The sequence below is a fragment of the Larus michahellis genome, unplaced genomic scaffold, assembly GCF_964199755.1.
Source record: "Larus michahellis unplaced genomic scaffold, bLarMic1.1 SCAFFOLD_26, whole genome shotgun sequence".
Taxonomy (NCBI): Eukaryota; Metazoa; Chordata; class Aves; order Charadriiformes; family Laridae; genus Larus; species Larus michahellis.
The window spans coordinates 2609991-2677207 of NW_027436225.1; positions in this window are offsets into that span (position 1 = coordinate 2609991).

The following is a 67217-nucleotide window of genomic DNA, read 5'->3' on the forward strand; positions in this document are numbered from 1 at the left end:
AGCTTTGCAACGAGGCACGGCTTTCCCTCCTGGCTTTTCGGGCATGGGAGTTGTAGCCAGAGCCGCGGCCCTACCGGAAAATGCTTCGGGGGCTGGCGCGGCGGCGCCAGGTGGGCGCCGGTGGCGCCGAGGCTGACGGCCGCCGCAAAGCCCGCAGCCCCACGGGGTGTGGGGCCACGCGAGCGGCTGCCAAAGAGCTTTCCAACGAGGCACGGCTTTCCCTCCTGGCTCTTCGGGCGTGGGAGCTGTGGCCAGAGCCGCGGCCCTACCGGATAATGCTTCGCAGGCTGGCGCGGCAGCGCCAGGTGGGCGCCAGTGTCGCCGAGGCTGATGGCCGCCGGAAAGCCCGCAGCCCCACGGGCTGTGGGGCCACGCGAGCGGCTGCCAAAGAGCTTTCCAACGAGGCATGGCTTTCCCTCCTGTCTCTTCGGGCGTGGGAGCTGTGGCCAGAGCCGTGGCCCTACCGGAAAATGCTTCGCAGGCTGGAGCGGTAGCGCCATGTAGGCGCCGGTGGCGCCGAGGCTGACGGCCGCCGCAAAGCCCGCAGCCCCACGGGCTGTGGGGCCACGCGAGCGGCTGCCAAAGAGATTTCCATCGAGGCACGGCTTTCCCTCCTGGCTCTTCGGGCGTGGGAGCTGTGGCCAGAGCCGCGGCCCTACCGGAAAATGCTTCGCAGGCTGGTGCTGCGGTGCCACGTAGGCGCCGGTTGGGCCGAGGCTGACCGCCGCTCGGAAAGCCCGCAGCCCCACGGTGTGTGGGGCCACGCGAGCGGCTGCCAAAGAGTTTAACAACAAGGCACGGCTTTCCCTCCTGGCTCTTCGGGCGTGGGAGCTGTGGCCAGAGCCGCGGCCCTACCGGAAAATGCTTCGCAGGCTGGCGCAGCAGCGCCAGGTGGGCGCCGGTGGCGCCGAGGCAGACGGCCGCCGGAAAGCCCGCAGCGCCACGGGCTGTGGGGCCACGCGAGCGGCTGCCAAAGAGCTTTCCAACGAGGCATGGCTTTCCCTCCTGGCTCTTCGGGCATGGGAGTTGTAGCCAGAGCCGCGGCCCTACCGGAAAATGCTTCGCAGGCTGGCGCGGCGGCGGCAGGTGGGCGCCGGTGGCGCCGAGGCTGACGGCCGCCGCAAAGCCCACAGCCCCACGGGCTGTGGGGCCACGCGAGCGGCTGCCAAAGAGCTTTCCAACGAGGCACGGCTTTCCCTCCTGGCTCTTCGGGCATGGGAGTTGTAGCCAGAGCCGCGGCCCTACCGGAAAATGCTTCGCAGGCTGGCGCGGCGGCGCCAGGTGGGCGCCGGTGGCGCCGAGGCTGACGGCCGCCGCAAAGCCCGCAGCCCCACGGGGTGTGGGGCCACGCGAGCGGCTGCCAAAGAGCTTTCCAACGAGGCACGGCTTTCCCTCCTGGCTCTTCGGGCGTGGGAGCTGTGGCCAGAGCCGCGGCCCTACCGGAAAATGCTTCGGGGTCTGGCACGGCGGCGCCAGGTGGGCGCCAGTGTCGCCAAGGCTGACGGCCGCCAGAAAGCCCGCAGCCCCACGGGCTGTGGGGCCACGCGAGCGGCTGCCAAAGAGCTTTCCAACGAGGCACGTCTTTCCCTCCTGGCTCTTCGGGCGTGGGAGCTGTGGACAGAGCTGCGGCCCTACCAGAAGATGCTTCGGGGGCTGGCGCGGCGGCGCCAGGTGGGCACCGGTCGCGCCGAGGCTGACGGCCGCTGGAAAGCCCGCAGCCCCACGGGCTTTGGGGCCACGCGAGCGGCTGCCAAAGAGCTTTCCAACGAGGCACGGCTTTCCCTCCTGGCTCTTCGCGCGTGGGAGCTGTGGCCAGAGCCGCGGCCCTACCGGAAAATGCTTCGCAGGCTGGCGCGGCGGCGCTACGTAGGCGCTGGTGGCACCGAGGCTGACGGCCGCCGCAAAGCCCGCAGCCCCACGGGCTGTGGGGCCACGCGAGCGGCTGCCAAAGAGGCTTTCCAACGAGGCACGGCTTTCCCTCCTGGCTCTTCGGGCGTGGGAGCTGTGGCCAGAGCCGCGGCCCTACCGGATAATGCTTCGCAGACTGGCGCGGCGGCGCTACGTAGGCGCCGGTGGCACCGAGGCTGACGGCCGCCGCAAAGCCCGCAGCCCCACGGGCTGTGGGGCCACGCGAGCGGCTGCCAAAGAGCTTTCCAACGAGGCATGGCTTTCCCTCCTGGCTCTTCGGGCGTGGGAGCTGTGGCCAGAGCCACGGCCCTACCGGAAAATGCTTCGCAGGCTGGAGCGGTGGCGCCATGTAGGCGCCGGTGGCGCCGAGGCTGACGGCCGCCGAAAAGCCCGCAGCCCCACGGGCTGTGGGGCCACGCGAGCGGCTGCCAAAGAGCTTTCCATCGAAGCACGGCTTTCCCTCCTGGCTCTTCGGGCGTGGGAGCTGTGGCCAGAGCCACGGCCCTACCAGAAAATGCTTCGCAGGCTGGCACGGCGGCGCCACGTTGGCGCCGGTGGTGCCGAGGCTGACGGCCGCCGCAAAGCCCGCAGCCCCACGGGCTGTGGGGCCACGCGAGCGGCTGCCAAAGAGCTTTCCAATGAGGCACGGCTTTCCCTCCTGGCTCTTCAGGCGTGTGAGATGTCGCCAGAGCCGCGGCCCTACCGGAAAATGCTTCGCAGGCTGGCGCGGCGGCGCCAGGTGGGCGCCGGTGGCGCCGAGGCTGACGGCCGCCGCAAAGCCCGCAGCCCCACGGGGTGTGGGGCCACGCGAGCGGCTGCCAAAGAGCTTTCCAACGAGGCACGGCTTTCCCTCCTGGCTCTTCGGGCGTGGGAGCTGTGGCCAGAGCCGCGGCCCTACCGGATAATGCTTCGCAGGCTGCCGCGGCGGCGCCAGGTGGGCGCCAGTGTCGCCGAGGCTGATGGCCGCCGCAAAGCCCGCAGCCCCACGGGCTGTGGGGCCACGCGAGCGGCTGCCAAAGAGCTTTCCAACGAGGCATGGCTTTCCCTCCTGGCTCTTCGGGCGTGGGAGCTGTGGCCAGAGCCGCGGCCCTACCGGAAAATGCTGCGGGGGCTGGTGTGGCGGCGCCAGGTGGGCGCCGGTGGCGCCGAGGCTGACGGCCGCCGCAAAGCCCGAAGCCCCACAGGCTGTGGGGCCACGCGAGCGGCTGCCAAAGAGCTTTCCAACGAGGCACGGCTTTCCCTCCTGGCTCTTCGGGCGTGGGAGCTGTGGCCAGAGCCGCGGCCCTACCTGGAAATGCTTTGCAGGCTGGCGCGGCGGTGCCACGTGGGCGTCGGTGGAGCCGAGGCTGACAGCTGCCGGAAAGCCCGCAGCCCCACGGGCTGTGGGGCCACGCGAGCGGCTGCCAAAGAGCTTTCCAACGAGGCACGGCTTTCCCTCCTGGCTCTTCGGGCGTGGGAGCTGTGGCCAGAGCCGCGGCCCTACCGGAAAATGCTTCGGGGGCTGGCGTGGCGGCACCACGTGGGCGCCGGTGGCGCCGAGGCTGACGGCCCCCGGAAAGCCCGCAGCCCCACGGGCTGTGGGGCCACGCGAGCGGCTGCCAAAGAGCTTTCCAACGAGGCACGGCTTTCCCTCCTGGCTCTTCGGGCGTGGGAGCTGTGGCCAGAGCCGCGGCCCTGCCGGAAAATGCTTCGCAGGCTGGCGCGGTGGCGCCAGGTGGGCGCCAGTGTCGCCGAGGCTGATGGCCGCCGGAAAGCCCGCAGCCCCACGGGCTGTGGGGCCACGGGAGCGGCTGCCAAAGAGCTTTCCAACGAGGCACGGCTTTCCCTCCTGTCTCTTCGGGCGTGGGAGCTGTGGCCAGAGCCGCGGCCCTACCGGAAAATGCTTCGCAGGCTGGCGCAGCAGCGCCAGGTGGGCGCCGGTGGCGCCGAGGCTGACTGCCGCCGGAAAGCTTGCAGCGCCACGGGCTGTGGGGCCACGCGAGCGGCTGCCAAAGAGCTTTCCAACGAGGCACGGCTTTCCCTCCTGGCTCTTCGGGCATGGGAGTTGTAGCCAGAGCCGCGGCCCTACCGGAAAATGCTTCGCAGGCTGGCACGGCGGCGCCAGGTGGGCGCCGGTGGCGCCGAGGCTGACGGCCGCCGCAAAGCCCGCAGCCCCACGGGGTGTGGGGCCACGCGAGCGGCTGCCAAAGAGCTTTCCAACGAGGCACGGCTTTCCCTCCTGGCTCTTCGGGCGTGGGAGCTGTGGCCAGAGCCGCGGCCCTACCGGATAATGCTTCGCAGACTGGCGCGGCGGCGCTACGTAGGCGCCGGTGGCACCGAGGCTGACGGCCGCCGGAAAGCCCGCAGCGCCACGGGCTGTGGGGCCACGGGAGCGGCTGCCAAAGAGCTTTCCAACGAGGCACGGCTTTCCCTCCTGGCTCTTCGGGCGTGGGAGCTGTGGCCAGAGCCGCGGCCCTACCGGAAAATGCTTCGCAGGCTGGAGCGGTGGCGCCATGTAGGCGCCGGTGGCACCGAGGCTGACGGCCGCCGCAAAGCCCGCAGCCCCACGGGCTGTGGGGCCACGCGAGCGGCTGCCAAAGAGATTTCCATCGAGGCACGGCTTTCCCTCCTGGCTCTTTGGGCGTGGGAGCTGTGGCCAGAGCCGCGGCCCTACCAGAAAATGCTTCGCAGGCTGGCACGGCGGCGCCACGTGGGCGCCGGTGGCGCCGAGGCTGACGGCCGCCGAAAAGCCCGCAGCCCCACGGGCTGTGGGGCCACGCGAGCGGCTGCCAAAGAGCTTTCCAACGAGGCACGGCTTTCCCTCCTGGCTCTTCGGGCGTGGGAGCTGTGGCCAGAGCCGCGGCCCTACCGGAAAATGCTTCGCAGGCTGGCGCGGTGGCGCCAGGTGGGCGCCAGTGTCGCCGAGGCTGATGGCCGCCGGAAAGCCCGCAGCCCCACGGGCTGTGGGGCCACGGGAGCGGCTGCCAAAGAGCTTTCCAACGAGGCACGGCTTTCCCTCCTGTCTCTTCGGGCGTGGGAGCTGTGGCCAGAGCCGCGGCCCTACCGGAAAATGCTTCGCAGGCTGGCGCAGCAGCGCCAGGTGGGCGCCGGTGGCGCCGAGGCTGACTGCCGCCGGAAAGCCCGCAGCGCCACGGGCTGTGGGGCCACGCGAGCGGCTGCCAAAGAGCTTTCCAACGAGGCACGGCTTTCCCTCCTGGCTCTTCGGGCATGGGAGTTGTAGCCAGAGCCGCGGCCCTACCGGAAAATGCTTCGCAGGCTGGCGCGGCGGCGCCAGGTGGGCGCCGGTGGCGCCGAGGCTGACGGCCGCCGCAAAGCCCGCAGCCCCACGGGGTGTGGGGCCACGCGAGCGGCTGCCAAAGAGCTTTCCAACGAGGCACGGCTTTCCCTCCTGGCTCTTCGGGCGTGGGAGCTGTGGCCAGAGCCGCGGCCCTACCGGATAATGCTTCGCAGACTGGCGCGGCGGCGCTACGTAGGCGCCGGTGGCACCGAGGCTGACGGCCGCCGCAAAGCCCGCAGCGCCACGGGCTGTGGGGCCACGCGAGCGGCTGCCAAAGAGCTTTCCAACGAGGCACGGCTTTCCCTCCTGGCTCTTCGGGCGTGGGAGCTGTGGCCAGAGCCGCGGCCCTACCAGAAAATGCTTCGCAGGCTGGAGCGGTGGCGCCATGTAGGCGCCGGTGGCACCGAGGCTGACGGCCGCCGCAAAGCCCGCAGCCCCACGGGCTGTGGGGCCACGCGAGCGGCTGCCAAAGAGATTTCCATCGAGGCACGGCTTTCCCTCCTGGCTCTTCGGGCGTGGGAGCTGTGGCCAGAGCCGCGGCCCTACCAGAAAATGCTTCGCAGGCTGGCACGGCGGCGCCACGTGGGCGCCGGTGGCGCCGAGGCTGACGGCCGCCGAAAAGCCCGCAGCCCCACGGGCTGTGGGGCCACGCGAGCGGCTGCCAAAGAGCTTTCCAACGAGGCACGGCTTTCCTTCCTGGCTCTTCGGGCGTGGGAGCTGTGGCCAGAGCCGCGGCCCTACCGGAAAATGCTTCGCAGGCTGGTGCTGCGGTGCCACGTAGGCGCCGGTTGGGCCGAGGCTGACCGCCGCTCGGAAAGCCCGCAGCCCCACGGGCTGTGGGGCCACGCGAGCGGCTGCCAAAGAGCTTTCCAACGAGGCACGGCTTTCCCTCCTGGCTCTTCGGGCGTGGGAGCTGTGGCCAGAGCCGCGGCCCTACCGGAAAATGCTTCGCAGGCTGGCGCAGCAGCGCCAGGTGGGCGCCGGTGGCGCCGAGGCAGACGGCCGCCGGAAAGCCCGCAGCGCCACGGGCTGTGGGGCCACGCGAGCGGCTGCCAAAGAGCTTTCCAACGAGGCACGGCTTTCCCTCCTGGCTCTTCGGGCATGGGAGTTGTAGCCAGAGCCGCGGCCCTACCGGAAAATGCTTCGCAGGCTGGCGCGGCGGCGGCAGGTGGGCGCCGGTGGCGCCGAGGCTGACGGCCGCCGCAAAGCCCACAGCCCCACGGGCTGTGGGGCCACGCGAGCGGCTGCCAAAGAGCTTTGCAACGAGGCACGGCTTTCCCTCCTGGCTCTTCGGGCATGGGAGTTGTAGCCAGAGCCGCGGCCCTACCGGATAATGCTTCGCAGGCTGGCGCGGCAGCGCCAGGTGGGCGCCAGTGTCGCCGAGGCTGATGGCCGCCGGAAAGCCCGCAGCCCCACGGGCTGTGGGGCCACGCGAGCGGCTGCCAAAGAGCTTTCCAACGAGGCATGGCTTTCCCTCCTGTCTCTTCGGGCGTGGGAGCTGTGGCCAGAGCCGTGGCCCTACCGGAAAATGCTTCGCAGGCTGGAGCGGTAGCGCCATGTAGGCGCCGGTGGCGCCGAGGCTGACGGCCGCCGCAAAGCCCGCAGCCCCACGGGCTGTGGGGCCACGCGAGCGGCTGCCAAAGAGATTTCCATCGAGGCACGGCTTTCCCTCCTGGCTCTTCGGGCGTGGGAGCTGTGGCCAGAGCCGCGGCCCTACCGGAAAATGCTTCGCAGGCTGGTGCTGCGGTGCCACGTAGGCGCCGGTTGGGCCGAGGCTGACCGCCGCTCGGAAAGCCCGCAGCCCCACGGGCTGTGGGGCCACGCGAGCGGCTGCCAAAGAGCTTTCCAACGAGGCACGGCTTTCCCTCCTGGCTCTTCGGGCGTGGGAGCTGTGGCCAGAGCCGCGGCCCTACCGGAAAATGCTTCGCAGGCTGGCGCAGCAGCGCCAGGTGGGCGCCGGTGGCGCCGAGGCAGACGGCCGCCGGAAAGCCCGCAGCGCCACGGGCTGTGGGGCCACGCGAGCGGCTGCCAAAGAGCTTTCCAACGAGGCATGGCTTTCCCTCCTGGCTCTTCGGGCATGGGAGTTGTAGCCAGAGCCGCGGCCCTACCGGAAAATGCTTCGCAGGCTGGCGCGGCGGCGGCAGGTGGGCGCCGGTGGCGCCGAGGCTGACGGCCGCCGCAAAGCCCACAGCCCCACGGGCTGTGGGGCCACGCGAGCGGCTGCCAAAGAGCTTTCCAACGAGGCACGGCTTTCCCTCCTGGCTCTTCGGGCATGGGAGTTGTAGCCAGAGCCGCGGCCCTACCGGAAAATGCTTCGCAGGCTGGCGCGGCGGCGCCAGGTGGGCGCCGGTGGCGCCGAGGCTGACGGCCGCCGCAAAGCCCGCAGCCCCACGGGGTGTGGGGCCACGCGAGCGGCTGCCAAAGAGCTTTCCAACGAGGCACGGCTTTCCCTCCTGGCTCTTCGGGCGTGGGAGCTGTGGCCAGAGCCGCGGCCCTACCGGAAAATGCTTCGGGGTCTGGCACGGCGGCGCCAGGTGGGCGCCAGTGTCGCCAAGGCTGACGGCCGCCAGAAAGCCCGCAGCCCCACGGGCTGTGGGGCCACGCGAGCGGCTGCCAAAGAGCTTTCCAACGAGGCACGTCTTTCCCTCCTGGCTCTTCGGGCGTGGGAGCTGTGGACAGAGCTGCGGCCCTACCAGAAGATGCTTCGGGGGCTGGCGCGGCGGCGCCAGGTGGGCACCGGTCGCGCCGAGGCTGACGGCCGCTGGAAAGCCCGCAGCCCCACGGGCTTTGGGGCCACGGGAGCGGCTGCCAAAGAGCTTTCCAACGAGGCACGGCTTTCCCTCCTGGCTCTTCGCGCGTGGGAGCTGTGGCCAGAGCCGCGGCCCTACCGGAAAATGCTTCGCAGGCTGGCGCGGCGGCGCTACGTAGGCGCTGGTGGCACCGAGGCTGACGGCCGCCGCAAAGCCCGCAGCCCCACGGGCTGTGGGGCCACGCGAGCGGCTGCCAAAGAGGCTTTCCAACGAGGCACGGCTTTCCCTCCTGGCTCTTCGGGCGTGGGAGCTGTGGCCAGAGCCGCGGCCCTACCGGATAATGCTTCGCAGACTGGCGCGGCGGCGCTACGTAGGCGCCGGTGGCACCGAGGCTGACGGCCGCCGCAAAGCCCGCAGCCCCACGGGCTGTGGGGCCACGCGAGCGGCTGCCAAAGAGCTTTCCAACGAGGCATGGCTTTCCCTCCTGGCTCTTCGGGCGTGGGAGCTGTGGCCAGAGCCACGGCCCTACCGGAAAATGCTTCGCAGGCTGGAGCGGTGGCGCCATGTAGGCGCCGGTGGCGCCGAGGCTGACGGCCGCCGAAAAGCCCGCAGCCCCACGGGCTGTGGGGCCACGCGAGCGGCTGCCAAAGAGCTTTCCATCGAGGCACGGCTTTCCCTCCTGGCTCTTCGGGCGTGGGAGCTGTGGCCAGAGCCACGGCCCTACCAGAAAATGCTTCGCAGGCTGGCACGGCGGCGCCACGTTGGCGCCGGTGGTGCCGAGGCTGACGGCCGCCGCAAAGCCCGCAGCCCCACGGGCTGTGGGGCCACGCGAGCGGCTGCCAAAGAGCTTTCCAATGAGGCACGGCTTTCCCTCCTGGCTCTTCAGGCGTGTGAGATGTCGCCAGAGCCGCGGCCCTACCGGAAAATGCTTCGCAGGCTGGCGCGGCGGCGCCAGGTGGGCGCCGGTGGCGCCGAGGCTGACGGCCGCCGCAAAGCCCGCAGCCCCACGGGGTGTGGGGCCACGCGAGCGGCTGCCAAAGAGCTTTCCAACGAGGCACGGCTTTCCCTCCTGGCTCTTCGGGCGTGGGAGCTGTGGCCAGAGCCGCGGCCCTACCGGATAATGCTTCGCAGGCTGCCGCGGCGGCGCCAGGTGGGCGCCAGTGTCGCCGAGGCTGATGGCCGCCGCAAAGCCCGCAGCCCCACGGGCTGTGGGGCCACGCGAGCGGCTGCCAAAGAGCTTTCCAACGAGGCATGGCTTTCCCTCCTGGCTCTTCGGGCGTGGGAGCTGTGGCCAGAGCCGCGGCCCTACCGGAAAATGCTTCGCAGGCTGGAGCGGTGGCGCCATGTAGGCGCCGGTGGCGCCGAGGCTGACGGCCGCCGCAAAGCCCGCAGCCCCACGGGCTGTGGGGCCACGCGAGCGGCTGCCAAAGAGATTTCCATCGAGGCACGGCTTTCCCTCCTGGCTCTTCGGGCGTGGGAGCTGTGGCCAGAGCCGCGGCCCTACCAGAAAATGCTTCGCAGGCTGGCACGGCGGCGTCACGTGGGCGCCGGTGGCGCCGAGGCTGACGGCCGCCGCAAAGCCCGCAGCCCCACGGGCTGTGGGGCCACGCGAGCGGCTGCCAAAGAGCTTTCCAACGAGGCACGGCATTCCTTCCTGGCTCTTCGGGCGTGGGAGCTGTGGCCAGAGCCGCGGCCCTACCGGAAAATGCTTCGCAGGCTGGAGCGGTGGCGCCATGTAGGCGCCGGTGGCGCCGAGGCTGACGGCCGCCGAAAAGCCCGCAGCCCCACGGGCTGTGGGGCCACGCGAGCGGCTGCCAAAGAGCTTTCCATCGAGGCACGGCTTTCCCTCCTGGCTCTTCGGGCGTGGGAGCTGTGGCCAGAGCCACGGCCCTACCAGAAAATGCTTCGCAGGCTGGCACGGCGGCGCCACGTTGGCGCCGGTGGTGCCGAGGCTGACGGCCGCCGCAAAGCCCGCAGCCCCACGGGCTGTGGGGCCACGCGAGCGGCTGCCAAAGAGCTTTCCAATGAGGCACGGCTTTCCCTCCTGGCTCTTCAGGCGTGTGAGATGTCGCCAGAGCCGCGGACCTACCGGAAAATGCTTCGCAGGCTGGCGCGGCGGCGCCAGGTGGGCGCCGGTGGCGCCGAGGCTGACGGCCGCCGCAAAGCCCGCAGCCCCACGGGGTGTGGGGCCACGCGAGCGGCTGCCAAAGAGCTTTCCAACGAGGCACGGCTTTCCCTCCTGGCTCTTCGGGCGTGGGAGCTGTGGCCAGAGCCGCGGCCCTACCGGATAATGCTTCGCAGGCTGCCGCGGCGGCGCCAGGTGGGCGCCAGTGTCGCCGAGGCTGATGGCCGCCGGAAAGCCCGCAGCCCCACGGGCTGTGGGGCCACGCGAGCGGCTGCCAAAGAGCTTTCCAACGAGGCATGGCTTTCCCTCCTGGCTCTTCGGGCGTGGGAGCTGTGGCCAGAGCCGTGGCCCTACCGGAAAATGCTTCGCAGGCTGGAGCGGTGGCGCCATGTAGGCGCCGGTGGCGCCGAGGCTGACGGCCGCCGCAAAGCCCGCAGCCCCACGGGCTGTGGGGCCACGCGAGCGGCTGCCAAAGAGATTTCCATCGAGGCACGGCTTTCCCTCCTGGCTCTTCGGGCGTGGGAGCTGTGGCCAGAGCCGCGGCCCTACCAGAAAATGCTTCGCAGGCTGGCACGGCGGCGCCACGTGGGCGCCGGTGGCGCCGAGGCTGACGGCCGCCGCAAAGCCCGCAGCCCCACGGGCTGTGCGGCCACGCGAGCGGCTGCCAAAGAGATTTCCAACGAGGCACGGCATTCCTTCCTGGCTCTTCGGGCGTGGGAGCTGTGGCCAGAGCCGCGGCCCTACCGGAAAATGCTTCGCAGGCTGGTGCTGCGGCGCCACGTAGGCGCCGGTTGGGCCGAGGCTGACGGCCGCTCGGAAAGCCCGCAGCCCCACGGGCTGTGGGGCCACGCGAGCGGCTGCCAAAGAGCTTTCCAACGAGGCACGGCTTTCCCTCCTGGCTCTTCGGGCGTGGGAGCTGTGGCCAGAGCCGCGGCCCTACCGGAAAATGCTTCGCAGGCTGGCACGGCGGCGCCAGGTGGGCGCCAGTGTCGCCAAGGCTGACGGCCGCCAGAAAGCCCGCAGCCCCACCGGGCTGTGGGGCCACGCGAGCGGCTGCCAAAGAGCTTTCCAACGAGGCACGTCTTTCCCTCCTGGCTCTTCGGGCGTGGGAGCTGTGGACAGAGCTGCGGCCCTACCAGAAGATGCTTCGGGGGCTGGCGCGGCGGCGCCAGGTGGGCACCGGTCGCGCCGAGGCTGACGGCCGCTGGAAAGCCCGCAGCCCCACGGGCTTTGGGGCCACGCGAGCGGCTGCCAAAGAGCTTTCCAACGAGGCACGGCTTTCCCTCCTGGCTCTTCGGGCGTGGGAGCTGTGGCCAGAGCCGCGGCCCTACCGGAAAATGCTTCGCAGGCTGGCGCGGCGGCGCTACGTAGGCGCCGGTGGCACCGAGGCTGACGGCCGCCGCAAAGCCCGCAGCCCCACGGGCTGTGGGGCCACGCGAGCGGCTGCCAAAGAGGCTTTCCATCGAGGCACGGCTTTCCCTCCTGGCTCTTCGGGCGTGGGAGCTGTGGCCAGAGCCGCGGCCCTACCGGAAAATGCTGCGGGGGCTGGTGCGGCGGCGCCAGGTGGGCGCCGGTGGCGCCGAGGCTGACGGCCGCCGCAAAGCCCGCAGCCCCACAGGCTGTGGGGCCACGCGAGCGGCTGCCAAAGAGCTTTCCAACGAGGCACGGCTTTCCCTCCTAGCTCTTCAGGCGTGGGAGCTGTGGCCAGAGCCGCGGCCCTACCTGAAAATGCTTTGCAGGCTGGCGCGGCGGTGCCACGTGGGCGTCGGTGGAGCCGAGGCTGACAGCTGCCGGAAAGCCCGCAGCCCCACGGGCTGTGGGGCCACGGGAGTGGCTGCCAAAGAGCTTTCCGACGAGGCACGGCTTTCCCTCCTGGCTCTTCGGGCGTGGGAGCTGTGGCCAGAGCCGCGGCCCTACCGGAAAATGCTTCGGGGGCTGGCGTGGCGGCACCACGTGGGCGCCGGTGGCGCCGAGGCTGACGGCCCCCGGAAAGCCCGCAGCCCCACGGGCTGTGGGGCCACGCGAGCGGCTGCCAAAGAGCTTTCCAACGAGGCACGGCTTTCCCTCCTGGCTCTTCGGGCGTGGGAGCTGTGGCCAGAGCCGCGGCCCTACTGGAAAATGCTTCGCAGGCTGGCGCGGTGGCGCCAGGTGGGCGCCAGTGTCGCCGAGGCTGATGGCCGCCGGAAAGCCCGCAGCCCCACGGGCTGTGGGGCCACGGGAGCGGCTGCCAAAGAGCTTTCCAACGAGGCACGGCTTTCCCTCCTGTCTCTTCGGGCGTGGGAGCTGTGGCCAGAGCCGCGGCCCTACCGGAAAATGCTTCGCAGGCTGGCGCAGCAGCGCCAGGTGGGCGCCGGTGGCGCCGAGGCTGACGGCCGCCGGAAAGCCCGCAGCGCCACGGGCTGTGGGGCCACGCGAGCGGCTGCCAAAGAGCTTTCCAACGAGGCACGGCTTTCCCTCCTGGCTCTTCGGGCGTGGGAGCTGTGGCCAGAGCCGCGGCCCTACCGGAAAATGCTTCGCAGGCTGGAGCGGTGGCGCCATGTAGGCGCCGGTGGCACCGAGGCTGACGGCCGCCGGAAAGCCCGCAGCCCCACGGGCTGTGGGGCCACGCGAGCGGCTGCCAAAGAGATTTCCATCGAGGCACGGCTTTCCCTCCTGGCTCTTCGGGCGTGGGAGCTGTGGCCAGAGCCGCGGCCCTACCAGAAAATGCTTCGCAGGCTGGCACGGCGGCGCCACGTGGGCGCCGGTGGCGCCGAGGCTGACGGCCGCCGAAAAGCCCGCAGCCCCACGGGCTGTGGGGCCACGCGAGCGGCTGCCAAAGAGCTTTCCAACGAGGCACGGCTTTCCTTCCTGGCTCTTCGGGCGTGGGAGCTGTGGCCAGAGCCGCGGCCCTACCGGAAAATGCTTCGCAGGCTGGTGCTGCGGTGCCACGTAGGCGCCGGTTGGGCCGAGGCTGACCGCCGCTCGGAAAGCCCGCAGCCCCACGGGCTGTGGGGCCACGCGAGCGGCTGCCAAAGAGCTTTCCAACGAGGCACGGCTTTCCCTCCTGGCTCTTCGGGCGTGGGAGCTGTGGCCAGAGCCGCGGCCCTACCGGAAAATGCTTCGCAGGCTGGAGCGGTGGCGCCATGTAGGCGCCGGTGGCGCCGAGGCTGACGGCCGCCGCAAAGCCCGCAGCCCCACGGGCTGTGGGGCCACGCGAGCGGCTGCCAAAGAGATTTCCATCGAGGCACGGCTTTCCCTCCTGGCTCTTCGGGCGTGGGAGCTGTGGCCAGAGCCGCGGCCCTACCAGAAAATGCTTCGCAGGCTGGCACGGCGGCGCCACGTGGGCGCCGGTGGCGCCGAGGCTGACGGCCGCCGCAAAGCCCGCAGCCCCACGGGCTGTGCGGCCACGCGAGCGGCTGCCAAAGAGATTTCCAACGAGGCACGGCATTCCTTCCTGGCTCTTCGGGCGTGGGAGCTGTGGCCAGAGCCGCGGCCCTACCGGAAAATGCTTCGCAGGCTGGTGCTGCGGCGCCACGTAGGCGCCGGTTGGGCCGAGGCTGACGGCCGCTCGGAAAGCCCGCAGCCCCACGGGCTGTGGGGCCACGCGAGCGGCTGCCAAAGAGCTTTCCAACGAGGCACGGCTTTCCCTCCTGGCTCTTCGGGCGTGGGAGCTGTGGCCAGAGCCGCGGCCCTACCGGAAAATGCTTCGCAGGCTGGCACGGCGGCGCCAGGTGGGCGCCAGTGTCGCCAAGGCTGACGGCCGCCAGAAAGCCCGCAGCCCCACCGGGCTGTGGGGCCACGCGAGCGGCTGCCAAAGAGCTTTCCAACGAGGCACGGCTTTCCCTCCTGGCTCTTCGGGCGTGGGAGCTGTGGACAGAGCTGCGGCCCTACCAGAAGATGCTTCGGGGGCTGGCGCGGCGGCGCCAGGTGGGCACCGGTCGCGCCGAGGCTGACGGCCGCTGGAAAGCCCGCAGCCCCACGGGCTTTGGGGCCACGCGAGCGGCTGCCAAAGAGCTTTCCAACGAGGCACGGCTTTCCCTCCTGGCTCTTCGGGCGTGGGAGCTGTGGCCAGAGCCGCGGCCCTACCGGAAAATGCTTCGCAGGCTGGCGCGGCGGCGCTACGTAGGCGCCGGTGGCACCGAGGCTGACGGCCGCCGCAAAGCCCGCAGCCCCACGGGCTGTGGGGCCACGCGAGCGGCTGCCAAAGAGGCTTTCCATCGAGGCACGGCTTTCCCTCCTGGCTCTTCGGGCGTGGGAGCTGTGGCCAGAGCCGCGGCCCTACCGGAAAATGCTGCGGGGGCTGGTGCGGCGGCGCCAGGTGGGCGCCGGTGGCGCCGAGGCTGACGGCCGCCGCAAAGCCCGCAGCCCCACAGGCTGTGGGGCCACGCGAGCGGCTGCCAAAGAGCTTTCCAACGAGGCACGGCTTTCCCTCCTAGCTCTTCGGGCGTGGGAGCTGTGGCCAGAGCCGCGGCCCTACCTGAAAATGCTTTGCAGGCTGGCGCGGCGGTGCCACGTGGGCGTCGGTGGAGCCGAGGCTGACAGCTGCCGGAAAGCCCGCAGCCCCACGGGCTGTGGGGCCACGGGAGTGGCTGCCAAAGAGCTTTCCGACGAGGCACGGCTTTCCCTCCTGGCTCTTCGGGCGTGGGAGCTGTGGCCAGAGCCGCGGCCCTACCGGAAAATGCTTCGGGGGCTGGCGTGGCGGCACCACGTGGGCGCCGGTGGCGCCGAGGCTGACGGCCCCCGGAAAGCCCGCAGCCCCACGGGCTGTGGGGCCACGCGAGCGGCTGCCAAAGAGCTTTCCAACGAGGCACGGCTTTCCCTCCTGGCTCTTCGGGCGTGGGAGCTGTGGCCAGAGCCGCGGCCCTACTGGAAAATGCTTCGCAGGCTGGCGCGGTGGCGCCAGGTGGGCGCCAGTGTCGCCGAGGCTGATGGCCGCCGGAAAGCCCGCAGCCCCACGGGCTGTGGGGCCACGGGAGCGGCTGCCAAAGAGCTTTCCAACGAGGCACGGCTTTCCCTCCTGTCTCTTCGGGCGTGGGAGCTGTGGCCAGAGCCGCGGCCCTACCAGAAAATGCTTCGCAGGCTGGCACGGCGGCGCCACGTGGGCGCCGGTGGCGCCGAGGCTGACGGCCGCCGAAAAGCCCGCAGCCCCACGGGCTGTGGGGCCACGCGAGCGGCTGCCAAAGAGCTTTCCAACGAGGCACGGCTTTCCTTCCTGGCTCTTCGGGCGTGGGAGCTGTGGCCAGAGCCGCGGCCCTACCGGAAAATGCTTCGCAGGCTGGTGCTGCGGTGCCACGTAGGCGCCGGTTGGGCCGAGGCTGACCGCCGCTCGGAAAGCCCGCAGCCCCACGGGCTGTGGGGCCACGCGAGCGGCTGCCAAAGAGCTTTCCAACGAGGCACGGCTTTCCCTCCTGGCTCTTCGGGCGTGGGAGCTGTGGCCAGAGCCGCGGCCCTACCGGAAAATGCTTCGCAGGCTGGAGCGGTGGCGCCATGTAGGCGCCGGTGGCGCCGAGGCTGACGGCCGCCGCAAAGCCCGCAGCCCCACGGGCTGTGGGGCCACGCGAGCGGCTGCCAAAGAGATTTCCATCGAGGCACGGCTTTCCCTCCTGGCTCTTCGGGCGTGGGAGCTGTGGCCAGAGCCGCGGCCCTACCAGAAAATGCTTCGCAGGCTGGCACGGCGGCGCCACGTGGGCGCCGGTGGCGCCGAGGCTGACGGCCGCCGCAAAGCCCGCAGCCCCACGGGCTGTGCGGCCACGCGAGCGGCTGCCAAAGAGATTTCCAACGAGGCACGGCATTCCTTCCTGGCTCTTCGGGCGTGGGAGCTGTGGCCAGAGCCGCGGCCCTACCGGAAAATGCTTCGCAGGCTGGTGCTGCGGCGCCACGTAGGCGCCGGTTGGGCCGAGGCTGACGGCCGCTCGGAAAGCCCGCAGCCCCACGGGCTGTGGGGCCACGCGAGCGGCTGCCAAAGAGCTTTCCAACGAGGCACGGCTTTCCCTCCTGGCTCTTCGGGCGTGGGAGCTGTGGCCAGAGCCGCGGCCCTACCGGAAAATGCTTCGCAGGCTGGCACGGCGGCGCCAGGTGGGCGCCAGTGTCGCCAAGGCTGACGGCCGCCAGAAAGCCCGCAGCCCCACCGGGCTGTGGGGCCACGCGAGCGGCTGCCAAAGAGCTTTCCAACGAGGCACGGCTTTCCCTCCTGGCTCTTCGGGCGTGGGAGCTGTGGACAGAGCTGCGGCCCTACCAGAAGATGCTTCGGGGGCTGGCGCGGCGGCGCCAGGTGGGCACCGGTCGCGCCGAGGCTGACGGCCGCTGGAAAGCCCGCAGCCCCACGGGCTTTGGGGCCACGCGAGCGGCTGCCAAAGAGCTTTCCAACGAGGCACGGCTTTCCCTCCTGGCTCTTCGGGCGTGGGAGCTGTGGCCAGAGCCGCGGCCCTACCGGAAAATGCTTCGCAGGCTGGCGCGGCGGCGCTACGTAGGCGCCGGTGGCACCGAGGCTGACGGCCGCCGCAAAGCCCGCAGCCCCACGGGCTGTGGGGCCACGCGAGCGGCTGCCAAAGAGGCTTTCCATCGAGGCACGGCTTTCCCTCCTGGCTCTTCGGGCGTGGGAGCTGTGGCCAGAGCCGCGGCCCTACCGGAAAATGCTGCGGGGGCTGGTGCGGCGGCGCCAGGTGGGCGCCGGTGGCGCCGAGGCTGACGGCCGCCGCAAAGCCCGCAGCCCCACAGGCTGTGGGGCCACGCGAGCGGCTGCCAAAGAGCTTTCCAACGAGGCACGGCTTTCCCTCCTAGCTCTTCGGGCGTGGGAGCTGTGGCCAGAGCCGCGGCCCTACCTGAAAATGCTTTGCAGGCTGGCGCGGCGGTGCCACGTGGGCGTCGGTGGAGCCGAGGCTGACCGCTGCCGGAAAGCCCGCAGCCCCACGGGCTGTGGGGCCACGGGAGTGGCTGCCAAAGAGCTTTCCGACGAGGCACGGCTTTCCCTCCTGGCTCTTCGGGCGTGGGAGCTGTGGCCAGAGCCGCGGCCCTACCGGAAAATGCTTCGGGGGCTGGCGTGGCGGCACCACGTGGGCGCCGGTGGCGCCGAGGCTGACGGCCCCCGGAAAGCCCGCAGCCCCACGGGCTGTGGGGCCACGCGAGCGGCTGCCAAAGAGCTTTCCAACGAGGCACGGCTTTCCCTCCTGGCTCTTCGGGCGTGGGAGCTGTGGCCAGAGCCGCGGCCCTACTGGAAAATGCTTCGCAGGCTGGCGCGGTGGCGCCAGGTGGGCGCCAGTGTCGCCGAGGCTGATGGCCGCCGGAAAGCCCGCAGCCCCACGGGCTGTGGGGCCACGGGAGCGGCTGCCAAAGAGCTTTCCAACGAGGCACGGCTTTCCCTCCTGTCTCTTCGGGCGTGGGAGCTGTGGCCAGAGCCGCGGCCCTACCGGAAAATGCTTCGCAGGCTGGCGCAGCAGCGCCAGGTGGGCGCCGGTGGCGCCGAGGCTGACGGCCGCCGGAAAGCCCGCAGCGCCACGGGCTGTGGGGCCACGCGAGCGGCTGCCAAAGAGCTTTCCAACGAGGCACGGCTTTCCCTCCTGGCTCTTCGGGCGTGGGAGCTGTGGCCAGAGCCGCGGCCCTACCGGAAAATGCTTCGCAGGCTGGAGCGGTGGCGCCATGTAGGCGCCGGTGGCACCGAGGCTGACGGCCGCCGGAAAGCCCGCAGCCCCACGGGCTGTGGGGCCACGCGAGCGGCTGCCAAAGAGATTTCCATCGAGGCACGGCTTTCCCTCCTGGCTCTTCGGGCGTGGGAGCTGTGGCCAGAGCCGCGGCCCTACCAGAAAATGCTTCGCAGGCTGGCACGGCGGCGCCACGTGGGCGCCGGTGGCGCCGAGGCTGACGGCCGCCGAAAAGCCCGCAGCCCCACGGGCTGTGGGGCCACGCGAGCGGCTGCCAAAGAGCTTTCCAACGAGGCACGGCTTTCCTTCCTGGCTCTTCGGGCGTGGGAGCTGTGGCCAGAGCCGCGGCCCTACCGGAAAATGCTTCGCAGGCTGGTGCTGCGGTGCCACGTAGGCGCCGGTTGGGCCGAGGCTGACCGCCGCTCGGAAAGCCCGCAGCCCCACGGGCTGTGGGGCCACGCGAGCGGCTGCCAAAGAGCTTTCCAACGAGGCACGGCTTTCCCTCCTGGCTCTTCGGGCGTGGGAGCTGTGGCCAGAGCCGCGGCCCTACCGGAAAATGCTTCGCAGGCTGGCGCAGCAGCGCCAGGTGGGCGCCGGTGGCGCCGAGGCTGACGGCCGCCGGAAAGCCCGCAGCGCCACGGGCTGTGGGGCCACGCGAGCGGCTGCCAAAGAGCTTTCCAACGAGGCACGGCTTTCCCTCCTGGCTCTTCGGGCATGGGAGTTGTAGCCAGAGCCGCGGCCCTACCGGAAAATGCTTCGCAGGCTGGCGCGGCGGCGCCAGGTGGGCGCCGGTGGCGCCGAGGCTGACGGCCGCCGCAAAGCCCGCAGCCCCACGGGGTGTGGGGCCACGCGAGCGGCTGCCAAAGAGCTTTCCAACGAGGCACGGCTTTCCCTCCTGGCTCTTCGGGCATGGGAGTTGTAGCCAGAGCCGCGGCCCTACCGGAAAATGCTTCGCAGGCTGGCGCGGCGGCGCCAGGTGGGCGCCGTTGGCGCCGAGGCTGACGGCCGCCGCAAAGCCCGCAGCCCCACGGGGTGTGGGGCCACGCGAGCGGCTGCCAAAGAGCTTTCCAACGAGGCACGGCTTTCCCTCCTGGCTCTTCGGGCGTGGGAGCTGTGGCCAGAGCCGCGGCCCTACCGGATAATGCTTCGCAGGCTGGCGCGGCAGCGCCAGGTGGGCGCCAGTGTCGCCGAGGCTGATGGCCGCCGGAAAGCCCGCAGCCCCACGGGCTGTGGGGCCACGCGAGCGGCTGCCAAAGAGCTTTCCAACGAGGCATGGCTTTCCCTCCTGTCTCTTCGGGCGTGGGAGCTGTGGCCAGAGCCGTGGCCCTACCGGAAAATGCTTCGCAGGCTGGAGCGGTAGCGCCATGTAGGCGCCGGTGGCGCCGAGGCTGACGGCCGCCGCAAAGCCCGCAGCCCCACGGGCTGTGGGGCCACGCGAGCGGCTGCCAAAGAGATTTCCATCGAGGCACGGCTTTCCCTCCTGGCTCTTCGGGCGTGGGAGCTGTGGCCAGAGCCGCGGCCCTACCGGAAAATGCTTCGCAGGCTGGCACGGCGGCGCCAGGTGGGCGCCAGTGTCGCCAAGGCTGACGGCCGCCAGAAAGCCCGCAGCCCCACGGGGTGTGGGGCCACGCGAGCGGCTGCCAAAGAGCTTTCCAACGAGGCACGTCTTTCCCTCCTGGCTCTTCGGGCGTGGGAGCTGTGGACAGAGCTGCGGCCCTACCAGAAGATGCTTTGGGGGCTGGCGCGGCGGCGCCAGGTGGGCACCGGTCGCGCCGAGGCTGACGGCCGCTGGAAAGCCCGCAGCCCCACGGGCTTTGGGGCCACGGGAGCGGCTGCCAAAGAGCTTTCCAACGAGGCACGGCTTTCCCTCCTGGCTCTTCGCGCGTGGGAGCTGTGGCCAGAGCCGCGGCCCTACCGGAAAATGCTTCGCAGGCTGGCGCGGCGGCGCTACGTAGGCGCCGGTGGCACCGAGGCTGACGGCCGCCGCAAAGCCCGCAGCCCCACGGGCTGTGGGGCCACGCGAGCGGCTGCCAAAGAGGCTTTCCAACGAGGCACGGCTTTCCCTCCTGGCTCTTCGGGCGTGGGAGCTGTGGCCAGAGCCGCGGCCCTACCGGATAATGCTTCGCAGACTGGCGCGGCGGCGCTACGTAGGCGCCGGTGGCACCGAGGCTGACGGCCGCCGCAAAGCCCGCAGCCCCACGGGCTGTGGGGCCACGCGAGCGGCTGCCAAAGAGCTTTCCAACGAGGCATGGCTTTCCCTCCTGGCTCTTCGGGCGTGGGAGCTGTGGCCAGAGCCACGGCCCTACCGGAAAATGCTTCGCAGGCTGGAGCGGTGGCGCCATGTAGGCGCCGGTGGCGCCGAGGCTGACGGCCGCCGAAAAGCCCGCAGCCCCACGGGCTGTGGGGCCACGCGAGCGGCTGCCAAAGAGCTTTCCATCGAGGCACGGCTTTCCCTCCTGGCTCTTCGGGCGTGGGAGCTGTGGCCAGAGCCACGGCCCTACCGGAAAATGCTTCGGGGGCTGGCGCGGCGGCGCCACGTGGGCGCCGGTGGCATCGAGGCTGACGGCCGCCGCAAAGCCCGCAGCCCCACGGGCTGTGGGGCCACGCGAGCGGCTGCCAAAGAGCTTTCCATCGAGGCACGGCTTTCCCTCCTGGCTCTTCGGGCGTGGGAGCTGTGGCCAGAGCCGCGGCCCTACCAGAAAATGCTTCGCAGGCTGGAGCGGTGGCGCCACGTAGGCGCCGGTGGCGCCGAGGCTGACGGCCGCCGCAAAGCCCGCAGCCCCACGGGCTGTGGGGCCACGCGAGCGGCTGCCAAAGAGCGTTCCAACGAGGCACGGCTTTCCTTCCTGGCTCTTCGGGCGTGGGAGCTGTGGACAGAGTCGCGGCCCTACCGGAAAATGCTTCGGGGGCTGGCGCGGCGGCGCCACGTAGGCGCAGGTTGGGCCGAAGCTGACGGCCGCTCGGAAAGCCCGCAGCCCCACGGGCTGTGGGGCCACACGAGCGGCTGCCAAAGAGCTTTCCAACGAGGCACGGCTTTCCCTCCTGGCTCTTCGGGCGTGGGAGCTGTGGCCAGAGCCGCGGCCCTACCGGAAAATGCTTCGCAGGCTGGCGCGGCGGCGCTACGTAGGCGCCGGTGGCACCGAGGCTGACGGCCGCCGCAAAGCCCGCAGCCCCACGGTCTGTGGGGCCACGCGAGCGGCTGCCAAAGAGCTTTCCAACGAGGCACGGCTTTCCCTCCTGGCTCTTCGGGCGTGGGAGCTGTGGCCAGAGCCGCGGCACTACCGGATAATGCTTCGCAGACTGGCGCGGCGGCGCTACGTAGGCGCCGGTGGCACCGAGGCTGACGGCCGCCGCAAAGCCCGCAGCCCCACGGGCTGTGGGGCCACGCGAGCGGCTGCCAAAGAGCTTTCCAACGAGGCATGGCTTTCCCTCCTGGCTCTTCGGGCGTGGGAGCTGTGGCCAGAGCCGCGGCCCTACCGGAAAATGCTTCGCAGGCTGGAGCGGTGGCGCCATGTAGGCGCCGGTGGCGCCGAGGCTGACGGCCGCCGAAAAGCCCGCAGCCCCACGGGCTGTGGGGCCACGCGAGCGGCTGCCAAAGAGCTTTCCATCGAGGCACGGCTTTCCCTCCTGGCTCTTCGGGCGTGGGAGCTGTGGCCAGAGCCGCGGCCCTACCAGAAAATGCTTCGCAGGCTGGCACGGCGGCGCCACGTGGGCGCCGGTGGCGCCGAGGCTGACGGCCGCCGCAAAGCCCGCAGCCCCACGGGCTGTGGGGCCACGCGAGCGGCTGCCAAAGAGCTTTCCAACGAGGCACGGCTTTCCCTCCTGGCTCTTCATGCGTGTGAGCTGTCGCCAGAGCCGCGGCCCTACCGGAAAATGCTTCGGGGGCTGGCGCGGCGGCGCTAGGTGGGCGCCGGTAGCGCCGAGTCTAACAGCCGCCGCAAAGCCCGCAGCCCCACGGGCTGTGGGGCCACGCGAGCGGCTGCCAAAGAGCTTTCCAACGAGGCACGGCTTTCCCTCCTGGCTCTTCGGGCGTGGGAGCTGTGGCCAGAGCCGCGGCCCTACCGGATAATGCTTCGCAGACTGGCGCGGCGGCGCCACGTAGGCGCCGGTTGGGCCGAGGCTGACGGCCGCTCGGAAAGCCCGCAGCCCCACGGGCTGTGGGGCCACACGAGCGGCTGCCAAAGAGCTTTCCAACGAGGCACGGCTTTCCCTCCTGGCTCTTCGGGCGTGGGATCTGTGGCCAGAGCCGCGGCTCTACCGGAAAATGCTTCGCAGGCTGGCACGGCGGCGCCAGGTGGGCGCCAGTGTCGCCGAGGCTGACGGCCGCCGCAAAGCCCGCAGCCCCACGGGCTGTGGGGCCACGCGAGCGGCTGCCAAAGAGCTTTCCATCGAGGCACGGCTTTCCCTCCTGGCTCTTCGGGCGTGGGAGCTGTGGACAGAGCTGTGGCCCTACCGGAAAATGCTTCGGGGGCTGGCGCGGCGGCGCCAGGTGGGCGCCGGTCGCGCCGAGGCTGACGGCCGCCGGAAAGCCCGTAGCCCCACGGGATTTGGGGCCACGCGAGCGGCTGCCAAAGAGCTTTCCAACGAGGCACGGCTTTCCCTCCTGGCTCTTCGGGCGTGGGAGCTGTGGCCAGAGCCGCGGCCATACCGGATAATGCTTCGCAGACTGGCGCAGCGGCGCTACGTAGGCGCCGGTGGCACCGAGGCTGATGGCCGCCGCAAAGCCCGCAGCCCCACGGGCTGTGGGGCCACGCGAGCGGCTGCCAAAGAGATTTCCATCGAGGCACGGCTTTCCCTCCTGGCTCTTCGGGCGTGGGAGCTGTGGCCAGAGCCGCGGCCCTACCAGAAAATGCTTCGCAGGCTGGCACGGCGGCGCCACGTGGGCGCCGGTGGCGCCGAGGCTGACGGCCGCCGCAAAGCCCGCAGCCCCACGGGCTGTGGGGCCACGCGAGCGGCTGCCAAAGAGCTTTCCAACGAGGCACGGCTTTCCTTCCTGGCTCTTCGGGCGTGGGAGCTGTGGTCAGAGCCGCGGCCCTACCGGAAAATGCTTCGCAGGCTGGTGCTGCGGCGCCACGTAGGCGCCGGTTGGGCCGAGGCTGACCGCCGCTCGGAAAGCCCGCAGCCCCACGGGCTGTGGGGCCACGCGAGCGGCTGCCAAAGAGCTTTCCAACGAGGCACGGCTTTCCCTCCTGGCTCTTCGGGCGTGGGAGCTGTGGCCAGAGCCGCGGCCCTACCGGAAAATGCTTCGCAGGCTGGCGCAGCAGCGCCAGGTGGGCGCCGGTGGCGCCGAGGCTGACGGCCGCCGGAAAGCCCGCAGCGCCACGGGCTGTGGGGCCACGCGAGCGGCTGCCAAAGAGCTTTCCAACGAGGCACGGCTTTCCCTCCTGGCTCTTCGGGCGTGGGAGCTGTGGCCAGAGCCGCGGCCCTACCGGAAAATGCTTTGCAGGCTGCCACGGCGGCGCCACATGGGCGTCGGTGGCGCCGAGGCTGACGGCCGCGGGAAAGCCCGCAGCCCCACGGGCTGTGGGGCCACGCGAGCGGCTGCCAAAGAGCTTTCCAACGAGGCACGGCTTTCCCTCCTGGCTCTTCATGCGTGTGAGCTGTCGCCAGAGCCGCGGCCCTACCGGAAAATACTTCGGGGGCTGGCGCGGCGGCGCTAGGTGGGCGCCGGTAGCGCCGAGTCTAACAGCCGCCGCAAAGCCCGCAGCCCCACGGGCTGTGGGGCCACGCGAGCGGCTGCCAAAGAGATTTCCAACGAGGCACGGCTTTCCCTCCTGGCTCTTCGGGCGTGGGAGCTGTGGCCAGAGCCGCGGCCCTACCAGAAAATGCTTCGCAGGCTGGCACGGCGGCGCCACGTGGGCGCCGGTGGCGCCGAGGCTGACGGCCGCCGCAAAGCCCGCAGCCCCACGGGCTGTGGGGCCACGCGAGCGGCTGCCAAAGAGCTTTCCAACGAGGCACGGCTTTCCTTCCTGGCTCTTCGGGCGTGGGAGCTGTGGTCAGAGCCGCGGCCCTACCGGAAAATGCTTCGCAGGCTGGTGCTGCGGCGCCACGTAGGCGCCGGTTGGGCCGAGGCTGACCGCCGCTCGGAAAGCCCGCAGCCCCACGGGCTGTGGGGCCACGCGAGCGGCTGCCAAAGAGCTTTCCAACGAGGCACGGCTTTCCCTCCTGGCTCTTCGGGCGTGGGAGCTGTGGCCAGAGCCGCGGCCCTACCGGAAAATGCTTCGCAGGCTGGCGCAGCAGCGCCAGGTGGGCGCCGGTGGCGCCGAGGCTGACGGCCGCCGGAAAGCCCGCAGCGCCACGGGCTGTGGGGCCACGCGAGCGGCTGCCAAAGAGCTTTCCAACGAGGCACGGCTTTCCCTCCTGGCTCTTCGGGCGTGGGAGCTGTGGCCAGAGCCGCGGCCCTACCGGAAAATGCTTTGCAGGCTGCCACGGCGGCGCCACGTGGGCGTCGGTGGCGCCGAGGCTGACGGCCGCGGGAAAGCCCGCAGCCCCACGGGCTGTGGGGCCACGCGAGCGGCTGCCAAAGAGCTTTCCAACGAGGCACGGCTTTCCCTCCTGGCTCTTCAGGCGTGGGAGCTGTGGCCAGAGCCGCGGCTCTACCGGAAAATGCTTCGCAGGCTGCGCGGCGGCGCCACGTGGGCGCCAGTGTCGCCGAGGCTGATGGCCGCCGGAAAGCCCGCAGCCCCACGGGCTGTGGGGCCACGCGAGCGGCTGCCAAAGAGCTTTCCAACGAGGCACGGCTTTCCCTCCTGGCTCTTCGGGCGTGGGAGCTGTGGCCAGAGCCGCGGCCCTACCGGAAAATGCTTCGCAGGCTGGCGCAGCAGCGCCACGTGGGCGCCGGTGGCGCCGAGGCTGACGGCCGCTGCAAAGCCTGCAGCCCCACGGGCTGTGGGGCCACGCGAGCGGCTGCCAAAGAGCTTTCCAACGAGGCACGGCTTTCCCTCCTGGCTCTTCGGGCGTGGGAGCTGTGGCCAGAGCTGCGGCCCTACCGGAACATGCTTCGGGGGCTGGCGCGGCGGCGCCAGGTGGGCGCCGGTGGCGCCGAGGCTGACGGCTGCCGCAAAGCCCGCAGCCCCACGGGCTGTGGGGCCACGCGAGCGGCTGCCAAAGAGCTTTCCAAGGAGGCATGGCTTTCCCTCCTGGCTCTTCGGGCGTGGGAGCTGTGGCCAGAGACGCGGCCCTACCGGAAAATGCTTCGGGGGCTGGCGCGGCGGTGCCAGGTGGGCGCCGATGGCGCCGAGGCTGACGGCCGCCGCAAAGCCCGCAGCCCCACGGGCTGTGGGGCCACGCGAGCGGCTGCCAAAGAGCTTTGCAACGAGGCACGGCTTTCCCTCCTGGCTCTTCGGGCGTGGGAGCTGTCGCCAGAGCCGCGGCCCTACCGGAAAATGCTTCGCAGGCTGGCACGGCGGCGCCAGGTGGGCGCCAGTGTCGCCAAGGCTGACGGCCGCCGGAAAGCCCGCAGCCCCACGGGCTGTGGGGCCACGCGAGCGGCTGCCAAAGAGCTTTCCAACGAGGCACGGCTTTCCCTCCTGGCTCTTCGGGCGTGGGAGCTGTGGCCAGAGCCGCGGCCCTACCGGAAAATGCTTTGCAGGCTGCCGCGGCGGCGCCACGTGGGCGTCGGTGGCGCCGAGGCTGACAGACGCCGCAAAGCCCGCAGCCCCACGGGCTGTGGGGCCACGCGAGCGGCTTCCAAAGAGCTTTCCAACGAGGCACGGCTTTCCCTCCTGGCTCTTCGGGCGTGGGATCTGTGGCCAGAGCCGCGGCCCTACCGGAAAATGCTGCAGGGGCTGGTGCGGCGGCGCCAGGTGGGCGCCGGTGGCGCCGAGGCTGACGGCCGCCGCAAAGCCCGCAGCCCCACGGGCTGTGGGGCCACGCGAGCGGCTGCCAAAGAGCTTTGCAACGAGGCACGGCTTTCCCTCCTGGCTCTTCGGGCGTGGGAGCTGTGGCCAGAGCCGCGGCCCTACCGGAAAATGCTTCGCAGGCTGGCACGGCGGCGCCAGGTGGGCGCCAGTGTCGCCAAGGTTGACGGCCGCCGGAAAGCCCGCAGCCCCACGGGCTGTGGGGCCACGCGAGCGTCTGCCAAAGAGCTTTCCAACGAGGCACGGCTTTCCCTCCTGGCTCTTCGGGCGTGGGAGCTGTGGCCAGAGCCGCGGCCCTACCGGAAAATACTTCGGGGGCTGGCGCGGCGGCGCCAGGTGGGCACCGATGTTGCCGAGGCTGACGGCCGCCGCAAAGCCCGCAGCCCCACGGGCTGTGCGGCCACGCGAGCGGCTGCCAAAGAGATTTCCAACGAAGCACGGCTTTCCCTCCTAGCTCTTCGGGCGTGGGAGCTGTGGCCAGAGCCGCGGCCCTACCGGAAAATGCTTCGCAGGCTGCCGCGGCGGCGCCACGTAGGAGCCGGTGGCGCCGAGCCTGATTGCCGCCGGAAAGCCCGCAGCCCCACGGGCTGTGGGGCCATGGGAGCGGCTGCTCAACGAGGCACGGCTTTCCCTCCTGGCTCTTCGGGCGTGGCAGCTGTGGCCAGAGCCGCCGACCTACCGGAAAATGCTTCGCAGGCTGGCGCAGCAGCGCCACGTGGGCGCTGGTGACGCCGAGGCTGACGGCCGCCGCAAAGCCCGCAGCTCCACGGGCTGTGGGGCCACGCGAGCGGCTGCCAAAGAGCTTTCCAACGAGGCATGGCTTTCCCTCCTGGCTGTTCGGGCGTGGGAGCTGTGGCCAGAGTCGCGGCCCTACCGGAAAATGCTTCGCAGGCTGGCGCGGCGGCGCCACGTGGGCGCCGGTGGCGCCGAGGCTGACGGCCGCCGCAAAGCCCGCAGCCCCATGGGCTGTGGGGCCACGCGAGCGGCTGCCAAAGAGCTTTCCAACGAGGCACGGCTTTCCCTCCTGGCTCTTCGGGCGTGGGAGCTGTGGACAGAGCCGCGGCCCTACCTGAAAATGCTTCGCAGGCTGGCGCAGCGGCGGCAGGTGGGCACCGGTGGCGCCGAGGCTGACGGCCGCCGCAAAGCCCGCAGCCCCACGGGCTGTGGGGCCACGCGAGCGGCTGCCAAAGAGCTTTCCAACGAGGCACGGCTTTCCCTCCTGGCTCTTCGGGCGTGGGAGCTGTGGCCAGAGCCGCGGCCCTACCGGAAAATGCTTCGCAGGCTGGCGCGGCGGCGCCACGTGGGCGCTGGTGGCGCCGAGGCTGCGGCCGCCGGAAAGCCCGTAGCCCCACGGGCTGTGGGGCCACGCGAGCAGCTGCCAAAGAGCTTTCCAACGAGGCACGGCTTTCCCTCCTGGCTCTTCGGGCGTGGGAGCTGTGGCCAGAGTCGCGGCCCTACCGGAAAATGCTTTGCAGGCTGCCGCGGCGGCGCCACGTGGGCGCCGGTGGCGCCGAGGCTGACGGCCGCCGCAAAGCCTGCAGCCCCACGGGCTGTGGGGCCATGGGAGCGGCTGCCCAACGAGGCACGGCTTTCCCTCCTGGCTCTTCGGGCGTGGGAGCTGTGGCCAGAGCCGCCGACCTACCGGTAAATGCTTCGCAGGCTGGCGCAGCAGCGCCAGGTGGGCGCCGGTGGCGCCGAGGCTGATGGCCGCCGCAAAGCCCGCAGCCCCACGGGCTATGGGGCCACGCGAGCGGCTGCCAAAGAGCTTTCCAACAAGGCACGCCTTTTCCTCCTGGCTCTTCGGGCGTGGGAGCTGTGGCCAGAGCCGCGGCCCTACCGGAAAATGCTTCGCGGGCTGTCGCGCCGGCGCCAGGTGGGCGCCGGTGGCGCCGAGGCTGACGTCCGCCGCAAATCCCGCAGCGCCACGGGCTGTGGGGCCACGAGAGCGGCTGCCAAAGAGCTTTCCAACGAGGCACGGCTTTCCCTCCTGGGTCTTCGGGCGTGGGAGCTGTGGCCAGAGCTGCGGCCGTACCGGAAAATGCTTCGGGGGCTGGCGCGGCGGCGCCACGTAGGCGCCGGTGGAACCGAGGCTGACGGCCGCCGGAAAGCCCGCAGCCCCACGGGCTGTGGGGCCACGCGAGCGGCTGCCAAAGAGCTTTCCAACGAGGCACGGCTTTCCCTCCTGGGTCTTCGGGTGTGGGAGCTGTGGCCACAGAAGCAGCCCTATCGGAAAATGCTTCGCAGGCTGGCGCAGCAGCGCCACGTAGGCGCCGGTGGCGCCGAGGCTGACGGCCGCCGGAAAGCCCGCAGCCCCACGGTCTGTGGGGCCACGCGAGCGGCTGCCAAAGAGCTTTCCAACGAGGCATGGCTTTCCCTCCTGGCTCTTCGGGCATGAGAGCTGTGGCCAGAGCCGCGGCCCTACCGGAAAATGCTTCGCAGGCTGGCGCGGCGGCGCCAGGTGGGCGCCGGTGGTGCCGAGGCTGACGGCCGCCGCAAAGCCCGCAGCCCCACGGGCTGTGGGGCCACGCGAGCGGCTGCCAAAGAGCTTTCCAACGAGGCACGGCTTTCCCTCCTGGCTCTTCGTGCGTGGGAGCTGTGGCCAGAGCCGCGGCCCTACCGGAAAATGCTGTGGGGGCTGGTGCGGCGGCGCCAGGTGGGCGCCGGTGGCGCCGAGGCTGACGGCCGCCGCAAAGCCCGCAGCCCCACGGGCTGTGGGGCCACGCGAGCGGCTGCCAAAGAGCTTTCCAACGAGGCACGGCTTTCCCTCCTGGCTCTTCGGGCGTGGGAGCTGTGGCCAGAGCCGCGGCCCTACCGGAAAATGCTTCGCAGGCTGGCGCAGCAGCGCCACGTGGGCGCCGGTGGCGCCGAGGCTGACGGCCGCTGCAAAGCCTGCAGCCCCACGGGCTGTGGGGCCACGCGAGCGGCTGCCAAAGAGCTTTCCAACGAGGCACGGCTTTCCCTCCTGGCTCTTCGGGCGTGGGAGCTGTGGCCAGAGCTGCGGCCCTACCGGAACATGCTTCGGGGGCTGGCGCGGCGGCGCCAGGTGGGCGCCGGTGGCGCCGAGGCTGACGGCTGCCGCAAAGCCCGCAGCCCCACGGGCTGTGGGGCCACGCGAGCGGCTGCCAAAGAGCTTTCCAAGGAGGCATGGCTTTCCCTCCTGGCTCTTCGGGCGTGGGAGCTGTGGCCAGAGACGCGGCCCTACCGGAAAATGCTTCGGGGGCTGGCGCGGCGGTGCCAGGTGGGCGCCGATGGCGCCGAGGCTGACGGCCGCCGCAAAGCCCGCAGCCCCACGGGCTGTGGGGCCACGCGAGCGGCTGCCAAAGAGCTTTGCAACGAGGCACGGCTTTCCCTCCTGGCTCTTCGGGCGTGGGAGCTGTCGCCAGAGCCGCGGCCCTACCGGAAAATGCTTCGCAGGCTGGCACGGCGGCGCCAGGTGGGCGCCAGTGTCGCCAAGGCTGACGGCCGCCGGAAAGCCCGCAGCCCCACGGGCTGTGGGGCCACGCGAGCGGCTGCCAAAGAGCTTTCCAACGAGGCACGGCTTTCCCTCCTGGCTCTTCGGGCGTGGGAGCTGTGGCCAGAGCCGCGGCCCTACCGGAAAATACTTCGGGGGCTGGCGCGGCGGCGCCAGGTGGGCACCGATGTTGCCGAGGCTGACGGCCGCCGCAAAGCCCGCAGCCCCACGGGCTGTGCGGCCACGCGAGCGGCTGCCAAAGAGATTTCCAACGAAGCACGGCTTTCCCTCCTAGCTCTTCGGGCGTGGGAGCTGTGGCCAGAGCCGCGGCCCTACCGGAAAATGCTTCGCAGGCTGCCGCGGCGGCGCCACGTAGGAGCCGGTGGCGCCGAGTCTGACGGCCGCCGGAAAGCCCGCAGCCCCACGGGCTGTGGGGCCATGGGAGCGGCTGCTCAACGAGGCACGGCTTTCCCTCCTGGCTCTTCGGGCGTGGCAGCTGTGGCCAGAGCCGCCGACCTACCGGAAAATGCTTCGCAGGCTGGCGCAGCAGCGCCACATGGGCGCTGGTGACGCCGAGGCTGACGGCCGCCGCAAAGCCCGCAGCTCCACGGGCTGTGGGGCCACGCGAGCGGCTGCCAAAGAGCTTTCCAACGAGGCACGGCTTTCCCTCCTGGCTGTTCGGGCGTGGGAGCTGTGGCCAGAGTCGCGGCCCTACCGGAAAATGCTTCGCAGGCTGGCGCGGCGGCGCCACGTGGGCGCCGGTGGCGCCGAGGCTGACGGCCGCCGCAAAGCCCGCAGCCCCACGGGCTGTGGGGCCACGCGAGCGGCTGCCAAAGAGCTTTCCAACGAGGCACGGCTTTCCCTCCTGGCTCTTCGGGCGTGGGAGCTGTGGACAGAGCCGCGGCCCTACCTGAAAATGCTTCGCAGGCTGGCGCAGCGGCGGCAGGTGGGCACCGGTGGCGCCGAGGCTGACGGCCGCCGCAAAGCCCGCAGCCCCACGGGCTGTGGGGCCACGCGAGCGGCTGCCAAAGAGCTTTCCAACGAGGCACGGCTTTCCCTCCTGGCTCTTCGGGCGTGGGAGCTGTGGCCAGAGCCGCGGCCCTACCGGAAAATGCTTCGCAGGCTGGCGCGGCGGCGCCACGTGGGCGCTGGTGGCGCCGAGGCTGCGGCCGCCGGAAAGCCCGTAGCCCCACGGGCTGTGGGGCCACGCGAGCAGCTGCCAAAGAGCTTTCCAACGAGGCACGGCTTTCCCTCCTGGCTCTTCGGGCGTGGGAGCTGTGGCCAGAGTCGCGGCCCTACCGGAAAATGCTTTGCAGGCTGCCGCGGCGGCGCCACGTGGGCGCCGGTGGCGCCGAGGCTGACGGCCGCCGCAAAGCCTGCAGCCCCACGGGCTGTGGGGCCATGGGAGCGGCTGCCCAACGAGGCACGGCTTTCCCTCCTGGCTCTTCGGGCGTGGGAGCTGTGGCCAGAGCCGCCGACCTACCGGTACATGCTTCGCAGGCTGGCGCAGCAGCGCCAGGTGGGCGCCGGTGGCGCCGAGGCTGATGGCCGCCGCAAAGCCCGTAGCCCCACGGGCTGTGGGGCCACGCGAGCAGCTGCCAAAGAGCTTTCCAACGAGGCACGGCTTTCCCTCCTGGGTCTTCGGGTGTGGGAGCTGTGGCCACAGAAGCAGCCCTATCGGAAAATGCTTCGCAGGCTGGCGCAGCAGCGCCACGTAGGCGCCGGTGGCGCCGAGGCTGACGGCCGCCGGAAAGCCCGCAGCCCCACGGTCTGTGGGGCCACGCGAGCGGCTGCCAAAGAGCTTTCCAACGAGGCATGGCTTTCCCTCCTGGCTCTTCGGGCATGAGAGCTGTGGCCAGAGCCGCGGCCCTACCGGAAAATGCTTCGCAGGCTGGCGCGGCGGCGCCAGGTGGGCGCCGGTGGTGCCGAGGCTGACGGCCGCCGCAAAGCCCGCAGCCCCACGGGCTGTGGGGCCACGCGAGCGGCTGCCAAAGAGCTTTCCAACGAGGCACGGCTTTCCCTCCTGGCTCTTCGTGCGTGGGAGCTGTGGCCAGAGCCGCGGCCCTACCGGAAAATGCTGTGGGGGCTGGTGCGGCGGCGCCAGGTGGGCGCCGGTGGCGCCGAGGCTGACGGCCGCCGCAAAGCCCGCAGCCCCACGGGCTGTGGGGCCACGCGAGCGGCTGCCAAAGAGCTTTCCAACGAGGCACGGCTTTCCCTCCTGGCTCTTCGGGCGTGGGAGCTGTGGCCAGAGACGCGGCCCTACCGGAAAATGCTTCGCAGGCTGGCGCAGCAGCGCCACGTGGGCGCCGGTGGCGCCGAGGCTGACGGCCGCTGCAAAGCCTGCAGCCCCACGGGCTGTGGGGCCACGCGAGCGGCTGCCAAAGAGCTTTCCAACGAGGCACGGCTTTCCCTCCTGGCTCTTCGGGCGTGGGAGCTGTGGCCAGAGCTGCGGCCCTACCGGAACATGCTTCGGGGGCTGGCGCGGCGGCGCCAGGTGGGCGCCGGTGGCGCCGAGGCTGACGGCTGCCGCAAAGCCCGCAGCCCCACGGGCTGTGGGGCCACGCGAGCGGCTGCCAAAGAGCTTTCCAAGGAGGCATGGCTTTCCCTCCTGGCTCTTCGGGCGTGGGAGCTGTGGCCAGAGACGCGGCCCTACCGGAAAATGCTTCGGGGGCTGGCGCGGCGGTGCCAGGTGGGCGCCGATGGCGCCGAGGCTGACGGCCGCCGCAAAGCCCGCAGCCCCACGGGCTGTGGGGCCACGCGAGCGGCTGCCAAAGAGCTTTGCAACGAGGCACGGCTTTCCCTCCTGGCTCTTCGGGCGTGGGAGCTGTCGCCAGAGCCGCGGCCCTACCGGAAAATGCTTCGCAGGCTGGCACGGCGGCGCCAGGTGGGCGCCAGTGTCGCCAAGGCTGACGGCCGCCGGAAAGCCCGCAGCCCCACGGGCTGTGGGGCCACGCGAGCGGCTGCCAAAGAGCTTTCCAACGAGGCACGGCTTTCCCTCCTGGCTCTTCGGGCGTGGGAGCTGTGGCCAGAGCCGCGGCCCTACCGGAAAATGCTTTGCAGGCTGCCGCGGCGGCGCCACGTGGGCGTCGGTGGCGCCGAGGCTGACAGACGCCGCAAAGCCCGCAGCCCCACGGGCTGTGGGGCCACGCGAGCGGCTTCCAAAGAGCTTTCCAACGAGGCACGGCTTTCCCTCCTGGCTCTTCGGGCGTGGGATCTGTGGCCAGAGCCGCGGCCCTACCGGAAAATGCTGCAGGGGCTGGTGCGGCGGCGCCAGGTGGGCGCCGGTGGCGCCGAGGCTGACGGCCGCCGCAAAGCCCGCAGCCCCACGGGCTGTGGGGCCACGCGAGCGGCTGCCAAAGAGCTTTGCAACGAGGCACGGCTTTCCCTCCTGGCTCTTCGGGCGTGGGAGCTGTGGCCAGAGCCGCGGCCCTACCGGAATATGCTTCGCAGGCTGGCACGGCGGCGCCAGGTGGGCGCCAGTGTCGCCAAGGTTGACGGCCGCCGGAAAGCCCGCAGCCCCACGGGCTGTGGGGCCACGCGAGCGTCTGCCAAAGAGCTTTGCAACGAGGCACGGCTTTCCCTCCTGGCTCTTCGGGCGTGGGAGCTGTGGCCAGAGCCGCGGCCCTACCGGAAAATGCTTCGCAGGCTGGCGCGGCGGCGCCACGTGGGCGCTGGTGGCGCCGAGGCTGCGGCCGCCGGAAAGCCCGTAGCCCCACGGGCTGTGGGGCCACGCGAGCAGCTGCCAAAGAGCTTTCCAACGAGGCACGGCTTTCCCTCCTGGCTCTTCGGGCGTGGGAGCTGTGGCCAGAGTCGCGGCCCTACCGGAAAATGCTTTGCAGGCTGCCGCGGCGGCGCCACGTGGGCGCCGGTGGCGCCGAGGCTGACGGCCGCCGCAAAGCCTGCAGCCCCACGGGCTGTGGGGCCATGGGAGCGGCTGCCCAACGAGGCACGGCTTTCCCTCCTGGCTCTTCGGGCGTGGGAGCTGTGGCCAGAGCCGCCGACCTACCGGTAAATGCTTCGCAGGCTGGCGCAGCAGCGCCAGGTGGGCGCCGGTGGCGCCGAGGCTGATGGCCGCCGCAAAGCCCGCAGCCCCACGGGCTGTGGGGCCACGCGAGCGGCTGCCAAAGAGCTTTCCAACAAGGCACGCCTTTTCCTCCTGGCTCTTCGGGCGTGGGAGCTGTGGCCAGAGCCGCGGCCCTACCGGAAAATGCTTCGCGGGCTGTCGCGCCGGCGCCAGGTGGGCGCCGGTGGCGCCGAGGCTGACGTCCGCCGCAAATCCCGCAGCGCCACGGGCTGTGGGGCCACGAGAGCGGCTGCCAAAGAGCTTTCCAACGAGGCACGGCTTTCCCTCCTGGGTCTTCGGGCGTGGGAGCTGTGGCCAGAGCTGCGGCCGTACCGGAAAATGCTTCGGGGGCTGGCGCGGCGGCGCCACGTAGGCGCCGGTGGAACCGAGGCTGACGGCCGCCGGAAAGCCCGCAGCCCCACGGGCTGTGGGGCCACGCGAGCGGCTGCCAAAGAGCTTTCCAACGAGGCACGGCTTTCCCTCCTGGGTCTTCGGGTGTGGGAGCTGTGGCCACAGAAGCAGCCCTATCGGAAAATGCTTCGCAGGCTGGCGCAGCAGCGCCACGTAGGCGCCGGTGGCGCCGAGGCTGACGGCCGCCGGAAAGCCCGCAGCCCCACGGTCTGTGGGGCCACGCGAGCGGCTGCCAAAGAGCTTTCCAACGAGGCATGGCTTTCCCTCCTGGCTCTTCGGGCATGAGAGCTGTGGCCAGAGCCGCGGCCCTACCGGAAAATGCTTCGCAGGCTGGCGCGGCGGCGCCAGGTGGGCGCCGGTGGTGCCGAGGCTGACGGCCGCCGCAAAGCCCGCAGCCCCACGGGCTGTGGGGCCACGCGAGCGGCTGCCAAAGAGCTTTCCAACGAGGCACGGCTTTCCCTCCTGGCTCTTCGTGCGTGGGAGCTGTGGCCAGAGCCGCGGCCCTACCGGAAAATGCTGTGGGGGCTGGTGCGGCGGCGCCAGGTGGGCGCCGGTGGCGCCGAGGCTGACGGCCGCCGCAAAGCCCGCAGCCCCACGGGCTGTGGGGCCACGCGAGCGGCTGCCAAAGAGCTTTCCAACGAGGCACGGCTTTCCCTCCTGGCTCTTCGGGCGTGGGAGCTGTGGCCAGAGCCGCGGCCCTACCGGAAAATGCTGCAGGGGCTGGTGCGGCGGCGCCAGGTGGGCGCCGGTGGCGCCGAGGCTGACGGCCGCTGCAAAGCCTGCAGCCCCACGGGCTGTGGGGCCACGCGAGCGGCTGCCAAAGAGCTTTCCAACGAGGCACGGCTTTCCCTCCTGGCTCTTCGGGCGTGGGAGCTGTGGCCAGAGCCGCGGCCCTACCGGAATATGCTTCGCAGGCTGGCACGGCGGCGCCAGGTGGGCGCCAGTGTCGCCAAGGTTGACGGCCGCCGGAAAGCCCGCAGCCCCACGGGCTGTGGGGCCACGCGAGCGTCTGCCAAAGAGCTTTGCAACGAGGCACGGCTTTCCCTCCTGGCTCTTCGGGCGTGGGAGCTGTGGCCAGAGCCGCGGCCCTACCGGAAAATACTTCGGGGGCTGGCGCGGCGGCGCCAGGTGGGCACCGATGTTGCCGAGGCTGACGGCCGCCGCAAAGCCCGCAGCCCCACGGGCTGTGCGGCCACGCGAGCGGCTGCCAAAGAGATTTCCAACGAAGCACGGCTTTCCCTCCTAGCTCTTCGGGCGTGGGAGCTGTGGCCAGAGCCGCGGCCCTACCGGAAAATGCTTCGCAGGCTGCCGCGGCGGCGCCACGTAGGAGCCGGTGGCGCCGAGTCTGACGGCCGCCGGAAAGCCCGCAGCCCCACGGGCTGTGGGGCCATGGGAGCGGCTGCTCAACGAGGCACGGCTTTCCCTCCTGGCTCTTCGGGCGTGGGAGCTGTGGCCAGAGCTGCGGCCCTACCGGAACATGCTTCGGGGGCTGGCGCGGCGGCGCCAGGTGGGCGCCGGTGGCGCCGAGGCTGACGGCTGCCGCAAAGCCCGCAGCCCCACGGGCTGTGGGGCCACGCGAGCGGCTGCCAAAGAGCTTTCCAAGGAGGCATGGCTTTCCCTCCTGGCTCTTCGGGCGTGGGAGCTGTGGCCAGAGACGCGGCCCTACCGGAAAATGCTTCGGGGGCTGGCGCGGCGGTGCCAGGTGGGCGCCGATGGCGCCGAGGCTGACGGCCGCCGCAAAGCCCGCAGCCCCACGGGCTGTGGGGCCACGCGAGCGGCTGCCAAAGAGCTTTGCAACGAGGCACGGCTTTCCCTCCTGGCTCTTCGGGCGTGGGAGCTGTCGCCAGAGCCGCGGCCCTACCGGAAAATGCTTCGCAGGCTGGCACGGCGGCGCCAGGTGGGCGCCAGTGTCGCCAAGGCTGACGGCCGCCGCAAAGCCCGCAGCCCCACGGGCTGTGGGGCCACGCGAGCGGCTGCCAAAGAGCTTTCCAACGAGGCACGGCTTTCCCTCCTGGCTCTTCGGGCGTGGGAGCTGTGGCCAGAGCCGCGGCCCTACCGGAAAATGCTTTGCAGGCTGCCGCGGCGGCGCCACGTGGGCGTCGGTGGCGCCGAGGCTGACAGACGCCGCAAAGCCCGCAGCCCCACGGGCTGTGGGGCCACGCGAGCGGCTTCCAAAGAGCTTTCCAACGAGGCACGGCTTTCCCTCCTGGCTCTTCGGGCGTGGGAGCTGTGGCCAGAGCCGCGGCCCTACCGGAAAATGCTTTGCAGGCTGGCGCAGCCGCGCCAGGTGGACACCAGTGGCGCCGAGGCTGACGGCCGCCGGAAAGCGCGCAGCCCCACGGGCTGTGGGGCCACGCGAGCGGCTGCCAAAGAGCTTTCCAACGAGGCACGGCTTTCCCTCCTGGCTCTTCGGGCTTAGGAGCTGTGGCCAGAGCCGCGGCCCTACTGGAAAATGCTTCGCAGGCTGGCGCGGCGGCGCCACGTGGGCACCGGTGGCGCCGAGGCTGACGGCCGCCGGAAAGCCCGCAGCCCCACGGGCTGTGGGGCCACGCGAGCGGCTGCCAAAGAGCTTTCCAACGAGGCACGGCTTTCCCTCCTGGCTCTTCGGGCGTGGGAGCTGTGGCCAGAGCCGCGTCCCTACCGGAAAATGCTTCGCAGGCTGGCGCGGCGGCGCCACGAGGGCGCTGGTGGCGCCGAGGCTGACGGCCGCCGGAAAGCCCGCAGCCCCACGGGCTGTGGGGCCACGCGAGCGGCTGCCAAAGAGCTTTCCAACGAGGCACGGCTTTCCCTCCTGGCTCTTCGGGCGTGGGAGCTGTCGCCAGAGCCGCGGCCCTACCGGAAAATGCTTCGCAGGCTGGCGCGGCGGCGCCAGGTGGGCGCTGGTGACGCCGAGGCTGACGGCCGCCGCAAAGCCCGCAGCCCCACGGGCTGTGGGGCCACGCGAGCGTCTGCCAAAGAGCTTTCCAACGAGGCACGGCTTTCCCTCCTGGCTCTACGGGCGTGGGACCTGTGGCCAGAGTCGCGGCCCTACCGGAAAATGCTTCGCAGGCTGGCGCGGCGGCGCCAGGTGGGCGCCGGTGGTGCCGAGGCTGACGGCCGCCGCAAAGCCCGCAGCCCCACGGGCTGTGGGGCCACGCAAGCGTCTGCCAAAGAGCTTTCCAACGAGGCAAGGCTTTCCCTCCTGGCTCTTCGGGCGTGGGAGCTGTCGCCAGAGCCGCGGCCCTACCGGAAAATGCTTCGCAGGCTGGCGCGGCGGCGCCAGGTGGGCGCTGGTGACGCCGAGGCTGACGGCCGCCGCAAAGCCCGCAGCCCCACGGGCTGTGGGGCCACGCGAGCGTCTGCCAAAGAGCTTTCCAACGAGGCACGGCTTTCCCTCCTGGCTCTACGGGCGTGGGACCTGTGGCCAGAGTCGCGGCCCTACCGGAAAATGCTTCGCAGGCTGGCGCGGCGGCGCCAGGTGGGCGCCGGTGGTGCCGAGGCTGACGGCCGCCGCAAAGCCCGCAGCCCCACGGGCTGTGGGGCCACGCAAGCGTCTGCCAAAGAGCTTTCCAACGAGGCAAGGCTTTCCCTCCTGGCTCTTCGGGCGTGGGAGCTGTGGCCAGAGCCGCGGCCCTACTGGAAAATGCTTCGCAGGCTGCCGCGGCGGCGCCTCGTAGGAGCCGGTGGCGCCGAGCCTGACGGCCGCCGGAAAGCCCGCAGCCCCACGGGCTGTGGGGCCACGCGAGCGGCTGCCAAAGAGCTTTCCAACGAGGCACGGCTTTCCCTCCTGGCTCTTCGGGCGTGGGAGCTGTCGCCAGAGCCGCGGCCCTACCGGAAAATGCTTCGGGGGCAGGAGCAGCGGCGCCACGTGGGCGCCGGTGGCGCCGAGGCTGACGGCCGCCGGAAAGCCCGCAGCCCCACGGGCTGTGGGGCCACGCGAGCGGCTGCCAAAGAGCTTTCCAACGAGGCACGGCTTTCCCTCCTGGCTCTTCGGGCGTGGGAGCTGTGGCCAGAGCCGCGGCCCTACCGGAAAATGCTTCGCAGGCTGGCGCGGCGGCGCCACGTGGGCGCTGGTGGCGCCGAGGCTGCGGCCGCCGGAAAGCCCGTAGCCCCACGGGCTGTGGGGCCACGCGAGCAGCTGCCAAAGAGCTTTCCAACGAGGCACGGCTTTCCCTCCTGGCTCTTCGGGCGTGGGAGCTGTGGCCAGAGTCGCGGCCCTACCGGAAAATGCTTTGCAGGCTGCCGCGGCGGCGCCACGTGGGCGCCGGTGGCGCCGAGGCTGACGGCCGCCGCAAAGCCTGCAGCCCCACGGGCTGTGGGGCCATGGGAGCGGCTGCCCAACGAGGCACGGCTTTCCCTCCTGGCTCTTCGGGCGTGGGAGCTGTGGCCAGAGCCGCCGACCTACCGGTAAATGCTTCGCAGGCTGGCGCAGCAGCGCCAGGTGGGCGCCGGTGGCGCCGAGGCTGATGGCCGCCGCAAAGCCCGCAGCCCCACGGGCTGTAGGGCCACGCGAGCGGCTGCCAAAAAGCTTTCCAACAAGGCACGCCTTTTCCTCCTGGCTCTTCGGGCGTGGGAGCTGTGGCCAGAGCCGCGGCCCTACCGGAAAATGCTTCGCGGGCTGTCGCGCCGGCGCCAGGTGGGCGCCGGTGGCGCCGAGGCTGACGTCCGCCGCAAATCCCGCAGCGCCACGGGCTGTGGGGCCACGAGAGCGGCTGCCAAAGAGCTTTCCAACGAGGCATGGCTTTCCCTCCTGGGTCTTCGGGCGTGGGAGCTGTGGCCAGAGCCGCGGCCCTACCGGAAAATGCTGTGGGGGCTGGTGCGGCGGCGCCAGGTGGGCGCCGGTGGCGCCGAGGCTGACGGCCGCCGCAAAGCCCGCAGCCCCACGGGCTGTGGGGCCACGCGAGCGGCTGCCAAAGAGCTTTCCAACGAGGCACGGCTTTCCCTCCTGGCTCTTCGGGCTTAGGAGCTGTGGCCAGAGCCGCGGCCCTACTGGAAAATGCTTCGCAGGCTGGCGCGGCGGCGCCACGTGGGCACCGGTGGCGCCGAGGCTGACGGCCGCCGGAAAGCCCGCAGCCCCACGGGCTGTGGGGCCACGCGAGCGGCTGCCAAAGAGCTTTCCAACGAGGCACGCCTTTCCCTCCTGGCTCTTCGGGCGTGGGAGCTGTGGCCAGAGCCGCGGCCCTACCGGAAAATGCTTCGCAGGCTGGCGCGGCGGCGCCACGAGGGCGCTGGTGGCGCCGAGGCTGACGGCCGCCGGAAAGCCCGCAGCCCCACGGGCTGTGGGGCCACGCGAGCGGCTGCCAAAGAGCTTTCCAACGAGGCACGGCTTTCCCTCCTGGCTCTTCGGGCGTGGGAGCTGTCGCCAGAGCCGCGGCCCTACCGGAAAATGCTTCGCAGGCTGGCGCGGCGGCGCCAGGTGGGCGCTGGTGACGCCGAGGCTGACGGCCGCCGCAAAGCCCGCAGCCCCACGGGCTGTGGGGCCACGCGAGCGTCTGCCAAAGAGCTTTCCAACGAGGCACGGCTTTCCCTCCTGGCTCTACGGGCGTGGGACCTGTGGCCAGAGTCGCGGCCCTACCGGAAAATGCTTCGCAGGCTGGCGCGGCGGCGCCAGGTGGGCGCCGGTGGTGCCGAGGCTGACGGCCGCCGCAAAGCCCGCAGCCCCACGGGCTGTGGGGCCACGCAAGCGTCTGCCAAAGAGCTTTCCAACGAGGCAAGGCTTTCCCTCCTGGCTCTTCGGGCGTGGGAGCTGTGGCCAGAGCCGCGGCCCTACCGGAAAATGCTTCTGGGGTTGGCGCGGCGGCGCCAGGTGGGCGCCGGTGGCGCCGAGGCTGACGGCCGCCGCAAAGCCCGCAGCCCCACGGTCTGTGGTGCCACGCGAGCGGCTGCCAAAGAGCTTTCCAACGAGGCACGGCTTTCCCTCCTGGCTCTTCGGGCGTGGGAGCTGTTGCCAGAGCCGCGGCCCTACCTGAAAATGCTTTGCAGGCTGGCGCAGCCGCGCCAGGTGGACACCAGTGGCGCCGAGGCTGACGGCCGCCGGAAAGCCCGCAGCCCCACGGGCTGTGGGGCCACGCGAGCGGCTGCCAAAGAGCTTTCCAACGAGGCACGGCTTTCCCTCCTGGCTCTTCGGGCGTGGGAGCTGTGTCCAGAGCCGCGGCCCTACCGGAAAATGCTTCGCAGGCTGGCGCGGCGGCGCCAGGTGGGCACCGATGTTGCCGAGGCTGACGGCCGCCGCAAAGCCCGCAGCCCCACGGGCTGTGGGGCCACGCGAGCGGCTGCCAAAGAGCTTTCCAACGAGGCACGGCTTTCCCTCCTGGCTCTTCGGGCGTGGGAGCTGTCGCCAGAGCCGCGGCCCTACCGGAAAATGCTTCGCAGGCTGGCGCGGCGGCGCCAGGTGGGCACCGATGTTGCCGAGGCTGACGGCCGCCGCAAAGCCCGCAGCCCCACGGGCTGTGGGGCCACGCGAGCGGCTGCCAAAGAGCTTTCCAACGAGGCACGGCTTTCCCTCCTGGCTCTTCGGGCGTGGGAGCTGTGGCCAGAGCCGCGGCCCTACTGGAAAATGCTTCGCAGGCTGCCGCGGCGGCGCCTCGTAGGAGCCGGTGGCGCCGAGCCTGACGGCCGCCGGAAAGCCCGCAGCCCCACGGGCTGTGGGGCCACGCGAGCGGCTGCCAAAGAGCTTTCCAACGAGGCACGGCTTTCCCTCCTGGCTCTTCGGGCGTGGGAGCTGTCGCCAGAGCCGCGGCCCTACCGGAAAATGCTTCGGGGGCAGGAGCAGCGGCGCCACGTGGGCGCCGGTGGCGCCGAGGCTGACGGCCGCCGGAAAGCCCGCAGCCCCACGGGCTGTGGGGCCACGCGAGCGGCTGCCAAAGAGCTTTCCAACGAGGCACGGCTTTCCCTCCTGGCTCTTCGGGCGTGGGAGCTGTGGCCACAGCCGCGGCCCTACCGGAAAATGCTGTGGGGGCTGGTGCGGTGGCGCCAGGTGGGCGCCGGTGGCGCCGAGCCTGACGGCCGCCGGAAAGCCTGCAGCCCCACGGGCTGTGGGGCCATGGGAGCGGCTGCTCAACGAGGCACGGCTTTCCCTCCTGGCTCTTCGGGCGTGGCAGCTGTGGCCAGAGCCGCCGACCTACCGGAAAATGCTTCGCAGGCTGGCGCAGCAGCGCCACGTGGGCGCTGGTGACGCCGAGGCTGACGGCCGCCGCAAAGCCCGCAGCTCCACGGGCTGTGGGGCCACGCGAGCGGCTGCCAAAGAGCTTTCCAACGAGGCATGGCTTTCCCTCCTGGCTGTTCGGGCGTGGGAGCTGTGGCCAGAGTCGCGGCCCTACCGGAAAATGCTTCGCAGGCTGGCGCGGCGGCGCCACGTGGGCGCCGGTGGCGCCGAGGCTGACGGCCGCCGCAAAGCCCGCAGCCCCACGGGCTGTGGGGCCACGCGAGCGGCTGCCAAAGAGCTTTCCAACGAGGCACGGCTTTCCCTCCTGGCTCTTCGGGCGTGGGAGCTGTGGACAGAGCCGCGGCCCTACCTGAAAATGCTTCGCAGGCTGGCGCGGCGGCGCCAGGTGGGCGCCGATGGCACCGAGGCTGACGGCCGCCGCAAAGCCCGCAGCCCCATGGGCTGTGGGGCCACGCGAGCAGCTGCCAAAGATCTTTCCAACGAGGCACGGCTTTCCCTCCTGGCTCTTCGGGCGTGGGAGCTGTGGCCAGAGCCGCGGCCCTACCGGAAAATGCTTCGGGGGCTGGAGCAGCGGCGCCACATAGGCGCCGGTGGCGCCGAGGCTGACGGCCGCCGCAAAGCCCGCAGCTGCACGGGCTGTGGGGCCACGCGAGCGGCTGCCAAAGAGCTTTCCAACGAGGCACGGCTTTCCCTCCTGGCTCTTCGGGCGTGGGAGCTGTGGCCAGAGCCGCGGCCCTACCGGAAAATGCTACGCAGGCTGGCGCAGCGGCGGCAGGTGGGCACCGGTGGCGCCGAGGCTGACGGCCGCCGCAAAGCCCACAGCCCCACGGGCTGTGGGGCCACGCGAGCGGCTGCCAAAGAGCTTTCCAACGAGGCACGGCTTTCCCTCCTGGCTCTTCGGGCGTGGGAGCTGTGGCCAGAGCCGCGGCCCTACCGGAAAATGCTTCGCAGGCTGGCGCGGCGGCGCCACGTGGGCGCTGGTGGCGCCGAGGCTGCGGCCGCCGGAAAGCCCGTAGCCCCACGGGCTGTGGGGCCACGCGAGCAGCTGCCAAAGAGCTTTCCAACGAGGCACGGCTTTCCCTCCTGGCTCTTCGGGCGTGGGAGCTGTGGCCAGAGTCGCGGCCCTACCGGAAAATGCTTTGCAGGCTGCCGCGGCGGCGCCACGTGGGCGCCGGTGGCGCCGAGGCTGACGGCCGCCGCAAAGCCTGCAGCCCCACGGGCTGTGGGGCCATGGGAGCGGCTGCCCAACGAGGCACGGCTTTCCCTCCTGGCTCTTCGGGCGTGGGAGCTGTGGCCAGAGCCGCCGACCTACCGGTAAATGCTTCGCAGGCTGGCGCAGCAGCGCCAGGTGGGCGCCGGTGGCGCCGAGGCTGATGGCCGCCGCAAAGCCCGCAGCCCCACGGGCTGTGGGGCCACGCGAGCGGCTGCCAAAGAGCTTTCCAACGAGGCACGGCTTTCCCTCCTGGCTCTTCGGGCGTGGGAGCTGTGGCCACAGCCGCGGCCCTACCGGAAAATGCTGTGGGGGCTGGTGCGGTGGCGCCAGGTGGGCGCCGGTGGCGCCGAGCCTGACGGCCGCCGGAAAGCCTGCAGCCCCACGGGCTGTGGGGCCACGCGAGCGGCTGCCAAAGAGCTTTCCAACGAGGCACGGCTTTCCCTCCTGGCTCTTTGGGCGTGGGAGCTGTGGCCAGAGCCGCGGCCCTACCGGAAAATGCTTCGCAGGCTGCCGCGGCGGCGCCACGTAGGAGCCGGTGGCGCCGAGTCTGACGGCCGCCGGAAAGCCCGCAGCCCCACGGGCTGTGGGGCCATGGGAGCGGCTGCTCAACGAGGCACGGCTTTCCCTCCTGGCTCTTCGGGCGTGGCAGCTGTGGCCAGAGCCGCCGACCTACCGGAAAATGCTTCGCAGGCTGGCGCAGCAGCGCCACGTGGGCGCTGGTGACGCCGAGGCTGACGGCCGCCGCAAAGCCCGCAGCTCCACGGGCTGTGGGGCCACGCGAGCGGCTGCCAAAGAGCTTTCCAACGAGGCATGGCTTTCCCTCCTGGCTGTTCGGGCGTGGGAGCTGTGGCCAGAGTCGCGGCCCTACCGGAAAATGCTTCGCAGGCTGGCGCGGCGGCGCCACGTGGGCGCTGGTGGCGCCGAGGCTGACGGCCGCCGGAAAGCCCGCAGCCCCACGGGCTGTGGGGCCACGCGAGCGGCTGCCAAAGAGCTTTCCAACGAGGCACGGCTTTCCCTCCTGGCTCTTCGGGCGTGGGAGCTGTGGACAGAGCCGCGGCCCTACCTGAAAATGCTTCGCAGGCTGGCGCGGCGGCGCCAGGTGGGCGCCGATGGCACCGAGGCTGACGGCCGCCGCAAAGCCCGCAGCCCCATGGGCTGTGGGGCCACGCGAGCAGCTGCCAAAGATCTTTCCAACGAGGCACGGCTTTCCCTCCTGGCTCTTCGGGCGTGGGAGCTGTGGCCAGAGCCGCGGCCCTACCGGAAAATGCTTCGGGGGCTGGAGCAGCGGCGCCACATAGGCGCCGGTGGCACCGAGGCTGACGGCCGCCGCAAAGCCCGCAGCTGCACGGGCTGTGGGGCCACGCGAGCGGCTGCCAAAGAGCTTTCCAACGAGGCACGGCTTTCCCTCCTGGCTCTTCGGGCGTGGGAGCTGTGGCCAGAGCCGCGGCCCTACCGGAAAATGCTTCGCAGGCTGGCGCAGCGGCGGCAGGTGGGCACCGGTGGCGCCGAGGCTGACGGCCGCCGCAAAGCCCGCAGCCCCACGGGCTGTGGGGCCACGCGAGCGGCTGCCAAAGAGCTTTCCAACGAGGCACGGCTTTCCCTCCTGGCTCTTCGGGCGTGGGAGCTGTGGCCAGAGCCGCGGCCCTACCGGAAAATGCTTCGCAGGCTGGCGCGGCGGCGCCACGTGGGCGCTGGTGGCGCCGAGGCTGCGGCCGCCGGAAAGCCCGTAGCCCCACGGGCTGTGGGGCCACGCGAGCAGCTGCCAAAGAGCTTTCCAACGAGGCACGGCTTTCCCTCCTGGCTCTTCGGGCGTGGGAGCTGTGGCCATAGTCGCGGCCCTACCGGAAAATGCTTTGCAGGCTGCCGCGGCGGCGCCACGTGGGCGCCGGTGGCGCCGAGGCTGACGGCCGCCGCAAAGCCTGCAGCCCCACGGGCTGTGGGGCCATGGGAGCGGCTGCCCAACGAGGCACGGCTTTCCCTCCTGGCTCTTCGGGCGTGGGAGCTGTGGCCAGAGCTGCCGACCTACCGGTAAATGCTTCGCAGGCTGGCGCAGCAGCGCCAGGTGGGCGCCGGTGGCGCCGAGGCTGATGGCCGCCGCAAAGCCCGCAGCCCCACGGGCTGTGGGGCCACGCGAGCGGCTGCCAAAGAGCTTTCCAACAAGGCACGCCTTTTCCTCCTGGCTCTTCGGGCGTGGGAGCTGTGGCCAGAGCCGCGGCCCTACCGGAAAATGCTTCGCGGGCTGTCGCGCCGGCGCCAGGTGGGCGCCGGTGGCGCCGAGGCTGACGTCCGCCGCAAAGCCCGCAGCTCCACGGGCTGTGGGGCCACGAGAGCGGCTGCCAAAGAGCTTTCCAACGAGGCATGGCTTTCCCTCCTGGCTGTTCGGGCGTGGGAGCTGTGGCCAGAGTCGCGGCCCTACCGGAAAATGCTTCGCAGGCTGGCGCGGCGGCGCCACGTGGGCGCCGGTGGCGCCGAGGCTGACGGCCGCCGCAAAGCCCGCAGCCCCACGGGCTGTGGGGCCACGCGAGCGGCTGCCAAAGAGCTTTCCAACGAGGCACGGCTTTCCCTCCTGGGTCTTCGGGTGTGGGAGCTGTGGCCACAGAAGCAGCCCTATCGGAAAATGCTTCGCAGGCTGGCGCAGCAGCGCCACGTAGGCGCCGGTGGCGCCGAGGCTGACGGCCGCCGGAAAGCCCGCAGCCCCACGGTCTGTGGGGCCACGCGAGCGGCTGCCAAAGAGCTTTCCAACGAGGCATGGCTTTCCCTCCTGGCTCTTCGGGCATGAGAGCTGTGGCCAGAGCCGCGGCCCTACCGGAAAATGCTTCGCAGGCTGGCGCGGCGGCGCCAGGTGGGCGCCGGTGGTGCCGAGGCTGACGGCCGCCGCAAAGCCCGCAGCCCCACGGGCTGTGGGGCCACGCGAGCGGCTGCCAAAGAGCTTTCCAACGAGGCACGGCTTTCCCTCCTGGCTCTTCGGGCGTGGGAGCTGTGGCCAGAGCCGCGGCCCTACCGGAAAATGCTGTGGGGGCTGGTGCGGCGGCGCCAGGTGGGCGCCGGTGGCGCCGAGGCTGACGGCCGCCGCAAAGCCCGCAGCCCCACGGGCTGTGGGGCCACGCGAGCGGCTGCCAAAGAGCTTTCCAACGAGGCACGGCTTTCCCTCCTGGCTCTTCGGGCGTGGGAGCTGTGGCCAGAGCCGCGGCCCTACCGGAAAATGCTTTGCAGGCTGGCGCAGCCGCGCCAGGTGGACACCAGTGGCGCCGAGGCTGACGGCCGCCGGAAAGCGCGCAGCCCCACGGGCTGTGGGGCCACGCGAGCGGCTGCCAAAGAGCTTTCCAACGAGGCACGGCTTTCCCTCCTGGCTCTTCGGGCTTAGGAGCTGTGGCCAGAGCCGCGGCCCTACTGGAAAATGCTTCGCAGGCTGGCGCGGCGGCGCCACGTGGGCATCGGTGGCGCCGAGGCTGACGGCCGCCGGAAAGCCCGCAGCCCCACGGGCTGTGGGGCCACGCGAGCGGCTGCCAAAGAGCTTTCCAACGAGGCACGGCTTTCCCTCCTGGCTCTTCGGGCGTGGGAGCTGTGGCCAGAGCCGCGTCCCTACCGGAAAATGCTTCGCAGGCTGGCGCGGCGGCGCCACGAGGGCGCTGGTGGCGCCGAGGCTGACGGCCGCCGGAAAGCCCGCAGCCCCACGGGCTGTGGGGCCACGCGAGCGGCTGCCAAAGAGCTTTCCAACGAGGCACGGCTTTCCCTCCTGGCTCTTCGGGCGTGGGAGCTGTCGCCAGAGCCGCGGCCCTACCGGAAAATGCTTCGCAGGCTGGCGCGGCGGCGCCAGGTGGGCGCTGGTGACGCCGAGGCTGACGGCCGCCGCAAAGCCCGCAGCCCCACGGGCTGTGGGGCCACGCGAGCGTCTGCCAAAGAGCTTTCCAACGAGGCACGGCTTTCCCTCCTGGCTCTACGGGCGTGGGACCTGTGGCCAGAGTCGCGGCCCTACCGGAAAATGCTTCGCAGGCTGGCGCGGCGGCGCCACGTGGGCGCCGGTGGTGCCGAGGCTGACGGCCGCCGCAAAGCCCGCAGCCCCACGGGCTGTGGGGCCACGCAAGCGTCTGCCAAAGAGCTTTCCAACGAGGCAAGGCTTTCCCTCCTGGCTCTTCGGGCGTGGGAGCTGTGGCCAGAGCCGCGGCCCTACCGGAAAATGCTTCTGGGGTTGGCGCGGCGGCGCCAGGTGGGCGCCGGTGGCGCCGAGGCTGACGGCCGCCGCAAAGCCCGCAGCCCCACGGTCTGTGGTGCCACGCGAGCGGCTGCCAAAGAGCTTTCCAACGAGGCACGGCTTTCCCTCCTGGCTCTTCGGGCGTGGGAGCTGTTGCCAGAGCCGCGGCCCTACCTGAAAATGCTTTGCAGGCTGGCGCAGCCGCGCCAGGTGGACACCAGTGGCGCCGAGGCTGACGGCCGCCGGAAAGCGCGCAGCCCCACGGGCTGTGGGGCCACGCGAGCGGCTGCCAAAGAGCTTTCCAACGAGGCACGGCTTTCCCTCCTGGCTCTTCGGGCGTGGGAGCTGTGTCCAGAGCCGCGGCCCTACCGGAAAATGCTTCGCAGGCTGGCGCGGCGGCGCCAGGTGGGCACCGATGTTGCCGAGGCTGACGGCCGCCGCAAAGCCCGCAGCCCCACGGGCTGTGGGGCCACGCGAGCGGCTGCCAAAGAGCTTTCCAACGAGGCACGGCTTTCCCTCCTGGCTCTTCGGGCGTGGGAGCTGTCGCCAGAGCCGCGGCCCTACCGGAAAATGCTTCGCAGGCTGGCGCGGCGGCGCCAGGTGGGCACCGATGTTGCCGAGGCTGACGGCCGCCGCAAAGCCCGCAGCCCCACGGGCTGTGGGGCCACGCGAGCGGCTGCCAAAGAGCTTTCCAACGAGGCACGGCTTTCCCTCCTGGCTCTTCGGGCGTGGGAGCTGTGGCCAGAGCCGCGGCCCTACTGGAAAATGCTTCGCAGCCTGCCGCGGCGGCGCCTCGTAGGAGCCGGTGGCGCCGAGCCTGACGGCCGCCGGAAAGCCCGCAGCCCCACGGGCTGTGGGGCCACGCGAGCGGCTGCCAAAGAGCTTTCCAACGAGGCACGGCTTTCCCTCCTGGCTCTTCGGGCGTGGGAGCTGTCGCCAGAGCCGCGGCCCTACCGGAAAATGCTTTGGGGGCAGGAGCAGCGGCGCCACGTGGGCGCCGGTGGCGCCGAGGCTGACGGCCGCCGGAAAGCCCGCAGCCCCACGGGCTGTGGGGCCACGCGAGCGGCTGCCAAAGAGCTTTCCAACGAGGCACGGCTTTCCCTCCTGGCTCTTCGGGCGTGGGAGCTGTGGCCACAGCCGCGGCCCTACCGGAAAATGCTGTGGGGGCTGGTGCGGTGGCGCCAGGTGGGCGCCGGTGGCGCCGAGCCTGACGTCCGCCGGAAAGCCTGCAGCCCCACGGGCTGTGGGGCCACGCGAGCGGCTGCCAAAGAGCTTTCCAACGAGGCACGGCTTTCCCTCCTGGCTCTTCGGGCGTGGGAGCTGTGGCCAGAGACGCGGCCCTACGGGAAAATGCTTCGCAGGCTGGCGCGACGGCGCCACGTGGGCGCCGCTGGCGCCGAGGCTGACGGCCGCCGCAAAGCCCGCAGCCCCACGGGCTATGGGGCCATGCGAGCGGCTGCCCAACGAGGCACGGCTTTCCCTCCTGGCTCTTCGGGCGTGGGAGCTGTGGCCACAACCGCGGCCCTACCAGAAAATGATTCGGGGGCTGGCGCGGCGGCGCCACGTGGGCGCCGGTGGCGCCGAGGCTGACGGCCGCCGCAAAGCCCGCAGCCCCACGGGCTGTGGGGCCACGCGAGCGGCTGCCAAAGAGCTTTCCAACGAGGCACGGCTTTCCCTCCTGGCTCTTCGGGCGTGGGAGCTGTCGCCAGAGCCGCGGCCCTACCGGAAAATGCTTCGCAGGCTGGCGCGGCGGCGCCAGGTGGGCACCGATGTTGCCGAGGCTGACGGCCGCCGCAAAGCCCGCAGCCCCACGGGCTGTGGGGCCACGCGAGCGGCTGCCAAAGAGCTTTCCAACGAGGCACGGCTTTCCCTCCTGGCTCTTCGGGCGTGGGAGCTGTGGCCAGAGCCGCGGCCCTACTGGAAAATGCTTCGCAGGCTGCCGCGGCGGCGCCTCGTAGGAGCCGGTGGCGCCGAGCCTGACGGCCGCCGGAAAGCCCGCAGCCCCACGGGCTGTGGGGCCACGCGAGCGGCTGCCAAAGAGCTTTCCAACGAGGCACGGCTTTCCCTCCTGGCTCTTCGGGCGTGGGAGCTGTCGCCAGAGCCGCGGCCCTACCGGAAAATGCTTTGCAGGCTGGCGCGGCGGCGCCAGGTGGGCGCTGGTGACGCCGAGGCTGACGGCCGCCGCAAAGCCTACAGCCCCACGGGCTGTGGGGCCACGCGAGCGGCTGCCAAAGAGCTTTCCAACGAGGCACGACTTTCCATCCTGGCTCTACGGGCGTGGGAGCTGTGGCCAGAGTCGCGGCCCTACCGGAAAATGCTTCGGGGGCAGGAGAAGCGGCGCCACGTGGGCGCCGGTGGCGCCGAGGCTGACGGCCGCCGGAAAGCCCGCAGCCCCACGGGCTGTGGGGCCACGCGAGCGGCTGCCAAAGAGCTTTCCAACGAGGCACGGCTTTCCCTCCTGGCTCTTCGGGCGTGGGAGCTGTGGCCAGAGACGCGGCCCTACCGGAAAATGCTTTGCAGGCTGCCGCGGCGGTGCCACGTAGGAGCCGGTGGCGCCGAGGCTGACGGCCGCCGGAAAGCCCGCAGCCCCACGGGCTGTGGGGCCGCGTGAGCGGCTGCCAAAGAGCTTTCCAACGAGGCACGGCTTTCCCTCCTGGCTCTTCGGGCGTGGGAGCTGTGGCCACAGCCGCGGCCCTACCGGAAAATGCTGTGGGGGCTGGTGCGGTGGCGCCAGGTGGGCGCCGGTGGCGCCGAGGCTGACGGCCGCCGCAAAGCCCGCAGCCCCACGGGCTGTGGGGCCACGCGAGCGGCTGCCAAAGAGCTTTCCAACGAGGCATGGCTTTCCCTCCTGGCTCTTCGGGCGTGGGAGCTGTGGCCAGAGCCGCGGCCCTACCGGAAAATTCTTCGCAGGCTGGCGCAGCCGCGCCAGGTGGGCGCCGGTGGCGCCGAGGCTGACGGCCGCCGGAAAGCCCGCAGCCCCACGGGCTGTGGGGCCACGCGAGCGGCTGCCAAAGAGCTTTCCAACGAGGCACGGCTTTCCCTCCTGGCTCTTCGGGCGTGGGAGCTGTGGCCAGAGCCGCGGCCCTACCGGAAAATGCTTCGCAGGCTGCCGCGGCGGCGCCTCGTAGGAGCCGGTGGCGCCGAGCCTGACGGCCGCCGGAAAGCCTGCAGCCCCACGGGCTGTGGGGCCACGCGAGCGGCTGCCAAAGAGCTTTCCAACGAGGCACGGCTTTCCCTCCTGGCTCTTCGGGCGTGGGAGCTGTGGCCAGAGCCGCGGCCCTACCGGAAAACGCTTCGCAGGCTGGCGCGGCGGCGCCAGGTGGGCGCCGGTGGCGCCGAGGCTGACGGCCGCCGTAAAGCCCGCAGCCCCATGGGCTGTGGGGCCACGCGAGCGGCTGCCAAAGAGCTTTCCAACGAGGCACGGCTTTCCCTCCTGGCTCTTCGGGCGTGGGAGCTGTGGCCAGAGCCGCGGCCCTACCGGAAAATGCTTCGCAGGCTGGCGCGGCGGCGCCACGTGGGCGCTGGTGGCGCCGAGGCTGACGGCCGCCGGAAAGCCCGCAGCCCCACGGGCTGTGGGGCCACGCGTGCGGCTGCCAAAGAGCTTTCCAACGAGGCACGGCTTTCCCTCCTGGCTCTTCGGGCGTGGGAGCTGTGGCCAGAGCCGCGGCCCTACCGGAAAATGCTTCGCAGGCTGGCGCAGCGGCGCCAGGTGGGCGCCGGTGGCGCTGAGACTGACGGCCGCCGCAAAGCCTGCAGCCCCACGGGCTGTGGGGCCACGCGAGCGGCTGCCAAAGAGCTTTCCAACGAGGCACGGCTTTCCCTCCTGGCTCTTCGGGCATGGGAGCTGTGGCCAGAGCCGCGGCCCTACCGGAAAATGCTTTGCAGGCTGGCGCGGCGGTGCCAGGTGGGCGCCGGTGGCGCCGAGGCTGACGGCCACCGGAAAGCCCGCAGCCCCATGGGCTGTGGGGCCACGCGAGCGGCTGCCAAAGAGCTTTCCAACGAGGCACGGCTTTCCCTCCTGGCTCTTCGGGCGTGGGAGTTGTGGCCAGACACGCGGCCCTACCAGAAAATGCTTCGGAGGCTGGCGTGGCGGCGCCAGGTGGGCGCCGGTGGCGCCGAGGCTGACGGCCGCCGCAAAGCCCGCAGCCCCACGGTGTGTGGGGCCACGGGAGCGGCTACCAAAGAGCTTTCCAACGAGGCACGGCTTTCCCTCCTGGCTCTTTGGTCGTGGAAGCTGTGGCCAGAGCCGCGGCCCTACCGGAAAATGCTTCGCAGGCTGGCGCGGCGGCGCCACGTAGGCGCCTGTGGCACCGAGGCTGACGGCCGCCGGAAAGCCCGCAGCCCCATGGGCTGTGGGGCCACGCGAGCGGCTGCCAAAGAGCTTTCCAAGAAGGCACGGCTTTCCCTCCTGGCTCTTCAGGCATGGGAGCTGTGGCCAGAGCCGCGGCCCTACCGGAAAATGCTTCGCAGTCTGGCGCGGCGGCGTCACGTGGGCGCCGGTGGCGCCGAGCCTGACGGCCGCCGCAAAGCCTGCAGCCCCACGGGCTGTGGGGCCACGCGAGCGGCTGCCAAAGAGCTTTCCAACGAGGCATGGCTTTCCCTCCTGGCTCTTCGGGCGTGGGAGCTGTGGCCAGAGCCGCGGCCCTACCGGAAAATGCTTCGCAGGCTGGAGCGGTGGCGCCATGTAGGCGCCGGTGGCGCTGAGGCTGACGGCCGCCGAAAAGCCCGCAGCCCCACGGGCTGTGGGGCCACGCGAGCGGCTGCCAAAGAGCTTTCCATCGAGGCACGGCTTTCCCTCCTGGCTCTTCGGGCGTGGGAGCTGTGGCCAGAGCCGCGGCCCTACCAGAAAATGCTTCGCAGGCTGGCACGGCGGCGCCACGTGGGCGGCGGTGGCGCCGAGGCTCACGGCCGCCGGAAAGCCCGCAGCCCCACGGGCTGTGGGGCCACGCGAGCGGCTGCCAAAGAGCTTTCCAACGAGGCACGGCTTTCCCTCCTGGCTCTTCGGGCGTGGGAGCTGTGGCCAGAGCCGCGGCCCTACCGGAAAATGCTGCGGGGGCTGGTGCGGCGGCGCCAGGTGGGCGCCGGTGGCGCCGAGGCTGACGGCCGCCGCAAAGCCCGCAGCCCCACGGGCTGTGGGGCCACGCGAGCGGCTGCCAAAGAGCTTTCCAACGAGGCACGGCTTTCCCTCCTGGCTCTTCGGGCGTGGGAGCTGTGGCCAGAGCCGCGGCCCTACCTGAAAATGCTTCGCAGGCTGGCACGGCGGCGCCACGTGGGCGCCGGTGGCGCCGAGGCTGACGGCCGCCGCAAAGCCTGCAGCCCCACGGGCTTTGGGGCCACGCGAGCGGCTGCCAAAGAGCTTTCCAACGAGGCACGGCTTTCCCTCCTGGCTCTTCGGGCGTGGGAGCTGTGGCCAGAGCCGCGGCCCTACTGGAAAATGCTTCGGGGGCTGGCGCGGCGGCGCTACGTAGGCGCCGGTGGCACCGAGGGTGACGGCCGCCGGAAAGCCCGCAGCCCCACGGGCTGTGGGGCCACGTGAGCGGCTGCCAAAGAGCTTTCCAACGAGGCATGGCTTTCCCTCCTGGCTCTTCGGGCGTGGGAGCTGTGGCCAGAGCCGCGGCCCTACCGGAAAATGCTTCGCAGGCTGGCGCGGCGGCGCCAGGTGGGCGGCGGTGGCGCCGAGGCTGACGGCCGCCGGAAAGCCCGCAGCCCCACGGGCTGTGGGGCCACGCGAGCGGCTGCCAAAGAGCTTTCCAACGAGGCACGGCTTTCCCTCCTGGCTCTTCGGGCGTGGGAGCTGTGGCCAGAGCCGCGGCCCTACCGGAAAATGCTGCGGGGGCTGGTGCGGCGGCGCCAGGTGGGCGCCGGTGGCGCCGAGGCTGACGGCCGCCGCAAAGCCCGCAGCCCCACGGGCTGTGGGGCCACGGGAGCGGCTGCCAAAGAGCTTTCCAACGAGGCACGGCTTTCCCTCCTGGCTCTTCGGGCGTGGGAGCTGTGGCCAGAGCCGCGGCCCTACCTGAAAATGCTTTGCAGGCTGGTGCGGCGGCGCCAGGTGGGCGTCGGTGGCGCCGAGGCTGACGGCCGCCGCAAAGCCCGCAGCCCCACGGGCTGTGGGGCCACGCGAGCGGCTGCCAAAGAGCTTTCCAACGAGGCATGGCTTTCCCTCCTGGCTCTTCGGGCGTGGGAGCTGTGGCCAGAGCCGCGGCCCTACCGGAAAATGCTTCGCAGGCTGGCGCGGCGGCGCCAGGTGGGCGGCGGTGGCGCCGAGGCTGACGGCCGCCGGAAAGCCCGCAGCCCCACGGGCTGTGGGGCCACGGGAGCGGCTGCCAAAGAGCTTTCCAACGAGGCACGGCTTTCCCTCCTGGCTCTTCGGGCGTGGGAGCTGTGGCCAGAGCCGCGGCCCTACCGGAAAATGCTGCGGGGGCTGGTGCGGCGGCGCCAGGTGGGCGCCGGTGGCGCCGAGGCTGACGGCCGCCGCAAAGCCCGCAGCCCCACGGGCTGTGGGGCCACGCGAGCGGCTGCCAAAGAGCTTTCCAACGAGGCACGGCTTTCCCTCCTGGCTCTTCGGGCGTGGGAGCTGTGGCCAGAGCCGCGGCCCTACCTGAAAATGCTTTGCAGGCTGGTGCGGCGGCGCCAGGTGGGCGTCGGTGGAGCCGAGGCTGACGGCCACCGCAAAGCCCGCAGCCCCACGGGCTGTGGGGCCACGCGAGCGGCTGCCAAAGAGCTTTCCAACGAGGCATGGCTTTCCTTCCTGGCTCTTCGGGCGTGGGAGCTGTGGCCAGAGCCACGGCCCTACCGGAAAATGCTTCGCAGGCTGGAGCGGTGGCGCCATGTAGGCGCCGGTGGCGCCGAGGCTGACGGCCGCCGCAAAGCCCGCAGCCCCACGGGCTGTGGGGCCACGCGAGCGGCTGCCAAAGAGCTTTCCATCGAGGCACGGCTTTCCCTCCTGGCTCTTCGGGCGTGGTAGTTGTGGCCAGAGCCGCGGCCCTACCAGAAAATGCTTCGCAGGCTGGCACGGCGGCGCCACGTGGGCGCCGGTGGCGCCGAGGCTGACGGCAGCCGCAAAGCCTGCAGCCCCACGGGCTTTGGGGCCACGCGAGCGGCTGCCAAAGAGCTTTCCAACGAGGCACGGCTTTCCCTCCTGGCTCTTCGGGCGTGGGAGCTGTGGCCAGAGCCGCGGCCCTACTGGAAAATGCTTCGGGGGCTGGCGCGGCGGCGCTACGTAGGCGCCGGTGGCACCGAGGGTGACGGCCGCCGGAAATCCCGCAGCCCCACGGGCTGTGGGGCCACGCGAGCGGCTGCCAAAGAGCTTTCCAACGAGGCATGGCTTTCCCTCCTGGCTCTTCGGGCGTGGGAGCTGTGGCCAGAGCCGCGGCCCTACCGGAAAATGCTTCGCAGGCTGGCGCGGCGGCGCCAGGTGGGCGGCGGTGGCGCCGAGGCTCACGGCTGCCGGAAAGCCCGCAGCCCCACGGGCTGTGGGGCCACGCGAGCGGCTGCCAAAGAGCTTTCCAACGAGGCACGGCTTTCCCTCCTGGCTCTTCGGGCGTGGGAGCTGTGGCCAGAGCCGCGGCCCTACCGGAAAATGCTGCGGGGGCTGGTGCGGCGGCGCCAGGTGGGCGCCGGTGGCGCCGAGGCTGACGGCCGCCGCAAAGCCCGCAGCCCCACGGGCTGTGGGGCCACGCGAGCGGCTGCCAAAGAGCTTTCCAACGAGGCACGGCTTTCCCTCCTGGCTCTTCGGGCGTGGGAGCTGTGGCCAGAGCCGCGGCCCTACCTGAAAATGCTTTGCAGGCTGGTGCGGCGGCGCCAGGTGGGCGTCGGTGGAGCCGAGGCTGACGGCCGCCGCAAAGCCCGCAGCCCCACGGGCTGTGGGGCCACGCGAGCGGCTGCCAAAGAGCTTTCCAACGAGGCATGGCTTTCCTTCCTGGCTCTTCGGGCGTGGGAGCTGTGGCCAGAGCCACGGCCCTACCGGAAAATGCTTCGCAGGCTGGAGCGGTGGCGCCATGTAGGCGCCGGTGGCGCCGAGGCTGACGGCCGCCGGAAAGCCCGCAGCCCCACGGGCTGTGGGGCCACGGGAGCGGCTGCCAAAGAGCTTTCCAACGAGGCACGGCTTTCCCTCCTGGCTCTTCGGGCGTGGGAGCTGTGGCCAGAGCCGCGGCCCTACCGGAAAATGCTGTGGGGGCTGGTGCGGCGGCGCCAGGTGGGCGCCGGTGGCGCCGAGGCTGACGGCCGCCGCAAAGCCCGCAGCCCCACGGGCTGTGGGGCCACGCGAGCGGCTGCCAAAGAGCTTTCCAACGAGGCACGGCTTTCCCTCCTGGCTCTTCGGGCGTGGGAGCTGTTGCCAGAGCCGCGGCCCTACCTGAAAATGCTTTGCAGGCTGGCGCGGCGGCGCCACGTGGGCGTCGGTGGAGCCGAGGCTGACGGCCGCCGGAAATCCCGCAGCCCCACGGGCTGTGGGGCCACGGGAGCGGCTGCCAAAGAGCTTTCCGACGAGGCACGGCTTTCCCTCCTGGCTCTTCGGGCGTGGGAGCTGTGGCCAGAGCCGCGGCCCTACCGGAAAATGCTTCGGGGGCTGGCGTGGCGGCACCACGTGGGCGCCGGTGGCGCCGAGGCTGACGGCCGCCGGAAAGCCTGCAGCCCCACTGGCTGTGGGGCCACGCGAGCGGCTGCCAAAGAGCTTTCCAACGAGGCACGGCTTTCCCTCCTGGCTCTTCGGGCGTGGGAGCTGTGGCCAGAGCCGCGGCCCTACCGGAAAATGCTTCGCAGGCTGGCGCGGCGGCGCCAGGTGGGCGCCAGTGTCGCCGAGGCTGATGGCCGCCGGAAAACCCGCAGCCCCACGGGCTGTGGGGCCACGCCAGCGGCTGCCAAAGAGCTTTCCAACGAGGCACGGCTTTCCCTCCTGGCTCTTCGGGCGTGGGAGCTGTGGCCAGAGCCGCGGCCCTACCGGAAAATGCTTCGCAGACTGGCACGGCGGCGCCACGTGGGCGCCGGTGGCGCCCAGGCTGACGGCCGCCGCAAAGCCTGCAGCCCCACGGGCTGTGGGGCCACGCGAGCGGCTGCCAAAGAGCTTTCCATCGAGGCACGGCTTTCCCTCCTGGCTCTTCGGGCGTGGGAGCTGTGGCCAGAGCCGCGGCCCTACCGGAAAATGCTTCGCAGGCTGGCACGGCGGTGCCACGTGGGCGCCGGTGGCGCCGAGGATGACGGCCGCCGCAAAGCCCGCAGCCCCACGGGCTGTGGGGCCACGGGAGCGGCTGCCAAAGAGCTTTCCAACGAGGCACGGCTTTCCTTCCTGGCTCTTCGGGCGTGGGAGCTGTGGCCAGAGCCGCGGCCCTACCGGAAAATGCTTCGCAGGCTGGCGCGGCGGCGCCACGTAGGCGCCAATTGGGCCGAGGCTGACGGCCGCTCAGAAAGCCCGCAGCCCCACGGGCTGTGGGGCCACGCGAGCGGCTGCCAAAGAGCTTTCCAACGAGGCACGGCTTTCCCTCCTGGCTCTTCGGGCGTGGGAGCTGTGGCCAGAGCCGCGGCCCTACCAGAAAATGCTTCGCAGGCTGGCAAGGCGGGGCCACGTGGGCGCCAGTGTCGCCAAGGCTGACGGCTGCCGGAAAGCCCGCAGCCCCACGGGCTGTGGGGCCACGCGAGCGGCTGCCAAAGAGCTTTCCAACGAGGCACGGCTTTCCCTCCTGGCTCTTTGGGCGTGGGAGCTGTGGCCAGAGCCGCAGCCCTACCGGAAAATGCTTCGCAGGCTGGCGCGGCGGCGCCAGGTGGGCGCCGGTGGCGCCGAGGCTGACGGCCGCCGCAAAGCCCGCAGCCCCACGGGCTGTGGGGCCACGCGAGCGGCTGCCAAAGAGCTTTCCAATGAGGCACGGCTTTCCCTCCTGGCTCTTCAGGCGTGGGAGCTGTCGCCAGAGCCGCGGCCCTACCGGAAAATGCTTCGGGGGCTGGCGCGGCGGCGCCACGTGGGCGCCGGTGGCGCCGAGGCTGACGGCCGCCGGAAAGCCCGCAGCCCCACGGGCTGTGGGGCCACGCGAGCGGCTGCCAAAGAGCTTTCCAACGAGGCACGGCTTTCCCTCCTGGCTCATCGGGCGTGGGAGCTGTGGCCAGAGCCGCGGCCCTACCGGAAAATGCTTCGGGGTCTGGCGCGGCAGCGCCACGTAGGCGCCGGTGGCGCCAAGGCTGACGGCCACCGCAAAGCCCGCAGCCCCACGGTCTGTGGTGCCACGCGAGCGGCTGCCAAAGAGCTTTGCAACGAGGCACGGCTTTCCCTCCTGGCTCTTCGGGCGTGGGAGCTGTGGCCAGAGCCGCGGCCCTACCGGAAAATGCTTCGGGGGCTGGCGTGGCGGCACCACGTGGGCGCCGGTGGCGCCGAGGGTGACGGCCGCCGCAAAGCCCGCAGCCCCACGGGCTGTGGGGCCACGCGAGCGGCTGCCAAAGAGCTTTCCAACGAGGCACGGCTTTCCCTCCTGGCTCTTCGGGCGTGGGAGCTGTGGCCAGAGCCGCGGCCCTACCGGAAAATGCTTCGCAGGCTGGCGCGGCGGCGCCAGGTGGGCGCCAGTGTCGCCGAGGCTGATGGCCGCCGCAAAGCCCGCAGCCCCACGGGCTGTGGGGCCACGCGAGCGGCTGCCAAAGAGCTTTCCAACGAGGCACGTCTTTCCCTCCTGGCTCTTCGGGCGTGGGAGCTGTGGCCAGAGCCGCGGCCCTACCTGAAAATGCTTCGCAGGCTGGAGCGGTGGCGCCATGTAGGCGCCGGTGGCGCTGAGGCTGACGGCCGCCGAAAATCCCGCAGCCCCACGGGCTGTGGGGCCACGCGAGCGGCTGCCAAAGAGCTTTCCATCGAGGCACGGCTTTCCCTCCTGGCTCTTTGGGCGTGGGAGCTGTGGCCAGAGCCGCGGCCCTACCAGAAAATGCTTCGCAGGCTGGCACGGCGGCGCCACGTGGGCGCCGGTGGCGCCGAGGCTGACGGCCGCCGCAAAGCCTGCAGCCCCACGGGCTGTGGGGCCACGCGAGCGGCTGCCAAAGAGCTTTCCATCGAGGCACGGCTTTCCCTCCTGGCTCTTCGGGCGTGGGAGCTGTGGCCAGAGCCGCGGCCCTACCAGAAAATGCTTCGCAGGCTGGCACGGCGGTGCCACGTGGGCGCCGGTGGCGCCGAGGCTGACGGCCGCCGCAAAGCCCGCAGCCCCACGGGCTGTGGGGCCACGGGAGCGGCTGCCAAAGAGCTTTCCAACGAGGCACGGCTTTCCCTCCTGTCTCTTTGGGCGTGGGAGCTGTGGCCAGAGCCGCAGCCCTACCGGAAAATGCTTCGCAGGCTGGCGCGGCGGCGCCAGGTGGGCGCCGGTGGCGCCGAGGCTGACGGCCGCCGCAAAGCCCGCAGCCCCACGGGCTGTGGGGCCACGCGAGCGTCTGCCAAAGAGCTTTCCAACGAGGCACGGCTTTCCTTCCTGGCTCTTCGGGCGTGGGAGCTGTGGCCAGAGCCGCGGCCCTACCGGAAAATGCTTCGCAGGCTGGCGTGGCGGCGCCACGTAGGCGCCGATTGGGCCGAGGCTGACGGCCGCTCAGAAAGCCCGCAGCCCCACGGGCTGTGGGGCCACGCGAGCGGCTGCCAAAGAGCTTTCCAACGAGGCACGGCTTTCCCTCCTGGCTCTTCGGGCGTGGGAGCTGTGGCCAGAGCCGCGGCCCTACCGGAAAATGCTTCGCAGGCTGGCACGGCGGCGCCACGTGGGCGCCGGTGGCGCCCAGGCTGACGGCCGCCGCAAAGCCTGCAGCCCCACGGGCTGTGGGGCCACGCGAGCGGCTGCCAAAGAGCTTTCCATCGAGGCACGGCTTTCCCTCCTGGCTCTTCGGGCGTGGGAGCTGTGGCCAGAGCCGCGGCCCTACCGGAAAATGCTTCGCAGGCTGGCACGGCGGTGCCACGTGGGCGCCGGTGGCGCCGAGGCTGACGGCCGCCGCAAAGCCCGCAGCCCCACGGGCTGTGGGGCCACGGGAGCGGCTGCCAAAGAGCTTTCCAACGAGGCACGGCTTTCCTTCCTGGCTCTTCGGGCGTGGGAGCTGTGGCCAGAGCCGCGGCCCTACCAGAAAATGCTTCGCAGGCTGGCGCGGCGGCGCCACGTAGGCGCCGATTGGGCCGAGGCTGACGGACGCTCAGAAAGCCCGCAGCCCCACGGGCTGTGGGGCCACGCGAGCGGCTGCCAAAGAGCTTTCCAACGAGGCACGGCTTTCCCTCCTGGCTCTTCGGGCGTGGGAGCTGTGGCCAGAGCCGCGGCCCTACCAGAAAATGCTTCGCAGGCTGGCACGGCGGGGCCACGTGGGCGCCAGTGTCGCCAAGGCTGACGGCTGCCGGAAAGCCCGCAGCCCCACGGGCTGTGGGGCCACGCGAGCGGCTGCCAAAGAGCTTTCCAACGAGGCACGGCTTTCCCTCCTGGCTCTTTGGGCGTGGGAGCTGTGGCCAGAGCCGCAGCCCTACCGGAAAATGCTTCGCAGGCTGGCGCGGCGGCGCCAGGTGGGCGCCGGTGGCGCCGAGGCTGACGGCCGCCGCAAAGCCCGCAGCCCCACGGGCTGTGGGGCCACGCGAGCGGCTGCCAAAGAGCTTTCCAATGAGGCATGGCTTTCCCTCCTGGCTCTTCAGGCGTGGGAGCTGTCGCCAGAGCCGCGGCCCTACCGGAAAATGCTTCGGGGGCTGGCGCGGCGGCGCCACGTGGGCGCCGGTGGCGCCGAGGCTGACGGCCGCCGGAAAGCCCGCAGCCCCACGGGCTGTGGGGCCACGTGAGCGGCTGCCAAAGAGCTTTCCAACGAGGCACGGCTTTCCCTCCTGGCTCTTCGGGCGTGGGAGCTGTGGCCAGAGCCGCGGCCCTACCGGAAAATGCTTCGGGGGCTGGCGCGGCAGCGCCACGTAGGCGCCGGTGGCGCCAAGGCTGACGGCCACCGCAAAGCCCGCAGCCCCACGGTCTGTGGTGCCACGCGAGCGGCTGCCAAAGAGCTTTGCAACGAGGCACGGCTTTCCCTCCTGGCTCTTCGGGCGTGGGAGCTGTGGCCAGAGCCGCGGCCCTACCGGAAAATGCTTCGGGGGCTGGCGTGGCGGCACCACGTGGGCGCCGGTGGCGCCGAGGGTGACGGCCGCCGGAAAGCCCGCAGCCCCACTGGCTGTGGGGCCACGCGAGCGGCTGCCAAAGAGCTTTCCAACGAGGCACGGCTTTCCCTCCTGGCTCTTCGGGCGTGGGAGCTGTGGCCAGAGCCGCGGCCCTACCGGAAAATGCTTCGCAGGCTGGCGCGGCGGCGCCAGGTGGGCGCCAGTGTCGCCGAGGCTGATGGCCGCCGCAAAGCCCGCAGCCCCACGGGCTGTGGGGCCACGCGAGCGGCTGCCAAAGAGCTTTCCAACGAGGCACGTCTTTCCCTCCTGGCTCTTCGGGCGTGGGAGCTGTGGCCAGAGCCGCGGCCCTACCTGAAAATGCTTCGCAGGCTGGAGTGGTGGCGCCATGTAGGCGCCGGTGGCGCTGAGGCTGACGGCCGCCGAAAAGCCCGCAGCCCCACGGGCTGTGGGGCCACGCGAGCGGCTGCCAAAGAGCTTTCCATCGAGGCACGGCTTTCCCTCCTGGCTCGTCGGGCGTGGGAGCTGTGGCCAGAGCCGCGGCCCTACCAGAAAATGCTTCGCAGGCTGGCACGGCGGCGCCACGTGGGCGCCGGTGGCGCCGAGGCTGACGGCCGCCGCAAAGCCTGCAGCCCCACGGGCTGTGGGGCCACGCGAGCGGCTGCCAAAGAGCTTTCCATCGAGGCACGGCTTTCCCTCCTGGCTCTTCGGGCGTGGGAGCTGTGGCCAGAGCCGCGGCCCTACCAGAAAATGCTTCGCAGGCTGGCACGGCGGTGCCACGTGGGCGCCGGTGGCGCCGAGGCTGACGGCCGCCGCAAAGCCCGCAGCCCCACGGGCTGTGGGGCCACGCGAGCGGCTGCCAAAGAGCTTTCCAACGAGGCACGGCTTTCCCTCCTGGCTCTTTGGGCGTGGGAGCTGTGGCCAGAGCCGCAGCCCTACCGGAAAATGCTTCGCAGGCTGGCGCGGCGGCGCCAGGTGGGCGCCGGTGGCGCCGAGGCTGACGGCCGCCGCAAAGCCCGCAGCCCCACGGGCTGTGGGGCCACGCGAGCGGCTGCCAAAGAGCTTTCCAACGAGGCACGGCTTTCCTTCCTGGCTCTTCGGGCGTGGGAGCTGTGGCCAGAGCCGCGGCCCTACCGGAAAATGCTTCGCAGGCTGGCGTGGCGGCGCCACGTAGGCGCCGATTGGGCCGAGGCTGACGGCCGCTCAGAAAGCCCGCAGCCCCACGGGCTGTGGGGCCACGCGAGCGGCTGCCAAAGAGCTTTCCAACGAGGCACGGCTTTCCCTCCTGGCTCTTCGGGCGTGGGAGCTGTGGCCAGAGCCGCGGCCCTACCGGAAAATGCTGTGGGGGCTGGTGCGGCGGCGCCAGGTGGGCGCCGGTGGCGCCGAGGCTGACGGCCGCCGCAAAGCCCGCAGCCCCACGGGCTGTGGGGCCATGCAAGCGGCTGCCAAAGAGCTTTCCAACGAGGCACGGCTTTCCCTCCTGGCTCTTCGGGCGTGGGAGCTGTTGCCAGAGCCGCGGCCCTACCTGAAAATGCTTTGCAGGCTGGCGCGGCGGCGCCACGTGGGCGTCGGTGGAGCCGAGGCTGACGGCCGCCGGAAATCCCGCAGCCCCACGGGCTGTGGGGCCACGGGAGCGGCTGCCAAAGAGCTTTCCGACGAGGCACGGCTTTCCCTCCTGGCTCTTCGGGCGTGGGAGCTGTGGCCAGAGCCGCGGCCCTACCGGAAAATGCTTCGGGGGCTGGCGTGGAGGCACCACGTGGGCGCCGGTGGCGCCGAGGCTGACGGCCGCCGGAAAGCCCGCAGCCCCACTGGCTGTGGGGCCACGCGAGCGGCTGCCAAAGAGCTTTCCAACGAGGCACGGCTTTCCCTCCTGGCTCTTCGGGCGTGGGAGCTGTGGCCAGAGCCGCGGCCCTACCGGAAAATGCTTCGCAGGCTGGCACGGCGGCGCCACGTGGGCGCCGGTGGCGCCCAGGCTGACGGCCGCCGCAAAGCCTGCAGCCCCACGGGCTGTGGGGCCACGCGAGCGGCTGCCAAAGAGCTTTCCATCGAGGCACGGCTTTCCCTCCTGGCTCTTCGGGCGTGGGAGCTGTGGCCAGAGCCGCGGCCCTACCGGAAAATGCTTCGCAGGCTGGCACGGCGGTGCCACGTGGGCGCCGGTGGCGCCGAGGCTGACGGCCGCCGCAAAGCCCGCAGCCCCACGGGCTGTGGGGCCACGGGAGCGGCTGCCAAAGAGCTTTCCAACGAGGCACGGCTTTCCTTCCTGGCTCTTCGGGCGTGGGAGCTGTGGCCACAGCCGCGGCCCTACCGGAAAATGCTTCGCAGGCTGGCGCGGCGGCGCCACGTAGGCGCCGATTGGGCCGAGGCTGACGGCCGCTCAGAAAGCCCGCAGCCCCACGGGCTGTGGGGCCACGCGAGCGGCTGCCAAAGAGCTTTCCAACGAGGCACGGCTTTCCCTCCTGGCTCTTCGGGCGTGGGAGCTGTGGCCAGAGCCGCGGCCCTACCAGAAAATGCTTCGCAGGCTGGCACGGCGGGGCCACGTGGGCGCCAGTGTCGCCAAGGCTGACGGCTGCCGGAAAGCCCGCAGCCCCACGGGCTGTGGGGCCACGCGAGCGGCTGCCAAAGAGCTTTCCAACGAGGCACGGCTTTCCCTCCTGGCTCTTTGGGCGTGGGAGCTGTGGCCAGAGCCGCAGCCCTACCGGAAAATGCTTCGCAAGCTGGCGCGGCGGCGCCAGGTGGGCGCCGGTGGCGCCGAGGCTGACGGCCGCCGCAAAGCCCGCAGCCCCACGGGCTGTGGGGCCACGCGAGCGGCTGCCAAAGAGCTTTCCAATGAGGCACGGCTTTCCCTCCTGGCTCTTCAGGCGTGGGAGCTGTCGCCAGAGCCGCGGCCCTACCGGAAAATGCTTCGGGGGCTGGCGCGGCGGCGCCACGTGGGCGCCGGTGGCGCCGAGGCTGACGGCCGCCGGAAAGCCCGCAGCCCCACGGGCTGTGGGGCCACGCGAGCGGCTGCCAAAGAGCTTTCCAACGAGGCACGGCTTTCCCTCCTGGCTCTTCGGGCGTGGGAGCTGTGGCCAGAGCCGCGGCCCTACCGGAAAATGCTTCGGGGGCTGGCGCGGCAGCGCCACGTAGGCGCCGGTGGCGCCAAGGCTGACGGCCACCGCAAAGCCCGCAGCCCCACGGTCTGTGGTGCCACGCGAGCGGCTGCCAAAGAGCTTTGCAACGAGGCACGGCTTTCCCTCCTGGCTCTTCGGGCGTGGGAGCTGTGGCCAGAGCCGCGGCCCTACCGGAAAATGCTTCGGGGGCTGGCGTGGCGGCACCACGTGGGCGCCGGTGGCGCCGAGGGTGACGGCCGCCGGAAAGCCCGCAGCCCCACTGGCTGTGGGGCCACGCGAGCGGCTGCCAAAGAGCTTTCCAACGAGGCACGGCTTTCCCTCCTGGCTCTTCGGGCGTGGGAGCTGTGGCCAGAGCCGCGGCCCTACCGGAAAATGCTTCGCAGGCTGGCGCGGCGGCGCCAGGTGGGCGCCAGTGTCGCCGAGGCTGATGGCCGCCGCAAAGCCCGCAGCCCCACGGGCTGTGGGGCCACGCGAGCGGCTGCCAAAGAGCTTTCCAACGAGGCACGTCTTTCCCTCCTGGCTCTTCGGGCGTGGGAGCTGTGGCCAGAGCCGCGGCCCTACCTGAAAATGCTTCGCAGGCTGGAGCGGTGGCGCCATGTAGGCGCCGGTGGCGCTGAGGCTGACGGCCGCCGAAAAGCCCGCAGCCCCACGGGCTGTGGGGCCACGCGAGCGGCTGCCAAAGAGCTTTCCATCGAGGCACGGCTTTCCCTCCTGGCTCTTTGGGCGTGGGAGCTGTGGCCAGAGCCGCGGCCCTACCAGAAAATGCTTCGCAGGCTGGCACGGCGGCGCCACGTGGGCGCCGGTGGCGCCGAGGCTGACGGCCGCCGCATAGCCTGCAGCCCCACGGGCTGTGGGGCCACGCGAGCGGCTGCCAAAGAGCTTTCCATCGAGGCACGGCTTTCCCTCCTGGCTCTTCGGGCGTGGGAGCTGTGGCCAGAGCCGCGGCCCTACCAGAAAATGCTTCGCAGGCTGGCACGGCGGTGCCACGTGGGCGCCGGTGGCGCCGAGGCTGACGGCCGCCGCAAAGCCCGCAGCCCCACGGGCTGTGGGGCCACGCGAGCGGCTGCCAAAGAGCTTTCCAACGAGGCACGGCTTTCCCTCCTGGCTCTTTGGGCGTGGGAGCTGTGGCCAGAGCCGCAGCCCTACCGGAAAATGCTTCGCAGGCTGGCGCGGCGGCGCCAGGTGGGCGCCGGTGGCGCCGAGGCTGACGGCCGCCGCAAAGCCCGCAGCCCCACGGGCTGTGGGGCCACGCGAGCGGCTGCCAAAGAGCTTTCCAACGAGGCACGGCTTTCCTTCCTGGCTCTTCGGGCGTGGGAGCTGTGGCCAGAGCCGCGGCCCTACCGGAAAATGCTTCGCAGGCTGGCGTGGCGGCGCCACGTAGGCGCCGATTGGGCCGAGGCTGACGGCCGCTCAGAAAGCCCGCAGCCCCACGGGCTGTGGGGCCACGCGAGCGGCTGCCAAAGAGCTTTCCAACGAGGCACGGCTTTCCCTCCTGGCTCTTCGGGCGTGGGAGCTGTGGCCAGAGCCGCGGCCCTACCGGAAAATGCTGTGGGGGCTGGTGCGGCGGCGCCAGGTGGGCGCCGGTGGCGCCGAGGCTGACGGCCGCCGCAAAGCCCGCAGCCCCACGGGCTGTGGGGCCATGCAAGCGGCTGCCAAAGAGCTTTCCAACGAGGCACGGCTTTCCCTCCTGGCTCTTCGGGCGTGGGAGCTGTTGCCAGAGCCGCGGCCCTACCTGAAAATGCTTTGCAGGCTGGCGCGGCGGCGCCACGTGGGCGTCGGTGGAGCCGAGGCTGACGGCCGCCGGAAATCCCGCAGCCCCACGGGCTGTGGGGCCACGGGAGCGGCTGCCAAAGAGCTTTCCGACGAGGCACGGCTTTCCCTCCTGGCTCTTCGGGCGTGGGAGCTGTGGCCAGAGCCGCGGCCCTACCGGAAAATGCTTCGGGGGCTGGCGTGGAGGCACCACGTGGGCGCCGGTGGCGCCGAGGCTGACGGCCGCCGGAAAGCCCGCAGCCCCACTGGCTGTGGGGCCACGCGAGCGGCTGCCAAAGAGCTTTCCAACGAGGCACGGCTTTCCCTCCTGGCTCTTCGGGCGTGGGAGCTGTGGCCAGAGCCGCGGCCCTACCGGAAAATGCTTCGCAGGCTGGCACGGCGGCGCCACGTGGGCGCCGGTGGCGCCCAGGCTGACGGCCGCCGCAAAGCCTGCAGCCCCACGGGCTGTGGGGCCACGCGAGCGGCTGCCAAAGAGCTTTCCATCGAGGCACGGCTTTCCCTCCTGGCTCTTCGGGCGTGGGAGCTGTGGCCAGAGCCGCGGCCCTACCGGAAAATGCTTCGCAGGCTGGCACGGCGGTGCCACGTGGGCGCCGGTGGCGCCGAGGCTGACGGCCGCCGCAAAGCCCGCAGCCCCACGGGCTGTGGGGCCACGGGAGCGGCTGCCAAAGAGCTTTCCAACGAGGCACGGCTTTCCTTCCTGGCTCTTCGGGCGTGGGAGCTGTGGCCAGAGCCGCGGCCCTACCGGAAAATGCTTCGCAGGCTGGCGCGGCGGCGCCACGTAGGCGCCGATTGGGCCGAGGCTGACGGCCGCTCAGAAAGCCCGCAGCCCCACGGGCTGTGGGGCCACGCGAGCGGCTGCCAAAGAGCTTTCCAACGAGGCACGGCTTTCCCTCCTGGCTCTTCGGGCGTGGGAGCTGTGGCCAGAGCCGCGGCCCTACCAGAAAATGCTTCGCAGGCTGGCACGGCGGGGCCACGTGGGCGCCAGTGTCGCCAAGGCTGACGGCTGCCGGAAAGCCCGCAGCCCCACGGGCTGTGGGGCCACGCGAGCGGCTGCCAAAGAGCTTTCCAACGAGGCACGGCTTTCCCTCCTGGCTCTTTGGGCGTGGGAGCTGTGGCCAGAGCCGCAGCCCTACCGGAAAATGCTTCGCAGGCTGGCGCGGCGGCGCCAGGTGGGCGCCGGTGGCGCCGAGGCTGACGGCCGCCGCAAAGCCCGCAGCCCCACGGGCTGTGGGGCCACGCGAGCGGCTGCCAAAGAGCTTTCCAATGAGGCACGGCTTTCCCTCCTGGCTCTTCAGGCGTGGGAGCTGTCGCCAGAGCCGCGGCCCTACCGGAAAATGCTTCGGGGGCTGGCGCGGCGGCGCCACGTGGGCGCCGGTGGCGCCGAGGCTGACGGCCGCCGGAAAGCCCGCAGCCCCACGGGCTGTGGGGCCACGCGAGCGGCTGCCAAAGAGCTTTCCAACGAGGCACGGCTTTCCCTCCTGGCTCTTCGGGCGTGGGAGCTGTGGCCAGAGCCGCGGCCCTACCGGAAAATGCTTCGGGGGCTGGCGCGGCAGCGCCACGTAGGCGCCGGTGGCGCCAAGGCTGACGGCCACCGCAAAGCCCGCAGCCCCACGGTTTGTGGTGCCACGCGAGCGGCTGCCAAAGAGCTTTACAACGAGGCACGGCTTTCCCTCCTGGCTCTTCGGGCGTGGGAGCTGTGGCCAGAGCCGCGGCCCTACCGGAAAATGCTTCGGGGGCTGGCGTGGCGGCACCACGTGGGCGCCGGTGGCGCCGAGGGTGACGGCCGCCGGAAAGCCCGCAGCCCCACTGGCTGTGGGGCCACGCGAGCGGCTGCCAAAGAGCTTTCCAACGAGGCACGGCTTTCCCTCCTGGCTCTTCGGGCGTGGGAGCTGTGGCCAGAGCCGCGGCCCTACCGGAAAATGCTTCGCAGGCTGGCGCGGCGGCGCCAGGTGGGCGCCAGTGTCGCCGAGGCTGATGGCCGCCGCAAAGCCCGCAGCCCCACGGGCTGTGGGGCCACGCGAGCGGCTGCCAAAGAGCTTTCCAACGAGGCACGTCTTTCCCTCATGGCTCTTCGGGCGTGGGAGCTGTGGCCAGAGCCGCGGCCCTACCTGAAAATGCTTCGCAGGCTGGAGCGGTGGCGCCATGTAGGCGCCGGTGGCGCTGAGGGTGACGGCCGCCGAAAAGCCCGCAGCCCCACGGGCTGTGGGGCCACGCGAGCGGCTGCCAAAGAGCTTTCCATCGAGGCACGGCTTTCCCTCCTGGCTCTTTGGGCGTGGGAGCTGTGGCCAGAGCCGCGGCCCTACCAGAAAATGCTTCGCAGGCTGGCACGGCGGCGCCACGTGGGCGCCGGTGGCGCCGAGGCTGACGGCCGCCGCAAAGCCTGCAGCCCCACGGGCTGTGGGGCCACGCGAGCGGCTGCCAAAGAGCTTTCCATCGAGGCACGGCTTTCCCTCCTGGCTCTTCGGGCGTGGGAGCTGTGGCCAGAGCCGCGGCCCTACCAGAAAATGCTTTGCAGGCTGGCACGGCGGTGCCACGTGGGCGCCGGTGGCGCCGAGGCTGACGGCCGCCGCAAAGCCCGCAGCCCCACGGGCTGTGGGGCCACGCGAGCGGCTGCCAAAGAGCTTTCCAACGAGGCACGGCTTTCCCTCCTGGCTCTTTGGGCGTGGGAGCTGTGGCCAGAGCCGCAGCCCTACCGGAAAATGCTTCGCAGGCTGGCGCGGCGGCGCCAGGTGGGCGCCGGTGGCGCCGAGGCTGACGGCCGCCGCAAAGCCCGCAGCCCCACGGGCTGTGGGGCCACGCGAGCGGCTGCCAAAGAGCTTTCCAACGAGGCACGGCTTTCCTTCCTGGCTCTTCGGGCGTGGGAGCTGTGGCCAGAGCCGCGGCCCTACCGGAAAATGCTTCGCAGGCTGGCGTGGCGGCGCCACGTAGGCGCCGATTGGGCCGAGGCTGACGGCCGCTCAGAAAGCCCGCAGCCCCACGGGCTGTGGGGCCACGCGAGCGGCTGCCAAAGAGCTTTCCAACGAGGCACGGCTTTCCCTCCTGGCTCTTCGGGCGTGGGAGCTGTGGCCAGAGCCGCGGCCCTACCGGAAAATGCTTCGGGGGCTGGCACGGCGGCGCCAGGTGGGCGCTAGTGTCGCCAAGGCTGACGGCCGCCGCAAAGCCCGCAGCCCCACGTGCTGTGGGGCCACGCGAGCGGCTGCCAAAGAGCTTTCCAACGAGGCATGGCTTTCCCTCCTGGCTCTTTGGGCGTGGGAGC